This window comes from Mustelus asterias, chromosome 10 (genome assembly GCF_964213995.1).
Source record: "Mustelus asterias chromosome 10, sMusAst1.hap1.1, whole genome shotgun sequence".
Lineage (NCBI taxonomy): Eukaryota > Metazoa > Chordata > Chondrichthyes > Carcharhiniformes > Triakidae > Mustelus > Mustelus asterias.
In genome coordinates this window covers 107,033,789-107,105,877 of record NC_135810.1, presented here as the reverse complement: position 1 = coordinate 107,105,877, position 72,089 = coordinate 107,033,789, and the positions used below count along the sequence as shown (strand labels likewise).

General features: G+C 45.2%; 2 protein-coding genes across 2 annotated transcripts in view; both read right to left on the bottom strand.

Moving 5' to 3' along the window:
- The window catches only part of LOC144499850 (uncharacterized), a 64,980-nt gene extending 51,364 nt beyond the window's left edge, over window positions 1-13,616 (bottom strand). The window contains exon 1 of the mRNA XM_078222411.1: window positions 12,451-13,616. Within this exon, the coding sequence (XP_078078537.1) occupies window positions 12,549-13,511 (963 nt within the window). The 5' untranslated portion in view covers window positions 13,512-13,616 and the 3' untranslated portion in view covers window positions 12,451-12,548. The remainder of the gene's footprint in view (window positions 1-12,450) is intronic.
- Window positions 13,617-20,591: 6,975 nt separating this feature from the next.
- Window positions 20,592-65,447, bottom strand: cnga3a (cyclic nucleotide gated channel subunit alpha 3a). Its single transcript, XM_078221467.1, has 9 exons — window positions 65,347-65,447; window positions 57,274-57,390; window positions 51,759-51,938; window positions 40,428-40,481; window positions 39,467-39,553; window positions 34,685-34,735; window positions 31,424-31,528; window positions 30,044-30,150; window positions 20,592-21,997 (listed from the first exon to the last, which is right to left on the bottom strand). The coding sequence occupies exons 1-9, from the start codon at window positions 65,445-65,447 to the stop codon at window positions 20,592-20,594; spliced, it is 2,208 nt and encodes a 735-aa protein (XP_078077593.1).
- Between the last annotated feature and the right edge of the window lie 6,642 nt (window positions 65,448-72,089).

Below are 72,089 nucleotides of genomic sequence, written 5' to 3'. Positions count from 1 at the left end.
AAAGCTGAAGCCAAGGAGTGCAGGGATTGTGAATTGGACAATTCTACTGCAATGCTTCAGTTTTGCCAGAACGGACCAGTCTATTTAAGGAGTTGGATGAAGAAGTCTCTGCGCTATCAAGACTTCAAGAACCTAGCTGAGGAGGATCTGCAGGAATGTGCTGTTCAAGTGATGACCAGGTCCAGGATCACCTGCAGGTGAATGTGACTGAAGGGCTGAATTAATTGAGTGGGGAAGTGAGAGATCCCATATGACAGAGGCTGAGTTAGAGAACTTTCCACATGGACCCATGCATAGCAGTTACCTTTCATCAAGTATCATTTCTGTGTTGATGTTTAATTTGCATTGTTAAAATAAAAGTTACAAAAAGGGAAATCTTGATAATTTGGAGGGTGGTTTGGCAGATTTGATTAGTTTACTGTCTCCCCGCAGGATCGTAATACTGCTGTAACATGAATCTGAAAAATTGATGACTCCCCTTGGCAAGGTAAGTAAGGTCATTTTGGGAACAGAGTACTTAATGATCTCACTTTTGCTCAGTGATTCTTTTTTCTCAGCTAGCTACCTGATGGTCGTAGAACTCTATGGATATGTGTACGAGACTCCAAGCTCAGCTACTGTGAAATGCATAGGTTGAGTTTCAGCTGCCCACTATATAGACGCAAAGGCAAAGCACATGCAAACACACCAGACTTAACCTAAATCCAGAGAGCTGGTTAATAAGAGGGACCCTCAAATGTGTGACGGGATTTTATCACCAGACACCACTTGGCTCCAAGCGCAGATCAATGTTAACTTTCTAACTGCCCCTCCAGCAGGAACCATCCTGTCTCCTATTCACTATCATATACCTTCCTATAGAGAAACAAGAAGCAGAAGTCCGCCTTTGAACCTGCTCTGCCAGCCAATAAGACCGTGACTGATCCGGTTGTGGTCTCAACTCCACTTCCCTGTCTGCCCTCAATAATCCTCGACTCCCTTTTCTTTCAAAAAAAATGGTCACCTTTGCCTCATTTTGAATGCGAGAAGTCCAAATGGCCCTTCTCAGATGCAACTCCCGAAGCCAAGGACCGGCATTGTGCTCTTTACTGAACTGCTTCCAGGGTACACTCTCATAACTCAGCTAGTCCCACCCCCCCTTTCCCAGTAGCCCTACTTATTCTCAGCTAATAAGTATATGTTTCCATTTTTAAAGCTACCATTGAATCATCTTTCACCACACGTTCAGGCAGTGCATGGCGCTTGCTGTGTACAAGTGCTGTTTTTCCTTGTGGCTTTTGGTTTTTTTTGCCATTCACCTTAAATTGGTATCCTCTGTGTTTTGATCCTTCCGCCCATTTCCCCCTATTCAATTCCCCTTTTGAATGCCTCAATCAAATCTCCACCTTTTTTAAAGGGGAACAATCCCAGTTTTTCCAATATATCCATGTGCCTGAAGTTTGTCACGCCTGCAGCCATTTTCATTCATCTTCTCTGCGTCCTCTCAAATTTCTTCACATCCTTCCTAAAGTGTGGTGCCCAGAACCGGATACAATACCCCAGCTGAGGTCAGACCAGTATTTTTATCGAAGGTTCATTCATGAAAGTTCATTGCGTGTATTTAAATCTACATGATCGGCACAACGGTGAACATCGTTCAATCAGATTAATAAAAGCTAGACATCTGAAACCAAAACAACTGGGAATACTCAGCAGGTCTGGTAGCATCTGTGGACAAAAAAACACGTTTAAAATTTGATATGACTGAACTGAAGGAAGGTTAAATGCCTTTGAGAGGGGAAGAGCGTGGGGGCGGGTCTGGGATAGTGTAAAGTGGGAGAGGTTAATGGTAATGCTGTTGTGGAACAAACATCTTGTAGGAGCAGCATGGTGACACAGTGGTTAGCATTGCTGCCTCACAACGCCAGGAACCTGGGTTCGATTCCCGGCTCGGGTCACTGTCTATGCGGAGTCTGCACATTCTCCCCGTGTCTGCACCTCCAGGTGCTCCGGTTTCCTCCCACAGTCTGAAAGACGTGTTGGTTAGGCGTATTGACCATGCTAAATTCTCCCTCAGTGTACCCGAACAGGTGCCGGAGTGCGGCGACTGGGGGATTTTCACAGTAACTTCATTGCAGTGTTAATGTAAGCCTACTTGTGACACTAATAAATAAACTTTAAAAGCTTTAAAAAGGCAAAAGGAGTGGTAATGTAACAAAGAAAGACAAAACAGTTGCCCAGAATGAGTGTAAATGGCAGAATAATAAACAGCTCTGAAAGCAAAAACATGAAAAATAAGTCCCAAAACTGACACATGACAAAAAAAAATCAAACTAGAAGACAGGGTCCATGGTCTGAAATCAATGTTGGCCATGCAGTGTCTCATCGAAAGATGAAGTGCTGTCAGTTGGGGACAAAAATAAACCTTTCCTCATTATTCCAATCAACAGTTGCAATTTAATAAAATATATTTTAAAACAACCATAATTAGAGCTTTATTTCATATCAACTTTACAATTCATATTGACGGTACATTATACTTTGGTCATTTGCTGTACTTTGGTGATGGCAAATCCTAAATGCATCAGTATGAAATACCCTTTGTGTATTTACTGGTTCTTGTTACTTGCAATCATGCCTGTAGGAGGAGTTCTTATCCTTCTCATGAATTGATGCAATAATTTGATTAAACTCTGACCAAAGAAGTACCTTTTTTCAAAAAGCGAAACAATTCCAAGGTTAAAATCATATCAAAACCTTTGTCTTTACTTAATATTTTCTCTAATAAATATATAGGAGTGAGTAATTGCATCCTATAATTAGGAGGAGCGTCAACCACGTTGGCTCAGCATTTTTGCCGGTCAGTCAGTGAGCCGGTAAGCTCACCCCCTACCTGAAGAGAGTTAAGCATGTAATCTCGGTTGACACCTGAATGCAGTGCCAAAGGAGTTCTATTGTCAGAGGTGCTAACTTTTTGATGAGACATTAATCTGATCTCATCTACCCTCCCAGGTGGGCACAAAAGATTACTTGGCAATTTTCAAAGAAGTTCTAGAGAGTTCTCCCTGGTGTCAGTCGATGTTTATCCTCCATCACTGAGGTTGAGAGAGGCACCAGGCAAGTGCGATATATAACTCGTACATTTTTGGGGAGGCAGCGACATAGTGCGGATAAACAGGAAGAAACTTTACCCCTGTTGACCACTGGAGAGATCAATAACCCAGGGGGCATTGATTTAAAGTAAGGAGGTGGTGATTTAGAGGAAAAACATTTTCACAGAGGAAAATGTCTTTCAGCCAGAGGGTGTTGGAAATCCAGAGCTCAATGAAAGAGTGGTAAGAGGTGGGAACTCTCATAGTGGTTAAGGAACATTTAGATGAGCACTCAATGCTGTAGCATACAAGGCTATGGACCAAGGGCTGGAAAATGGGATTAGAATGGTAGGTGCTTGATGGCTAACACAGACCAACGGGCCAAAGGGCCTCTTTCTGTACTCTGACAATGACTAGTTAGCTAGAGACCCAGGGTAATGCTCTAGGGACCTGAGTTTGAACCTGGCAGCTAGTGAATTTTGAATTAAATACAAAAAACAAGGAATTAAATGTCATCTGACCATGAAACGATGACACAGTGGTTAGCACTGCTGCCTCTCAGCTCCAGGGACCTGGATTCGATTCCCGGCTTGGGTCACTGCGTGGGCTTTCTCCCGGTGCTCCGGTTTCCTCCCACAGTCCAAAAATATGCAGGTTAGGTGCATTGGCCATGCTAAAATTGTTTCTTAGTGTCCTAGGATGCGTAGGTTAGAGGGATTAGTGGGGTAAATATGTGGGATTATGGGGATAGGACCTGGATGTGCTTGTTATCCATGCAGAGTGGATAGGCCAAATGACCTTCTGCACTGTAGGGATTCTACGAAACCATTGCTGATGCTTGAGAAGAAAACTAACGTCCTTTAGGGAAGGAATCTGTCGCCTTTACCTGGTCTGACCAAGCAAGCTTCCCAGTTCAAGGGTAATTAGGAATGGGCAATAAAAGTTAGCCCAGCCAGCAATGTCCACATCCCATGAACGAATAAAAATAAAACTCATCTGCTGAAGCAGCAGAATCCATTCATTTTTGCATTTTGAAAATTTGACTGTGTGAGCGAATCAAAGCTGTCTGCACGGATATTTTACCTGTTTTCCTCACTTCATCAATGAAATCAAGCAAGAAGAGAAACAATCGAGGAACCCCAAAGTTGCAGACCTTTAAACACTCTGCTTCATTGTGGATTCAGCTCCACCGATTTACTCCACAAGTATAGCTCCAAAAAACATTCCGCTATCTCTCAAATTAACCCGAGCTTCACAAGGTGAAGCAACACTGTGGGTGTACCAATACCAAATGGACAAGGGATGGTGCAGTGATTAGCATTTTTGCCTCACAGTGCCAGGGACCTGGGTTCGATTCCCGGTTTGGGTCACTCTGTGGAGTTTGCACGTTTTTCTCATGTCTGCGTGGGTTTTTCCGGGTGCTCCAGTTTCCTTCCACAGTCCGAAAGACATGCTGGTTAGGCGCATTGACCATGCTAAATTCTCCCTCAGTGTACCCAAACAGGCACTGGAGCGTGGCCACTAGGGGATTTTCACAGTAACTTTGTTGCAGTGTTAATGTAAGCCTACCTGTGACTAATAAATAAACTTTAGGGCGGCACAGGAACACAGTGGTTAGGACTGCTGCCTCACAGCACCAGGGACCCGGGTTCAATTCCAGCCTCGGGTAACTGTGTGAAGTTTTCACGTTCTCCCCATGTCTGCGTGGATTTCCTCCGGGTGCTCCGGTTTCCTCCCACTCTCCCGAAGATGTGCGAGTTAGGTTGATTGGCCTAGTGTCAGGGGGATTAATGGGGCAAATATGTGGGGCTCCGGGAATACAGCCTGGGATTGTGGTCAGTGCAGACTTGATGGGCCGAATGGCTTTCTTCTGCACTGTAGGGATTCTATGACCACAGCGGTTCAAGGTGACGGTTCGCCACCATCTTCTCGAGGGCAATTAGGGATAGGCAATAAATGCCGGCCTAGCCAGCGACATCCACATCTCAAGAATTAATTCAAGAAATTGCCCACTTTCATTACTCAATTCTGACCAATCATTTTCCATGCTGTTTCATTTCTATGATCCCAGCTGTTCAGAAGCAGTCATATTCAACATTGTTTTCGATCAATCCTATCCATCCTTATTGTTAGAATCAACATTTCAAAGTGCAATTAGACATTTAGACAGCTTTTATACGAATTGGCATAATATTTTTATAGGGCCCCTAGCCCTATAAATTGGTGCAGAGGAGATACCCGATCCTCTACACTGGTAGAGGATCCCACCCTTCCATCCTCCTCTAACCTAATTATAAGTGTGGGGAAGTTTTTTTTGTTTTCTTTTTTTCTTGCTGGTAATGGCTTCAGGGATGGCAGTTCAGGCAGTATGCTGCATCTCCTGTGGGATGTATGTGGTGAGGAAATCCAGTAGTGTTTCAGGAGATTTTAGTTGTAAGAAGTGCATTAGATTGCAGCTTCTGGAGGAGCGTGTAAAGGAGCTGGAGGGGGAGGTAGAGGAACTCCGCATAATTCGGGAGGCGGAGGTGGAAGTTGATAGGAGTTATAGAGAAATAGTAACTCCTAGAAATGAGGCTTGGGTCAATGCCAGGAGGAGGGGTAAGAAGCAATCGGGAAGACAATCCCCTGGGGCGGTTCCCCTCCATAATAGGTTTTCGGTGCTGGAGGCTACAGTTGAGGAGGAATCAACTGAGCATAGAGAGCAGATCTCTGGGGGTGAGCCGAGTGAGAAAGCTCAGGTGGTTAGGGGCTGTAAAAGACTGGGCCTTGTGATTGGGGACTCCACAATTAAGGGGACAGATAGGAGGGTCGGAACTAAAGGTAGGGACTCAGGGTTGGTGTGTTGCCTACCAGGGGCTGGGGTCCGGGATGTGTCTGACAGGGTATTCAGGACTCTTAGGGGGGAGGGAGATAAACCACAAGTTATTGTACATGTGGGGACACACGACATAGGGAGGATAGGGGAAGGGGATATTAGGCAGGGATTTATGGAGTTGGGGTGGAAACTAAAGGCCAAGACTGACAGAGTGGTTATCTCTGGACTCTTGCCTGTACCACGGGATAGTTTAGAGAGGAATAGGGAGAGGGAAGGTTTGAATTCATGGCTGAGGGGATGGTGCAGGAGGGAGGGGTTCAGGTACTTAAGCAATTGGGGCTCGTACTGGGGAAGGTGTGACCTCTATGAGAAGGATGGTCTACACCTTAATCAGAAGGGGACCAATATCCTGGGGGGTAAATTTGCTAAGGCCATGCAGGGAGGTTTAAACTGATTCGGGGGGGGGGAGGGATCCTGAGTAGTGGGGCTGAAAGTGAGGGATGCATGGATGGGGACTGCAATGCACGGCATTGCAGAGGTGGGGTGGAGCAGGGTTTGAAATGTGTATACTTCAATGCCAGGAGTATTCGCAATAAAGTGGGTGAACTTGCAGCGTGGATCAGTACCTGGGACTTCGATGTTGTGGCTATTTCAGAGACATGGATAGAGCAGGGGCAGGAATGGATGCTGCAGGTCCCGGGGTTCAAATGTTTTAGTCGAAGTAGGGAAGGAGGTAGAAGAGGGGGAGGGGTAGCATTATTGGTCAGAGATTGTATCACAGTGTCAGAGAGGAGGTTTGATGAGGACTTATCTGTTGAGGTAGTATGGGCGGAGATTAGAAATAGGAGAGGAGAGGTCACCCTGTTGGGAGTCTTTTATAGACCTCCTAAAAGTTCTAGAGAGGTTGAGGAAAGGATTGCGGAGTCAATCCTGCTTAGGAGTGAAAGTAATAGGGCAATTGTTATGGGGGATTTTAACTTGACTAATATTGACTGGAATTGTTATAGCTCTAGCTCGTTAGAGGGGTCAGTTTTTGTTCAAAGCGTGCAGGAAGGTTTTTTGACTCAGTATGTAGACAGGCCAACTAGAGGTGAGGCTATATTGGATCTGGTGCTGGGAAATGAGCCAGACCAGGTGCTAGACTTGGAAGTTGGTGTGCATTTTGGTGATAGTGACCACAATTCGGTTACGTTCACCTTAGTGATGGAAAGGGATAGGCATGAACCTCGGGCCAGTGGTTTTAGCTGGGGGAAGGGTAATTATGAGGCTATTAGGAGAGAATTAGGAAACATAGGTTGGACTAGGAGATTACAGGGACTGGGAACGTCCGACATGTGGAGTTTTTTCAAGGAGCAGCTACTGCGAGTCTGTGATAGGTATGTCCCTGTCAGGCAAGGAGGAATTGGTAGGGCTAGGGAACCATGGTGCACCAAAAAAGTTTCTTTGTTGGTTAAAAAGAAAAAGGAGGCTTATGTTCGGATGAGACGTGAGCACTCGGGTAGTGCACTAGAAAGCTTTAGATTGGCTAAGAGGGAGTTGAAGAGCGAGCTTAGAAGGGCTAAAAGGGGACATGAGAAGACTTTGGCGGATAGGGTTAAAGAGAATCCTAAGGCGTTCTATAGGTATGTCAAGAACAGAAGGTTGGTTAGGGCAAGTTTAGGGCCAGTTATAGATGGCAGAGGGAAGTTATGTGTGGAACCGGAGGAGATTGGTGAAGCATTGAACCAATATTTCTCTTCGGTGTTCACGCAAGGGGACATGAATATAGCTGAGGAGGACACTGGGTTGCAAGGGAGTAGAATAGACAGTATTACAGTTGATAAGGAGGATGTGCAGGATATTCTGGAGGGTCTGAAAATAGATAAATCCCCTGGTCCGGATGGGATTTATCCAAGGATTCTCTGGGAGGCAAGAGAAGTGATTGCAGAGCCTCTGGCTCTGATCTTCAGGTCGTCGTTGGCCTCTGGTATAGTACCAGAAGATTGGAGGTTAGCGAATGTTGTCCCATTGTTTAAGAAGGGGAACAGAGACTTCCCCGGGAATTATAGACCGGTGAGTCTCACTTCTGTTGTCGGCAAGATGTTGGAAAAAATTATAAGGGATAGGATTTATAGTTATTTGGAGAGTAATGAATTGATAGGTGATAGTCAGCATGGTTTTGTGGCAGGTAGGTCGTGCCTTACTAACCTTATTGAGTTTTTTGAGAAAGTGACCAAGGAGGTGGATGGGGGCAAGGCAGTGGACGTGGTATATATGGATTTTAGTAAGGCGTTTGATAAGGTTCACCATGGTAGGCTTCTGCAGAAAATGCAGATGTATGGGATTGGGGGTGATCTAGGAAATTGGATCAGGAATTGGCTAGCGGATAGGAAACAGAGGGTGGTGGTTGATAGTAAATATTCATCATGGAGTGCGGTTACAAGTGGTGTACCTCAGGGATCTGTTTTGGGGCCACTGCTGTTTGTAATATTTATTAATGATCTGGATGAGGGTATAGTTGGGTGGATTAGCAAATTTGCTGATGACACCAAAGTCGGTGGTGTGGTAGACAGTGAGGAAGGGTGTCGTAGTTTGCAGGAAGACTTAGACAGGTTGCAAAGTTGGGCCGAGAGGTGGCGGATGGAGTTTAATGCGGAGAAGTGTGAGGTAATTCACTTTGGTAGGAATAACAGATGTGTTGAGTATAGGGCTAACGGGAGGACTTTGAATAGTGTGGAGGAGCAGAGGGATCTAGGTGTATGTGTGCATAGATCCCTGAAAGTTGGGAATCAAGTAGATAAGGTTGTTAAGAAGGCATATGGTGTCTTGGCGTTTATTGGTAGGGGGATTGAATTTAGGAGTCGTAGCGTTATGTTGCAACTGTACACAACTCTGGTGCGGCCGCACTTGGAGTACTGTGTGCAGTTCTGGTCCCCACATTACAGGAAGGATGTGGAGGCTTTGGAGAGGGTGCAGAGGAGGTTTACCAGGATGTTGCCTGGTATGGAGGGGAGATCCTATGAGGAGAGGCTGAGGGATTTGGGATTGTTTTCGCTGGAAAGGCGGCGGCTAAGAGGGGATCTTATTGAAACATATAAGATGATTAGAGGTTTAGATAGGGTGGATAGTGATAGCCTTTTTCCTCTGATGGAGAAATCCAGCACGAGGGGGCATGGCTTTAAATTGAGGGGGGGTAGTTATAGAACCGATGTCAGGGGTAGGTTCTTTACCCAGAGGGTGGTGAGGGATTGGAATGCCCTGCCAGCATCAGTAGTAAATGCGCCTAGTTTGGGGGCGTTTAACATATCCGTAGATAGGTTCATGGACGAAAAGAAATTGGTTTAGGTTGGAGGGTCACAGTTTTTTTTTTAACTGGTCGGTGCAACATCGTGGGCCGAAGGGCCTGTTCTGCGCTGTAATGTTCTATGTTCTATGTTCTATTAACTACTTGAGTTACATATTTTCTATACATAGTAAGGGGGGGGGGTGTTGGAGAAATGACATGTTCAGTTTTATTTAAACATCCAGTCATCCACATGCTCCACAATCAGCATTTTTAAGGCTCAAGTCCAATTCTCTCTTTATATGTCAATGAAAAGAGGGTTTGTTTTGAGAATGCTCTTCAGGACAGGGGAAGCATCAATTCTAACATGATCGTTCTCACACTTGAACCCTTCCCCGATGCAGTAACGTTTCAATTGGATGGATCTAGTGAATGTTTGGATTTGTATCAAATTCACATGTGTTTGGTCCATTTTAAAACTCAATGCTGCATTGCAGGAGACCATTTTCCACTTCTCACAGTTTTGTAAAGTTGGCAGGAGATTAAAGATATTCTGACCATCAGGCTAACAGGTGAGTGTGTTAATCACTTAGCATTCCGGGAGTCCCTTAGGAGGTGTCCAGTCTGACTTGACAGTCTGCCCTACTACTGCACCTACATTCACAGCTAGGTGTCCCTAAAGAGGGAGCACGCAATGTCTACTGGCACTGTTGAGGTGCTCCATACCCGATGGGCATCTCAAGGACTGGGATGCCTTTCCAACCCCCTTCATTACATTTTGATTTGATGCTTTAAGTTTCATTTGTGACTTGTTTTTATTTAAGGCAGTATCTCTTTGAAGGGTTGACCTTAACTTGTCCCTCAGTTTATTTGATTTAGTTTAATCGGTTCTCTGTTTTAACCCAAAATCGGAGTAGGTATCCAGTAATAATGGCAATGCATCCTGGCAATGCACATCAACAGTTCCCTAAAAGTGGCAACATATGTGGCCAAAGTGATTAAGAAGGCATATGGCATGCTTGCCTTCATTGGCCGGGGTATTGAGTTGGGAAATCATGTTGCAGCTTTATAAAACCTTGGTTAGGCCGCATTTGGAGTATTGCGTGCAGTTCTGGTCACCACACTACCAGAAGGACGTGGAAGCTTTGGAGAGAGTGCAAAGAAGGTTCACCAGGATGTTGGCCTGGTCTCAAGAGTGTTGACTATGAGGAGAGGTTGAATAAATTTGGATTGTTTTCACTGGAAAGATGAAGGCTGAGGGAAAACCTGATAGAGGTCGACAAAATTATGAGAGACACAGACAGGGTGGATAGTCAGAGGCTTTTCCCCAGGGTGGAAGTGTCAATTATAAGGGGGCACAGGTTCAAGGTGCGAAGGGGAAAGTTTAAGGAAAATGTGTGGGGGGACGTTTTTCACACAGAGAGTGGTGGGTGCCTGGAATGTGTTGCCAGAGGAGGTGGTGGAAGCAGACACATTAGCAACATTTAAGAGGCATCTGGATGGGTACATGAATAGGGAGGGAATAGAGGGATATGGTCCGAGTTTAGTTGGGGCATCATGATCGGTATGGGGTTGAAAAGCTGAAGGGCCTGTTCCTGTGCTGTACTTTTCTTTGTTCGTTCTATCCTGTTTAATGATGATTGCCATTGTGTTTAGGCGCTAAGGCAATTAATGTAATTTTGAGATACCATTAATCAGGAACTTTCTACTTCATTTCTATGGGCCGGGGCGGCACGATGGCACAGTGGTTAGCACTGCTGCCTCACAGCGCCGGGGACCTGGGTTCGATTCCCGGCTTGGGTCACTGTCTGTGTGGAGTTTGCACATTCTCCCCATGTCTGTGTGGGTTTCCTCCGGGTGCTCCGGTTTCCTCCCACAGTCCAAAGATGTGCGGGTTACATGCATTGGCCATGTTAAATTCTCCCTCAGTTTATCCGAACAGGTGCCAGAGTGTGGCATCTAAGGGATTTTCAGAGTAACTTCATTCCAGTGTGAATTTACATCTACCTGTGACTAATAAATAAACTTTGGATTGGATCCCTGGGTGAAAGGTCGGTTGTGTAGGCAATGCCCCATTCTGCCCAGAATCCAAAAAAGCATGTAATATATTCTAGCTATCAAAATAACGAGGTCAGAAAACTTGTAACTTTAAACTAATACCCAATGTCAATTTTGAGTTATAACACTGGTTTTAGCTTTCGAATCTGTTGTATTTCTAAATGGAAGGTATTCTATACTGGGTGGGATGCTCTTTCAGAGAGTTGGCGCAGACTCAATGGGCCGAATAGCCTCTTTCTGCACTGTAAGGGTTCTATAATTCTATCACAACAGAAACGGAAAATGCTGGAAAATCTCAGCAGGTCTGACAGCATCTGTTTCGCTATTATTCTATGACGTTTCTATGCTCACCCAGCCAAGCAATGTGCAAATCCCATGAACGAATAAAATATATATATCAAAAATACAGATGTTCTCCGTGCTAGTATACTTTGTGTGGTGGGTGAGTCATTGAATGAATGTTTTAAACAAGCAGCCCCACAAATCTTCAGTTCCCACTTTAATGTTTAAATATATTCCCACGGTTATTAGTTCATGGACAGCCGTGGAGGAACATAGGGATTAGGAGCAGAAGTAGATAAATTCTGCCCTTCGAGCCTGCTTCACTATTCAATCAGATCATGGCTGATCTTTCCCTGGTCTCAGATCCACCTCCCCACTCATTCACCATGTCCCCTTATCCCTTTTTTAATTAGAAATATATCTATCTTCTTTTTTGAAACCATTCAATGATTCAGACTCCACCGCGCTTTGGGGCAGCGAGTTCCACAAATTCACCACTCTCTGTGAGAAGTAGTTCCTCCTCATCTCAGTTTGAAATCTACCCCCTCTCAACCTATACCTGTGACCTCTTGTTCGAGATTGCCCCACAAGAGGAAACATTTGGTCTACATTTACTTTATCAATCCCTTTTAAAATTTTATACACCTCAATCAGATCCCCTCACATCCTTCTAAACTCCAGCGAAATACAAAGGAACGTAGGAATTATGAGCAAAGTAGGCAAATACAGCCCCCCCGAGCCTGCTCTGCTATTTAATCAGGTCATGGCTGGTCTCTGGTCTCAAATCCACCTCCCCACCTGTTCCCCATCTCCCCTTAACTCTCTTTTTATTAGAAGGGGCACCGTGCCCTAAAGGCGCTACATAAATGCAAGTCTTTGTTATGAGTCAGGTTCAGTAGGGATAACACTGAGGTATCTGGGTGGATTCAAACACACTGAGAACTTGCAGTTCAAATACCAACTGAAAACGCCCAGGGGGATGGCAGCAGCAATTTCTTCCAGGCTCCGTATGGGTTGTTGGTGCTGTTGTGAGGATTTCTTTTTCAAGGCCACTTTCCAGTTAAAATGCCACATCCAGTTTTTTGAAGGTGATGCTACGGTAGTTGAGTTCCTTGCCCACAAAAGCCCAGCCGACTGTATCATGATGGGGCTGAGCCCAGCCCTGGGCTCTGCTGCTGTTGCTGGCCTGTTGTGAGAGCATAGCCAGCAGTCTGTCCCAGTAATAATCTCCCAGCTTGGGGCTGCGGGGCTGGCCACTCTGCAGCTGGCCCAGGAAAATGCTGGTCCGCTCCTGCAGTCCCATTTCCCGGGTGAGGCAAGCGTGGATGTCCAGCAGGGAGGGTTTGACCTGGCGCTCCCCCAGGTTGAGGAAGATGTGGAGGGGAGATTCCTGTTTGATCACCTTGCTGCTGCTGCTGTCCCTTGGCTCTGATGTCCCTCTTGCTTCCAGTTGGACACGTCTGCCTTGATGTGCGCCCAGTCTTTCCACATTCTGCCCCACTGTGGTGTGGGGTCTTTCTCTGGGGCGCAGCTTGGCAGGGAGGGTGGTAGAGCGGCTGGCGGTGGTGGTGTGGGGTCTCTGGGTTGGCATGTGTCCATGGGGCGAGTCGGTGCCTCCCTGGATGGCCTGAGAGGCAGCCGTGCCCCCACTCCTCCTGCCCTGGGCACCTTCCAGCCTCCTGTGCCTCACCCTGGAGGGGGCAGACCCTTGTAAGATGCCCCGCACTGCTGCCTCGCTGCCATCCGACAACGTGGTGTTGAAGGTGGAGAAGGAGTTGACTTTGAGCTGCTCTGCCAGCTCCCTTCTCCCCATCAGCCGGGCATGAGTCAGCTCAGAGCGCCGGAGCTTGGTGCGGAACCTGTTGTACAAAACCCTCTGGTCCAGGGTGTAAGAATCTGCCACCTGTCTCTTGAGAGAATCCAGTAAATCCAGCCTCTGCTGGAGTAGCAGCACCTCCTTCCAGTTCATGGACAGGATAAGCTTTAACCTCTCCATCTCCCGGGGTCTCTTGCCCTCTGCCATTCCTCCTCACATCTTAGTGAGACTGCGTTTGTATAAAATAAAAAAAATCCCACAACTGATTGTCCTTTCCCAGCCTTTGAATGCTGTAAAAATCGAGAAATCTGAAAGGTGTTCCCTTCCGAATGTGTGACTGGCCAAAAATAAACCACATCCCGACTGTGAGATGGTAACTTAATCCCTTTCATGATATTAACAAGCCACAGGCCAATCCGATCCTTTGCTTGGATCGTTGTCAGGGCATTAGGATCTGGGCTGGGTAACATAAACACTTTACATTCTTCAATGCACCGATGCTTAGAACACAACTTTCAGCTTCGAATCCCTACAGAAGTTAACACGGGTGTGCGTGTGAGGGAGGGGAGTGGGGGAGGATAACTCGTTGACCCCCCAGTTCAAAATAAATAACCATCTGGACAGACACACACACTTTCAAAGATCTCCGTGTAACCAAGAAATCCTGGCATGCTGAGCAGCTCCATGTGAAACATGATGCTCGTTCGTTACTGCTGCCTTTAAATAGCAATGGACCACAGACTGGTTTAAGGGAATCACATTTTTTGGGGGGAAAACCAGGCATTTGTGAACACAGAGGACAGAGGACATGGTCCCAGCAGGTCTGGCAGCATCTGTAAGGAGAGAAAAGAGCTGACGTTTTGAGTCCAGATGACCCTTTGTCAAAGCTGGTTTGATAGCTTTGCTAGCTTTGACAAAGGGTCGCCTGGACTTGAAACATCAGCTCTTTTCTCTCCTTACAGAAGCTGCCAGACCTGCTGAGATTTCCCAGCTTTTTTTCTTTTGGTTTCAGATTCCAGCATCCGCAGTAATTTGTTTTTATAGAGAGGACATGGTGATGGGGTAGAGGAAAAAGGGGAGGCGGGGGGGTGGGGGAATGACTCCTGTTCTGCATTCACCTGGGATGAGGGGCAGCACAGTGGCACAGTGATTAGCACTGCTGCCTCACGGCACCAGGGATCCGGGTTCAATTCCAGCCTTGGGTCACTGTCTGTGCGGTGTCTGCACATTCTCCCCATGTCTGCATGGGTTTCCTCCGGGTGTTCCGGTTTCCTCCCACAGTCCGAAAGACGTGCTGCTTTGGTGCATTGGCCGTGCTAAATTCTCCCTCAGTGTACCCAACAGGTGCCGGAGTGTGGCGACTAGGGGATTTCACAGTAACTTCATTGCAGTGTTAATGTAATCCTACTTGTGACACTAATAAATAAACTTTTTAAAACTTTTAAGTGAGCATTATCGCTGCTCTAAGTTCTGTATAAAAAAATAATTTGGTTAAGTCAGTCATTCATTTTTTTCCACCGTATAAGAAATCAATTAAACAAATAGTGAGGCAATGTTCAAAGTTTATTTATTAGTCACAAGTAGGCTTGCATTAACACTGCAATGAAGTTGCTGGGAAAATCCCCCAGCCGCCACACTCCGGCACCTATTCAGATACATGGAGGGAGAATTCAGCATGGCTAATGTGTCCTAACCAGCGCGTCTTTCGGACTGTGGGAGGAAACCGGAGCATCCGGAGGAAACCCACGCAGACAACATGCAGACTCCGCACAGACAGTGACCCAGGCTGGGAATCGAACCCGGGTCCCTAGCGCTGCGAGGCAGCAGTGCTCGCCGTTCTGCCACCGTGCCGCCCTTTTTAAAATCCCTTACGCCATTGCATTAACTTAGAATTAACAGTTTATCCAAACTTTTTTAAAAACCTGCATTAATTTAGAAAGTTGTAGAAATAGGGCAGGTGCACATTGATAGAACAGGACAGTTCAGATAACATAGAATGGATCAGTGTAGCATATTTCTGAATATGTTTCACAAGTGGCATTTGTTCAACATGAAATGTGAATTGACTATTTCTTCAGATAGTCACAGTTTGTGAACCACAGGAGTCAGTTCTCAGGAATTTTATCCGCCAATCCCATTTTCTTGCAACAAAATATTACAAACCAGCTGTGCTCCGTCTCCACGTTTCACAGAGAGGATGTGAAAGGAATTGGTGGAATTTAATGGTTGGGCTGAGATACAAGAATTGTATTGCAATTTTAAAATCGCTTGCAATAAAACTTCCAATAAATAGCTGGTACAAGTGGCTGCTTGGACATTGGAGGCCCATCCAGTCAGGAAAAAATGCTGACTGTCTTTCCGTTGGATCTCGAGGATGGTTCAATATCTTTACACCTTTGCAGTCCTTTCACTTTGCAACCATCACTTACGAGTACTCCTTGGACTGGATGGCACGGTGGCACAGTGATTAGCACTGCTGTCTCACAGTGCCAGGGACCTGGGTTCGATTCCCAGCTTGTATCACTGTCTGTGTGGAGTCTGCACGTTCTCCCTGTGTCTGCATGGGTTTCCTTTGGGTGCTCCGGTTTCCTCCCATAGTCCAAAGATGTGCTGATTAGGTGAAGGGGATTGTGTTGTTGATAAACCTTCACTCTTTTAACCCTTCTAATTGAGGTTATCATATATCAGTGCTCCTTCTGGTGGACCTGACTTGCGTCACTCCTGGCCCATCTCAGTTAACTAGTATCACATTACTTTACGTCACTCAACCTGACTCCTCTGTCTTACTGCAAACTCAACAGAAAGAATAACATAGCTAGAAAGACACATTGCCAGCATCAGTAATGAAAAGGAGGTAAGTAATTTAGTTTTTTTTTATCAGTGTCACAAGTTGGCTTACATTCACACTGCAATGAAGTTACTGTTCGGGTACACTGAGGGAGAATTTAACACGGCCAATGCACCTAATCAGCACGTCTTTCACCGTCGTTCCAGTGAGAACAAACCGAGTCCTTCAGTTCTGCAGAAAGGATCATTGACCTGAAAGGTTAACTCTGTTTCTCTCTCCACAGACGCTGCCAGACTTGCTGAATATTTCCAGCATTTTCTGGTTTTTATTTCAGATTTCCAGCACCCGCAGTATTTTGTCTTTGTTGCTGTTTGTGGGATCTTGCTGTGTCTGCTGAACTTCCTGCATCACGGTGGGACCGTCAATTCAAAAGTACTTAATTGGTTGTAAGGCCAATGTGATCATGAAAGAATCATCAAACCCCTACCGTGCAGAAGGAGGCTATTCGGCCCATCGAGTCTGCACCGATCGCAATCCCACCCAACCCCTAAACCCATAACCCCACATATTTACCCTGCTAATCCCCCTGACACTAAGGGGCAATTTAGCTTGGCCAATCCACCTAACCCGCGCATCTTTGGAGTGTGGGAGGAAACCGGAGCACCCGGAGGAAACCCACGCAGACAGGGGGAGAATGTGTAAACTCCACACAGTCAGTCACCCAAGCCGGAAATCGAACCCGGGTCCCTAGCACTGTGAGGCAGCAGTGCTAACCACTGCGCCACCGTGCCACCCAGGTGCTATACAAAGGTGCTACAGAAATGCAGATTCTTTTTTTTTACTTTGGCAGGAGAGGTAAGAAAGCTGAGACTGATGTGTATTTAAACCCAGTCTGTACACCATTCTATTACAACAAGGAAATTCAGCTTGTAGCACAGAACATCTCCATCAATCACTGGGCCATCTATCCTCCATGGTTTCTATTAATGATATGACAAACAAGGTACACCCAACAGAGACGTTTTCACAACACTTGCCAAATTATTTTGTTCGCACAGTGAATACATTACTTATTACATTTTCAGGCAGTAGCCTTGAAATTGAAATAAGCCACATCTTTTTAATCTAGTTTTAAATTAATTATTCCGTGCACCAATTATAAATGCATAATTCATACTTGTAGATACCGTGCTTATGAAGGAGAACTGGCCAAAGGCTGAAAAGAAGGTATGTGGTGTGCTTTCACACGTATACACATTAACAGCTTACCCAGGTTTGATATTTGATGCCTGGGTGAGTCAGCTTATTGTTCAAACACACAGAAATAGAAGTTGTAATCAAAATCACCACCAGAAACATTAACATGTCTTCTCTCTTTCACACGCTGACTTGCATTCTACATATCTCCAAAGAGTTCTTGCGTGAAAGCCTTGGGATATTTAAGTTTAAAGTTTATTTATTTGTGTCACAAGTAGGCCTACCTTAACACTGCAATGAAGTTACTGTGAAAATCCCCTAGTCGCCACACTCCAGCGTCTGTTCGGGTACACTGAGGGAGAATTTAGCATGGCCAATGCACCTAACCAGCACGTCTTTCCTGACTGTGGGAGGAAACCGGAGCACCCGGAGGAAACCCACGCAGACACAGGGAAAACGTGCAGACTCCGCATAGACAGTGACCCAAGCCAGGAATCGAACCCGGGTCCCTGGCGCTGTGAGGCAGCAGTGCGAACCACTGTGCTACCATTATAGCAGGGATGCGATATTATTGGAAAGGGTACAGAGGAGACTTACCAGGATGTTGATTGGGCTGGAGAGTTTTAGTTGTGAAGAGAGATTGGATAGACTGGGGTTGTTTTCCTTGGAGCAGAGACTGAGGGTGTACATGATTGAGATGTATGTGGGATACCAGAGGAAATCCACGGAGACACGTGAAGAACTTGCAGGCTCTCCATTGACACTGACTCAAGGGAATCGAACCCAAGTCCCTGGCGCAGTGGGACAGCAGTGTTAACCGTCTTCATTATGTTAAAAGGTGCTGTATAAATATAAACTGTTGTTGTCGTTTTCCTTCGGAGATTTTCCACCATTGGCAGTTTTGCATTTGACCCCAGGAACCTTCTTTTTGAACTGCAGTTTGTTTCCAACAACAAGAGGCAGAGAATTGAATAATAGTCACTTGCCAGAGGGAAGTAGCGGGCAGGATGGTAAAATGATACGTTAACTTGTGACAGGTTTTGATATGTAATTTACTGCAGCAATAAACAGTAACAGTGAAGAATACCTGACAACATAGTTCAATTCAAACAAAAGTTGACAACAGGTTGTAAGACTTGCATTTAAAAAAAATATAAGTCACTGTTTATAAATAAAAAGGAAGAAAAAAAAACAATCTCTGAGTAATAAATAAGTTACATTTGCTCAAATTTACCAAAATATAAAAAGGTGAATGAAAAGTATCAGGTGCAAAACTGTTCAGCTTATTTGCTCGATCCGCTTGGATAAACCCATTGTGAAATGTGTGAGGTTTATGATTAGAGTCTATTGTGTTTTTATCTTCAAACAGTACAAAAGAAAGGTTAATATGCCCAGCTAGTTCGTCTTTCAATTCAAATGGACGATTGCCCACATAGCAGGAAGCTAACTTGTGAAAGTTTCCAGTGCATTAACGACTTTGACTATTCCCAGTAACGAGTCTGTAGTGGCTAGCCTTTATTTAGTCACACTTGGATATCAACTCAACATTTTGTTATTACCAAGAGGCAGATTGCTGGAAAGGCAGTGCTGGTAACTGTTCTGCATGGTATCAACTTCAACAACAGTGTGGCTTGTTGCAATGTCCTCATTGTTTAAGTTTTAAGTTCATTTATTAGTTACAAGTAATTAACCCTGCAATGAAGTTACTGTGAAAACCACCCAGTTGCCACACTCTGGTGCCTGTTCGGGTACAGTGAGGGAGAATTTAGCACGGCCAATGCACCTAACCAGCATGTCTTTCGGACTGTGGGAAGAAACTGGAGCACCCGGAGGAAACCCACGCAGACACAGGGAGAATTTGCAGACTCCACACAGACAGTGACCCAAGCCAGAAATCGAACCCAAGTCCCTGGTGCTGTGAGGCAGCAGTGCTAACCACTGTGCCACCTCGGGTGACTACACATTGAATCATCATAGAATCCTCGCAGTGCTGAAGGGGGCCATTCAGCCCATCATGCCTGCACCGACAACAATCCCACCCAGGTCCTATCCCCGTAATCCCATGTATTTACACTGCTAATTTCCCTGACACGAAGGGTGGGATTTTCCAGCCATGCTCTCCCCAAAACCGGAAATGAGGTCAATGGACCTTTGCGTGGTCCTTGTCCCGCCCGCTACGATTTCCGTGGTGGACGAGACGGTAAAATCCCACCCTAAGGAGCAATTTAGCATGGCCAATCAACCTAACCTGCACCTCTTTGGAGTGTGGGAGGAAACCGGAGCATCCGGAGGAAACCCACGCAGACACGGGGAGAATGTACAAACCCCACACAGACAATCACCCAAGGCTGGATTTGAACTCAGGTCCCTAGCGCTGTGAGGCTGGAGTTCTAACCGCTCTGCCACCCTGCCGCCCCTATCATGTCACGGTAAGTGTCCACCTAGAAGGAAAAATCAGTTCGGACTAGTATTCTTATTTCCCCATTTTACTTTTTTTATGCTTCTTCGGGAGGGGTCAGAGAAATTAAATTGGATTAACAAGCAGCTATTTCAGCTTTTAATGTTGATTCACAGCGAATAACACTCGCGCAGAAGTGTTACTGGGAAATGTGATGCCCCCCCCAAGGGGTGTCTGGAGGAAGGGAGGGTATTTAATCAGGCAGGAGGGTGGCGAATGGGGACCCCACTGCCTTTCCACCTCTGCCTCGATGTGGTCCATCCCGTCACCAGGTGAAATGCCTGTCGCTGCATTAAGTAGAGCCCAGTATATTCCATCTGCCTTACCTACTTACAATTTAAAGGAAGCTTTTCAAATTCCCCTTCCTCCCCTACTTAAGAAATGAGAATGCACGGAATCTTGCAAACAACCGCAAGCATAAACTATGGGGTCCTTAGTGCATATATTATATTTATGGTATATATCGAATAAGTGGAAATCCCATACACTTAAACATTGACAACACTGATGTTTAAAACATGAACTGTGTATTTCCTGGTTCTGTTCCTAGTGTGTTGCTGTTAGTCAGTTAAAGAATTATAGTAACAGAACTCAGCTCCCTGATATAATGAACTAACATATATACTTACAGCTGCCTTAACATATTCGGTGCTAAAATGGGCTTTGGTCACAGTTTGTTGATAAAGTTTAAAGATGGATCTACACAAACTGCTAACTGATATCTGTCGTGACTTATAATTTATAAATTAGCCTATTAAAGTCCCATATAAAAATAATTGATATTCTCATCAGTATATCTTATAACAAAATAGTAAGAAAAGCAAAATGAGGAAACTTAGTCTCGTCACTGTTTGCCTAACTCTACATCAGTCAAACTGTCTAGTCCATCTGATAGGTAGCCACTGCCATAGCCCTTCACTCTGTTTTCCATTTTTGTGAGCCTTTGTTTTAGCTTCATTTGACTGGACTTGTACTCAGCCATGAGTCGGGCAAACCTAGTCTGCAGGCTGTCCAATGAAGACTCCATTCTCTCCACTTTTTCCTCCAGGTCTTTTGGATCCGCGCCCTCCTTCACCGCCTCTTCATCTATCAAATTGTCCTTCATCAGAATCTGACGCCCCTTCTCTTCCAGGATCTTTTTGGCGTCCGGATATTCAGTCAGTGCTTCCATCAGGTCAACCTTGGACAGGCAGAAGAGGTCAGAGTAGCCTATGCTCCTTATGTTGGCCGTCCGCCTGTTGCCCGCCTTACTGCCCTTTATGTTCAAGATGCTGATCTCCCCAAAGTAGCTGCCGTCGCTCAGGACCACAAACTGCGTGACCCCATCGTCGGCCACCACCGCCAGCTTGCCCTCTTTGATGATGTACATCTCCCGGCCGATGTCCCCCTTACGGCAAATGTAATCCCCGGGGCTGTACACCTGGGGCTGCAGTTTGAGCACCAGCTCGATCAAGAGGCCGGCCTCGCAATCCGAAAAGATGCGGACTTTCTTCAGCGTGTCCAAGTGGACGTTGATGGCGATTTCGGCCTTCAGTTTGTCGGGTAGGTTCTTGAGGACTTCCTTCTCGTCCACGCTCTTCTTGTTGATCCACAGGTAGTCGAACCACTTGATGATTCTGGCCTCTAGGTCTTTGCTGACTTTACGGAACTGCATGTACTGCTTGATGGAGTCAATTTTGGATTGGAACTCGGCTCGCGAGGCGTTCATGTTCGAGATCATGGAGCCCACGTTACCAACAATGGTGGCGAAGATTAGAACTCCCACCAGGAAGTCAATGACCACGAATAAATACTCCTCATCCTTGACAGGGGGAGGCGTTTCTCCGATGGTCGTCAAGGTCAAAGTGGACCAGTAAAGGCAGTAGATGTATTTCCTGCTAAGCCGCCCATATTCAGGGTGGGATATGTTCGGATAGACCCAGGTGTCGATGCCAAACCCAATGGATTTTGAAATGGCGTAATAAATGCAGCCGTTCCAGTGAATAATGATGAGGATATACAAAACAAGATTTCCAATCCGAAACATGTTCGGGTAGTTTGTCCGTGTTTCCGTGCGGTCAAAATATTCAAACATTCGGCTGAAGCGGAAGAGACGATTAAATCTCACCTCCGGGTAATTAAATCCCAACCAAATGTAGGCTAAATCTGTCGGTAAAAGAGAGAGTGTGTCCAGTTTAAACTGAGGCATCCGCATGTAATTTTCTCTCAATTTCTTTGCATCCTTAACGAGCAAGCCTTGTTCAAGGAAACCTGAAGAAAAAATGTGACATCACTGAGCTGCACAAATTGGGACAACACTTTGAAGCACAGGTTCACAAACTAGTGGGACTGAGGTCCACAAAATCGTGAGGGGCAAAGTTAGGACGAACGCACATAGCGGTGAATTTTCCCGTTCCACCCGCCACGGGGATCATAGCGGGCGGGAGGGGGGGGTGGTGGGGGGGGGGGGGGTGTCGGTGGTAGGGGGGAGACCATGGAAAGGGTCATTGACTTTGGGCGGGATTTTCTGGTTTCGGGGCGAGTGCAGCCAGAAAATCCCGCCCAGAGTCTTTTTCCCAAGGAAGAGGAATTGAAAACTAGGTTTAAGGTGAGAGGGGAAAGATTAAAAGGGACCTGAGGGGCAACTTCTTCACGCAGAGGGTGGTGCGGATATGGAATGAGCTGCCAGAGAAAGTGGTTGAGGCGGGTACAATAGCAACATTTAAAAAGCATTTGGATAAGTGAATGGATGGGGAAGGATTAGAGGGATATGGGCCAAACGCGGGCAGTTGGGGCTAGCTGGGAGGGCACCATGGTCAGCATGGACTGGCTGGGCCGAAGGGCCTGTTTCCATGCTGTATTACTCTATGACTCTAAGATCCCATTTGGAGTATTGTGACCCCATATCTAAGGAAGGATGTGCCGGCCTTGAAAAGGGTCCAGAGGAGGTTCACAAGAATGATTCCTGGAATGAAGAGATTGTCGTATGAGGAATGGTTGAGAACTCTGGCTCTGTACTTGTTGGAGTTCAGAAGGATGAGGGCAGATCTTATTGAAACTTCCAGGATACTGTGAGGCCTGGATAGAGTGGAGCGGATGTTTCCACTAGTAGGAAAAACTAGAACCAGAGGGCACAACCTCAGGCTAAAGGGATGATCCTTTAAAACAGAAATGAGCAGGAATTTCTTCAGCCAGAGAGTGATGGATCTGTGGAACTCTTTGCCGCAGAAGGCTATGGCGGCCAGGTCATCGAGAGTCTTTAAGACAGAGATAGATAGGTTCTTAATTAATAAGGGGATCAGGTGTTATGGGAAATAGGCAGGAGAATGGGGATGAGAAAAATATCAGCCATGATTGAATGGCAGAGCAGACTCGATGGGCCGAGTGGCCTAATTCTGATCCTATGCCTTTTGGTTTTATGGAATTATGGACTGCAAGATAAACAGTTTTCTGATATTTTTGATACCATTTTTCAATGAAATTCTTTCAAAATAGCTGACATGTAGGATGGGAGTCCTTGAGGGCTTTAAAACGTACTCCAGCCCACACTGGGAAACTCAGATGCTGTTAAAGGCTGAGTTACTCAGAACTCCGACCCGGAATCCTGCCACAGGAGTAAATGTATCCACAACTTTTACATCTTATTTTCATTTCTAAAATTCTATCATTATTTATGCTTATATAATTGAATAAATCATTGTAGGTGTCAGTTTTACTCATTTGCTACCATTCTTGCATTTCAACTTGATAATAATGGGCTCACAGGGGAGCTGATGACCCAGTGGTATTATCACTAGACTATTAATCCAGGAACTCACCTAATATTTGGGGGACCCGGGTTCGAATCCCGCCACGGCAGATGGTGGAATTTGAATTCAATAAAAAATATCTGGAATTAAGAATCTACTGATGACCATGAAACCTCTGCCGATTGTTGGAAAAACCCATCTGGTTCACTCATCTCCTTTAGGGAAGGAAATCTGCTGTCCTCACCTGGTCTGGCCTACTTGTGACTACAGAGCCACAGCAATGTTGTTGACTCTCAACTGCCCTCCGAACAAGGGCAACTAGGGATGGGCAATAAATGCTAGCCCAGCCAGTGACGCCCATGTCCCACTAGTGAATAAAAAAGTCTCACTCCAGCACATGAAGTAGGCTGCTGAACAAGGAAACATTGGAACAGGATATTCGATTAGATCATGACTGAGTTGTTATGATTTTCCTCTCACCCACCCCACAGATGTTCTCATAACTGGCTCTATATGCGCTGAGGACTCGGTGGAATTATTAAACCTAAGGCTCTCTCTGGATTTCAGCTGAGTTAACCTCAGCATCATAGAATTGCACAGCACAGAGGGAGGCCATTCGGTCCACCATATTTAAGCCAGCCCTCTGAATGACCAATTCACCAAGTGGCATTTCCCCGCCTTCTCCCCATAACCTTGCACATTCTTCCTTTTCAGATAATAATCCAATTCCCTCTCAAAGGCCTCAATTAACCCTGGCTCCACCACACTCTTGGGCAGTGCATTCCAGATCTGAACCACTCACTGTATGAAAATGCTTTTCCTCATGTCTCTGTTGCTTCTTTTGCCAATTACTTGAAATCTGTGCCCTCTTGTTTTCAATCCTTCCGCCAGTGGGAACAGTTTTTCCATATCCACTTTGTCTAGACCCCTCATGATTTTGAACACCTCCATCAAACCTTCACTCAGCCTTCTCTTCGCCAAGGAAAACAGTCCCAACATCTCCAATCCATGGAACTGAAGTTTCTCATTCCTAGAGCCATTCTAATGAATCTTGTCTGCACTCTCTCCTTCACGCCCTCCATAAACATAGAAACATAGAAGATAGGAGCAGGAGGAGGCCATTTGGCCCTTCAAGCCTGCTCCACCATTCATCACAATCATGGCTGATCGTCCAACTCAATAGCCTAATCCTGCTTTTTCCCCATAACCTTTGATCCCATTCTCCCCAAGTGCTATATCCAGCCACTTCTTGAATACATTCAATGTTTTGGCATCAACTACTTCCTCTGCCCATTCCACCAATCTGCTTCCACAGGCTCACCACTCTTTGGGTGAAGAAATGTCTCCTCACCTCCATCCTAAATTGTCCAGCCTGAATCCTCAAACTGTGACCCCTGGTTCTGGACTCCCCCACCATCGGGAACATCCTCTCTGCATCTACCCTGTCTAGACCTGTTAGAATGTTATAAGTCTCTATGAGATCCCCCCTCATTCGTCTAAACACCAGCGAAAACAATCCTAACCTAGTCAATCTCTCCTCATACATCAGTCCCGCCATCCCCAGAATTAGCCTGGTAAACCTTCGCTGCACTCCCTCGAGAGCAAGAACATCCTTCCTCAGAAAAGGAGACCAAAACTGCACACAGTATTCTAGGTGTGGCCTCACCAAGGCCCTGTATAATTGCGACAACACATCCCTGCTCCTGTACGCGAAACCATAAAGTATGACCCAGAACTTTATGCAACTCATTGAGGCTGAACCAGTGTTTTACACAAGTTTCTTGTACTCCATGGGCGGGACATTACGGTCTCGCTTGTCCCGAAACAGTAAAATCCCATTGAAGGTCAACGGACCTTTCCATGGTACACCCCTCACCTGCTCCGATTCCCGTGGCAGGCGGGACGGTACAATCCCGGCCTATGTTTCTATTAGGAAAGCCTAGGATACTGTGTGCTTTATTAACTACTCTCTCAACCTGTCCTGCCATCTTCAATGATTTATGACATATATACCAAGGTCTGCTCCTATAACCCCTTGAGGACTGTACCCTTATTTTATAGTGTCTGTTCATAGTCTTCGTTCCAAAATCAATCACTCCTTTATATTGAATTTCATCAGCCTCTTCTCTGCTCATTCCATCAATTTGTCTATATACTTTTGAAGTTCGACACTATCCTACTCACAGTTCACAACAGTGCCAAGTTCTGTACCACCTGCAAACTTTGAACTTTGTATCATTTGCAAACTACCCCAGCTGGCGGAGGTATTCACAGACATCTTTAACCTCTCTTTACACCAATCTGAGGTCCCAATCTGCTTCAAGAAGATGACCATCATCCCGGTACCGAAGAAAAGCCAGGCAGAGTGCCTTAATTACGATCGTCCGGTGGCTCTGACATCCATCATTATGAAGTGCTTCAAAAGGCTAGTCATGGCACGAATAAATTCTGGCCTCCCGGACTACCTGGATCCACTACAGTTTGCCTACCACCTCAACAGGTCCACAGCAGACGCCATCTCCCTGGCCCTGCACTCAACCCTGGAACGCCTAGATAACAAAGACCCCTATTTATTGACTACAGCTCAGCCTTCAACACCATTCTATCTACAAAACTTATTTCCAAACTCCATGGCCTGGGGCTCGGCTCCTCCCTCTGCGACTGGATCCTGAACTTCCTAACCCACAGACCGCAATCAATAAGGAAAGACACCAACACCTCCTCCACGATCATCCGCAACACCGGTGCCCCACAAGGTTGTGTTCTCAGCCCCCGACTATACTCCTTATACACCTATGACTGTGTGGCCAAATTCCCCTCCAACTCGATTTTCAAGTTTGCTGACGACACCACCGTAGTGGGTCGAATCTCAAACAATGACGAGACGGAGTACAGGAATGAGATAGAGAATCTGGTGAACTGGTCAAGCAACATTCTCTCCCTCAATGTCAACAAAATGAAGGAGATAATCATCGGCCTCAGGAAGCGTAGTGGAGAACATGCCCCTGTCTACATCAACGGGCAAGAAGTAGAAAGGGTCGAAAGCTTCAAGTTTTTAGGTGTCCAGATCACCAACAACCTGTCCTGGTCTCCCCATGCTGACACTATAGTTAAGAAATCCCACCAATGCCTCTACTTCTCAGGAGACTAAGGAAATTTGGCATGTCAGCTACAACTCTCTCCAACATTTACAGATGCACCATAGAAATCATCCTTTCTGGTTGCATCACAGCTTGGTATGACTCCTGCTCTGTCCAAGACCGCAATAAACTACAATGGGTCATGAACGAAGCCCAGTCCATCATGCAAAACCAACCTCCCATCCATTGACACTGTCTACACTTCCCGCTGCCTCGGAAAAACAGCAAGCATATTCAATGACTCCACGCATCCCGGACATACTCTCTTCCACCTTCTTCCATCAGGAAAAAGACACAAAAGTCTGAGGTCACGTACCAAGCAACTCAAGAACAGCTTCTTCCCTGCTGCCATCAGAGTTTTGAATGGACTTACCTTGCATTAAGTTGATCTTTCTCTACACCCCAGCTATGATTGTAACACTACATTCTGCACTCTCTCATTTCCTTCTCTATGAACGGTATGCTTTGTCTGTATAGCACGCAAGAAACAATACTTTTCACTGTATGTTAATACATGTGACAATAATAAATCAAATCAAATCAAAACTGGTCCATGCACACCAAGGCCTAAGCTATTAATATATATCAGGAAAAACAAAAGTACCAATATGGACCCCTGGATAACTCCATTACAAATATTCCCCCAGTCTGAAAAACATCCATGAACCATTACTCTTGGTTTCCTGTTGTTTGGCTAACTTCATATCCCTGTTGCTACTGTCTCTTACTCCATGAGTTTTAATTTTTCTCCAGTTTATTGTGCGACATTGTATCAGACGCCTCTTAAAGTCCACATGCATCACATCAACAGAATCACCCCCATCTACCCTCTCTGCTACCTCTTCATGGAACTCCAGCAAGCTAGTTAAATATGATTTGCACTCAACAAATCTATGCTGGCTTGTGTTAATTAACCTGGAGCGTGTAGTTTTGGTATCTGAGGAAGGATGTCCTTGCTATAGAGGGAGTACAGTGAAAATTTACCAGGCTGATTCCTGGGATGACTGGTCTGTCATATGAGGAGAGACTAAGTCAATTAGGACTATATTCACTGGAGTTTAGAAGAGTGAGAGGGGATCTCATAGAAACTTATAAAATTCTAACAGGGTTAGACAGGGTAGATTCAGAAAGAATGTTCCCAATGGTGGAGGAGTCCAGAACTAGGGGTTATAGTTTGAGGATAAGGGATAAACCTTTTAGAACTGAGGTGAGGAGAAATTTCTTCACCCAGAGGGTGTTGAATGTGTGGAATTCACTGCCACAGAATGTAGTTAAGGCCAAAACGTTGTGTGATTGCAAGATGAAATTAGATATAGCGCTTGAAGTTAAAGGGATCAAGGAATATGGGAGGAAGGGGGGATCAGAATATTGAATTTGATGATCAGCCATGATCAAAATGAATGGCGGAGCAGGCTCGAAGGGCCGAATGGCCTACTCCTGCTTCTAATTTCTATGTCTCTTTGTAACCCAGATTTGGTCACGAGGCTGTTAATGATGTCCCAGAGTATTGTTTCTAGAATTTTCCCCACTACTGAAGTTCAACTGACTGGTCTGTAATTGTTGGGCTAGGCTTTACACAAGGTTATAACAATTGCAATCAGTGCTCTGGCACTCCCCCTGAGGCTAAGGATGACTGAAAAATTATAGCCAATTTCTACTTTCAATTCCTTCATTATCCTTGGAAACTCTTCATCTAGTTCTGGAGCCTTACCAACTTTAGGTACACATAGCCTATCCTACTCCTCCGGGTTTGGTTTCCTCCCACGCTGAGGGAGAATTTAGCATGGCCAATGCACCTAACTGGGTTTGGTTTCCTCCGGGTGCTCCGGTTTTCTCCCACAGTCCAAAAGACGTGCCGGTTAGATGCATTGGCCATGCTAAATTCTCCCTCAGTGTACCCAAACAGGCACCGGAGTGTGGCGACTAGGGGATTTTCACATTGCGGTGTTAATGTAAGCCTACTTGTGACACTAATAAATAATAAAATAATAATGTATTGGATAGGCTACCTGTTACCAAGACTGCACTTAAAACTGAAAATCAACCTCCGCATCTCAACAGATCTGTCTGAGGAGACTGTGGGAACATTCAGTTCCCACCTGGAGAGGGGGTAACCCATTGACCAGGCCTCCAGCTGAGTGACTGAGAGCAGCATGGGGCAGAGGACAAGTTATGGACACATCAAGTGGAATTTTACCGGTTTGCCCCGCCCATCGATGGGCGGAGTGGACCGATAAAATTGCTCCAGAGCCGAGAAACCAGGATCACGCCCAATTTCTCGGCTCTCGCCATCTTACGGGAGCTGGATTTCCGGCAAGGTCAGCCTCTCGCCCATTTCCAGTGACAGTCTGAACAATTTATTTAAATTTATTTAAATGAAGACTTGCATGTTTTTAGCCAGCCCGGCACTCAATCGTCTGGGCTCATTTGCTTTTATGGCCTCGCCGGGAGAGGTTCTCTACGGCGAGGGGAACAGTCATGTTGGCCGCGCCTCCCGGAGGCCATTGAGGCCCCCCAGGAGGCCAAGGGCAAGGGGGGGGTGGCCCTTGGGCAATGTCAGCCTGGCACCTTGGCACTGCCAGCCTGGCACCTTGATAATGCCCACCAGGCACATTGGCACTGCCTACCGTACAGTGCTAGGGGGTGAGGCCTATGGAGGGGGGGGCAGGACTATGGTGGGTTGCTTAAAGGGATGGGGCCTGGAGGGGGCAGGGCCTGAAGGAGCAGCTGATCATGTAAGGAGGAGGGCCTGCTGCTACTCTGTCTGCAATCAGTGGAGTGAGGGAAGGGGGGCCCGCTGCCACTCTGCCTGAAATCAGTGTGGGGGAGGGGGGCCCGTTGCCCCTCTGCCTGCGATCAGTGGGATGAGAGAGGTGGGGCCTGCTGTCACGCTGCATCAGATCGGTGGGGGATGGAGTGCGATCAGTCTGGGTGATGGGGGGGAGCGGCAGAGACTACATTTCCGGTTGGTGAGGGGCTCACGTTCGGCCATGGGCCCCCGTGATTGCGTGGGGGGAGGAGTTCTGTGTTCAGGCTGGCTGCAGCAGCAGAGGCCTGACAGCTGTCTCTCTCTCTCTCTCTCTGTCAGGCCTCAGAGGTTTGCACATGCATAATAGCTCCCTCTGCTGCTGGCTGACAAATTAAGACCCGCCCACTGCCTGTAGCAACTAGAAACAATCCAGCTCATTTTTTCATGCTGTCTGAGCACAGGATTGGGTATAAAATCTTGCCTAAAAAACGGATCTGCAACTCTCCCATTTTCACGCTCACTGGACACTTAAAATCATTCTCATAAAATTTTGTTCATTCTCTCAATCTTGGAATGAGGCACATGGCATTGGAAATGGGTGGCTGAAGAGCGAGAGAGATAACATCTTAGAAAAACGTGAAAAGTAAACACATGCTCCATTGAAAAAAAGCTTGATTACCGGTTCGGAATCTTACAGCTGAATCCATAATGTAGATAGCGTCGGATATGTAATCCAGCACCAGCCACAGGGCAAGATTTTTTACTTGAAGTTCATCAAAACAAGACCTAAAATACGAAATGCAAATTTAAATTTGACAATAAAGCAGGTTTATGTCAAAACACAGTGAAATAGCACACACCAATTCTTTTTAAGCTCCACATTTGTTTTTTAAACTAAAGATTAGTAGAGTTAAATCCCTTGCCAGCTTTGACATTTTGACATTTCTTTGACAGCTTGACAGTTCTAATGAGTCTAGGCACATCTACGCACAATCATGTCCACTTTCAACAATCCCAAAGGCACCTTTCCTCTCCCAAAGGTGTCCTGCGAGGTGCCGTGCCTGCTCTGTTGGCCCCCCTGATGCATGGTACTATGGTACTGTGTCACTCTACCTCGGAGGTGGATATCGCGCTGATGGAGAGGTTCTCTGCCTATCCAAAAATGCTGGAAGAGGCATGAATCCAGGGGTCTGCCCTTGAACCTGACCATTTTCACCAGGACGGGTCCTAAATTGCATATCCCTAGTTCTCGGAGGCAACTGCCTATATAAATCAACAGCTGCCTTCACTCAGGTGAGATTTTGGTGAGGTAGGTGTCCAAAGCTAAAGAAGTGCAGATTAGATGAGATAGGAGTAAGATTGAACCCTTGTATGGATATAGAGAGGGGTATGGCACCTCTTTGACAGCTGCAGAAACATGACAGTGAATGGAGGAATAGCGGTGAGGCGAGAAGGAGTCTGAAGGTGTTTGATTTGGAGGAGAGGTGTTGTCCAAGGGCTGATACAGAAGGAAAGAGGTCCGAATGGGTTCGGGGAAATCTGGTGAGATGTACAAGGAAATGGTCAGAGATGGCCCAGAGGGTGACAGAAACCCCAGAAGATGGTGATTTGAAGATCGTGGATCCAAATATGGATTGGAGTGTTTATAGGGAGAGAGGTTTCAGGAGGACATGAAACATTGTGCAAAATTCCAAGTGTAAAGTTTCACATATTGTACAGGAATTTAAAAAATAAAACAGAAATTACAACTTGCAAAGGTAGATAAAAATGTACAATAATACATGGAAGTTAAGCTCAGGGATTTTTGAGGTCGGGTTTGCCAAGGGCTGCCATTGAGTTAGAGACAGAAATTTGTACATGACACCAATTCCTGTTTAGTCACAGGCTGATTCTTCTCACCTCACCAATGATACTGTTATGTTTACCAGTTTATAAATTTGGGCACATGCGTTCAAGGTACTTTACCATGCACCAGTGCCTCCTTAAATTCATGTTCGGTTACTTTTCCCCTTCTTGTAAGTCAAATAGTAATTGCTTACCATGCTAATCTTCAACCTACCTGCACACCAGCATACACCAGTTGTACAGTACAGGCACTGCGATAACAGAAAGCCATCGATAGTAAAGGTTTTCTGCAGGGTCTATTACGTACATGTCTTTCTTCCTGGGGGGACGAAAAAGGAAAGCGTCACAATGGATACTTTCAACAAAAACAATACTCCTGTTCAGTTCACTGGGTGAATCAACAGGGGAGGCAATGGACTAGTGGTGTTATCACTAGATTATTAAGCCAGAAACTCAGTTATTGTTCTGGGGATTTGGGTTCGAATCCCGCCACGGCAGATGGTGGAATTTGAATTCAATAAAAAATATCTGGGATTAAGAATGACCATGAAACTATCATCGATTGTCAGAAAAACCCATTTGGTTCACTAATGCCTTTAAGGCAAAGAAATCTACCGTCCTCACCTGAGTCTGGCCCATGTGTGACTTCAAACCCGCAGCAATGTGGTTGACTCTCAACTGCCCTCCAAGGGCAACGAGGGATGGACAATAAATGCTGGCCAGCCAGCGATGCCCATGTCCCACGAATGAATTTTTAAAAGTCAATTTCAGTCTCATTATGCAAATTGCTCTGTTGCAATTTAAACGTTACCAAATGTTCTAGAAATCAAGAAGAATAACGCTGCTAATACTCTTCCTTTTAAAACATTCCATGTAAAAGTGGTATTAAAATCTTCTCCGCTGGACAAATTCAAATATCAAGATGAACTATTTACCTGGTTAATTATAGTACAGCTTACGCAATATTAAATAATAAACTCAACAAGTTGTGAACCTATGAACGAAAGCACGGAAGTTATTTAGTCACCACTATTTCGCACACAGCCTTCAGTCTACTTGTACTATTGTCCATGTTAATCCATCAACAATGGGCTTTATGTGCACTTTACCCTTCAAAACTGGAAGAACCAACTTCACAACAATGTATGACACACAATTTGAGGATTGGAGGGCAAACAGTATGTCAATTTACACTCACAATCTACAAGTTCAAACATATCAGTTCAAAACATCACCACATTAAACACATATCTATTGAACTATGGCAACAGTATTCTTCTAAATAAATGAGAAAAATAATAAAGGGCATTATCATAACTCTCGTAAACATCCCAAAGTATGAGTTTCAAACTTGGCCACAATTGGCTGTCTGGGGACAAAGAGTGCTCAAACATTTGCCTTCATTTTAGAAACTGAGGATGGATTTTCCGGCCATGCTTACCCCAAGACTGGAAAATCCTGCCTAAGGTCAACAGACCGTTGCATGGTCCGCCCCCGCCCATTACTGTTCCCGTGGCGGGCAAGACAGGAAAATTCCGCCCTGAATGTTTTGCTGAAGTTTCCACTTGCATATTGCCAAAGGCAAAATCTTCCATGAACCAGCACGTTTGAGCATCGTTTCAGAATGCATTTCTTTAAAAAAATATTTTCCATTTAAAAAATGTTCACTGATATATTTAAGAGTAATAACCTGCTGCAGATTTATTAATGCCTTAAATGGTTCATCACAAAAACTGAATCATTTTTGGTCAGAATGTCTAGTGCACCACCTGAGAGTATCCCAGTTAATTCACTAAAAGCAAAATAGTGCGGATGCTGGAATCTGAAACAAAAACAGAAAATGCTGGAAAATCCCAGCAGGCCTGACAGCATCTGTGGAGAGAGAATAGAGCCAACATTTTGTGTCAGGGTGACCCTTCATCAGATACTTGAAAATGACTTCAAAAACACTACGCAAAACATTTATTAGTTTCAGTGATGCACGTGAAACTGTTCCTGAGTGAATCAGACAATCGCTATTATTTAACATCTTTCATAAAGAGCATAATAGTATCCTTGCACAAAAAGCTTAATTTTAGGAGCAGTGTTAACGTAAGCCTATTTGTGGCATTAATAAGTAAACTTAAACTTAAAAAAAACTTAAACCACATCCCGTAAACTGAATTAAAAGCAAAAAAAGAATTCAAGAACTCTTGATGTTCACTGCTATTTGTCATTTATATTAATGATTTGGATGAGAATTTAGGAGGCAAGGTTAGTAAGTTTGCAGATGACATCAAGATTGGTGGCATAGTGGACAGTGCGGAAGGTTATCTAGGATTGCAATGGGATCTTGATCAATTGGGCCAGTGGGCTGATGAATGGCAGATGGAGTTTAATTTAGATAAATGCGAGGTGATGCATTTTAGTAGATCGAACCAGGGCAAGACATACTCAGTTAATGGTAGAGCGTTGGGGCGAGCTATAGAACAAAGAGATCTAGTGGTACAGGTTCATAGCTCCTCATTAGAGGATTTCAAAATACTTAAAATTTAAAACACCAATAAAGACTATTAAAACAGAGTGGGTTAGTTTAGGATAAGAATCACAAAGTGCCTTATATATATTTTACAGGGGTATTGTCTGCATAGAAACACATATAACCACAGTTAGAGAATTTAAACATGTATTTTTGAAAGTGTATTCTTGAACAGGCATACATCTTGGCTAATGGCACAGTTAAGCTCAATACTTAGCCACTGAAAAAAGCCCTGGCACTCCTTGAAAGTGGAGTCACAGGTGGACAGAGTGGTGAAGAAGGCATTTAGCATGCTTGGTTTCATTGGTCAGAACATTGAATACAGGAGTTGGGACATCTTGTTGAAATTGCACAAGACATTGGTCAGGCCACACTTGGAATACTGTGTACAATTCTGGTCACCCTATTATAGAAAGGATATTATTAAACTAGAAAGAGTGCAGAAATGATTTACTAGGATGCTACCGGGACTGGATGGTTTGAGTTATAAGGAGAGGCTGGATAGACTGGGACGTTTTTCTCTGGAGCGTAGAAGGCTGAGGGGTGATCTTACAGAGGTCTATAAAAAATGATGAGCATAGATCAGCTAGATAGTCAATATCCTTTCCCAAAGGTAGGGGAGTCTAAAATTAGAGGGATAGGTTTAAGGTGAGAGGGAAGAGATACAAAAGGGCCCAGAGGAGCAATTTTTTCACACAGAGGGTGGTGAGTATCTGGAATGGGCTGCCAGAGATAATAGTAGAGGCGGGTACAATTTTGTCTTTGAAAAAGAATTTAGACAGTTACAGGGTAAGGTTGGTATGGAGGGATATGGGCCAAGCACAGGCAATTGGGACGAACTTAGTGGTAAAAACTGGGTGGCATGGACAAGTTGGGTCTGTATCCATATTGCAAATCTCTATGACTCTATAACTTGTATACCAATTAACATTTGTTATTTTTATTTTCATGACTTACTGTTCCTTCTTTTTCTCATCCTTTTTCTCCTCTTTTTTGTCTTCCACTTTGCTGCATGATGAACATCAATATTTAACAGCTTACTGCACTGTAAAGAGGCTATCATCTATCAGAGAGGGTTATGGGCAGGAAGGACCACACTGGTCAATAAAACAGCCCAATCACAAATAAGGTCCATTTATTTACACCAGCAAGAAGTCGAATATCTTATTACCATTTATCACTTCCCTTTTTCACATTGGTTAATGAGGTAATCACGTACAAATTCACAGTTGGCTATGCATATTAGTTCACATATTTTTTCCAATATAATTTAATTTAACATTGAAATATTATGATGATATACTGTGCTTATTGGGGTGTTTAGCTCATGAGGATGTTTAGGCCCCAGGCATGTCAAACATTCTGATCTATTCTCTTAATAATGCAACAATGTTTTCTCCTTTAAGGCTGCCAAGGGTAGTGAATGTCTCACAAATGTAGGATACTCAAGCAAAGCCTGAAAGAAGCTGATATTACCTAACTTTTCAGTTCACTCTCAGGATGTGGCCGGCACGGTAGCACAGTGGTTAGCACTGTTGCCTCACAGTGCCAGGGAGCTGGGTTCAATTCCAGCCTAGGGTCACTGTCTGTGCAGAGTCAGCACGTTCTCACCATATCTGTGTGGGTTTCCTCCAGGTGCTCCGGTTTCCTCCCACAGTCCAAAGATGTGCAAGTTAGGTGGATTGGCCATGCTAAATTGCCCCTTAAGTATCTAAGGATGTGTAGGTTAGGGGAACTAGCCATGGTAAATGTTCCCATGGTAGAGGTTGGGGGTGGGGCTGCATAGAGTGCTCTTTTGGAGAGTTGGTATGAACTCGACAGGCCAAATGGCCTCCCTCTGCACCGTACGGTTTCTACGGCTGGAAAGGTGATTATTTACTGTCAATACCTAGTTTCCTTGACAAAAGGTTAGAGTAAACTAGTTGGGTTTTACAACAATCTGACATCTTTAACAACAATCACTTTCATTGATACAACATCTTAAAAATGGAATTCAAATGCTTAAATTGTCATGGTGACATTTAAGCCCATATTCATACGAACATATGAATTAGGCGCAGGAGAAGGCCATTCTGCCCTTTGAACCTGTTCCGCCATTCACTAAGACCTTGACTGATCTGATTGTGGCCTCAACTTCACTTTCATTACTATCCGCTATACCCTTTGACTCCCTTGTCAATCAAGAATCTAACACAGCCTTAAGCATATTCAGCGGCCCTACCTGCAACACTCTCTAGGGAAGGGAGTTCCACAGACTCATGACCCAACAAGAGAAAAACTTTCTGCTCATCTCAGTCTTAAATGGGAGACCCCTTATTTTGAAAACTGGGTCCCCTAGTTCTAGTCTCTCCCACAGGGGAAAACAAACGTTCTTTCAATATCCACTCTCTCAAGTCCCCTCACGATCTTACATGTTTCAAAGAGGTTGTCTCTCATTCTCCTAAACCCCAATAGATACAGTCCCAATCTTTCATAGGATAACCCCCTCATTCCAGGAATCAGTCGAGTGAATCTTCTCTGAACTGCTTCTAATACAGTTATGTCCTGTCTTAAATAAGGAGACCAAAACTGTGCACTGTACTTTAGATGTGTTCTCATCAATACCCTACACAACTGCAGCAAAAGACTGTTTAGTCTTTGGTTCTGCATTATTAATGTGGTAACACAACCACTTTAACCCTCTAACATCGCCTATCCTAGCTTTGTGCTCGGGTCTGCCCCCTGCTGCTGAAGAAGAAACAGCACAGCCACTTCTACTAGTAAAAAACTCCACTCAATTAAAGGGCAACATTTGAAAGAGAATGAACTCACAGGGATGAGGAATAATGTCCGAAGTGGAATACTCTCTGACAGGCCAGGTCACTGAGTGTCTTTAAGACAGAGATAGATAGGTTCTTGATTGATAAAGGGATCAGGGGTTATGGGGAAAAGGCAGGAGAATGGGAATGAGAAAAAAATCAGCCATGATTGAATGGCGGAGCAGACTCGATGGGCCGAGTGACCTAATTCTGCTCCTGTGTCTTATGGCCTTACGGACACGGGTTCAAATCCCACCACGGCAGCTGGTGGAATTTGAACTCATTAATAAATCTGAAATTGAAAGTTAGTCTCAGCGATGGGGACCATGAAACTATCATCGATTGTCATAGAATCATAGAATCCCTGCAGTGCAGAAGGAGGCCCTTCGGCCCATCGAGTCTGCACCGACCGTAATCCCACCCAAGCCCTACTCCCATAACCCCTTATTAACCCCTGACACTAGGGTTATTTTAGCGTGGCCAATCAACATAACCAGCACATCTTTAGACTGTGGGAGGAAACCGGAGCACTCGGAGGGAACCCACGCAGACATGGGGAGAACATGCAGACTCGACATAGACAGTGACCCGAGGCTGGAATCGAAACCGGGTCCCTGGCACTGCGAGGGAGCAGTGCTAACCACTGTGCCACCGTACCGCTGTAAAAACCTATCGGATTCACTGATGCCCTTTAGAGAAGGAAATTTGCCATCCTTACCAGGTGCAACCTACATGTGACTCCAAACCCACAGCAATGTGGTTGACTCTTAACTTCCCTCTGAAATGGCTGAGCAAGCCATTCAGTTCAAGGTCAATTATGGATGGGCAGTAAATGCTGGCCTTGCTAGTGAGGTTCACATTCCGAGAAAAAAGGGGAAAAAACAGAGGCTGGGATTCTCTGATCTTGTCAGTGGCTGGGATTCTTCAGCCCCGCTGCTGTGAATGAAGTTTTGGCTGAGTGCCAAATTTGACATTGGAGTATTCCGGCCGGAGACTCAGTGGAGTTACCTGTTGCTCAGGGCCACTTACCTCAGTTGGGAAAAACATATCACTACTTAGGGTGGACCAAGGTGGCCAGATGGAGTTCCAATGCAGAAACAAGGGGCGACATTCTCCAACCTCCCAGCCATGTGTTTCCCGCTGGCGGGAGGTGGCACATTGTTTACTAGTGGTGGGATTCTCTGGTCCCGCTGCTATCAATGGGAATTCCCATTAACGCCAGCCCATGCCAGCAGGAAACCCGTGGGCGGGGGTGCGCTGCGGGTGGGACCGGAGAATCCTATCAGCATGAACAAGCGGAGAACTCCGGCCAAGATGTTTTCATCCAGCTAATCAGTGATAGGGGTTATGTTGACCAGATTCATGTCTGTGGCTCCAAAAACAGAATCCAATGGTGAGCAAAGTGGAAGGACCAAAAGAAAAACAATATTCTACAGGTGTAACTGGTTGTGACAATAGTTTTATCACTATGTATTAGCTACTGACATATTGACAACATAAAGAGGAAGCGATACTAAACAGACATGATTATAGGACAATAATTGAACTATTCCTAGTTTGGTCAGAAAACCTAACAAGTTCATTTAAAATGAAATACAATATTTTAACGTGGACTTTAGCCAAAATGTGTAAAACACAGTTGATTGTAAGGAAATCCAAAAAAGAAGTTCAATGTATAGCCACCTGTGAAATGTACAGATCAGAGTCATGATTCACATAAACTGCGGACCTCATTTGTAAAAGGACAGAGCGGTGGCACTGGGGAGCATTTTAGGAAGGGGATTCTACAGGAATGTTATTTCTAAATTGATAAAAGCAAGTTTCATACACTACACTGTCTTTTTCAGTGTCGCTGTAACACAGTTCCCACAAACAGCAACATGACTAGCAAGGTGGCAACTTAAATGCTTCATACTAACTAAACTCTACAACAAAGCAAGATTACATTTAGAACAACAACAACCCACGGCGACCCCTTATCACCACTTCCTTTGGCGGCACAACGGCACAGTGGTTATCACTGCTGCCTCACAGTGCCAGGGACCTGGGTTCGATTCCCGGCTTGGGTCACTGTCTGTGCGGAGCCTGCACATTCTCCCCGTGTCTGCATGGGTTTCCTCCGGGTACTCCGGTTTCCTCCCACAGTCCGAAAGACCTGCTGGATAGGCGCATTGGCCACGCTAAATTCTCCCTCAGTGTACCCGAACAAGCGCTGTGGCAACTAGGGGATTTTCACAATAACTTCATTGCAGTGTTAATGTAAGCCTACTTGTGACACTAATAAATAAACTTAAACTTTGTGGCAGAACCTGATGGGTCTCTTCAGCTATCAGTAAAAGTGCCCCAAATGAAACTACCCCAGCCTTAACAGATGTGCCACATATCCAGCATCTTAAGTAGATGGAAGGATGCAGACAGACACAAAAACATCTGTTATTTTCTCTTCCGGTTGTCATATTATATACTTCAACTTCTTTTTTTAATTTCAATAAGCAATCTAAAATATTCAGATGGATTTAATCCTCATTTTAATGCTAAATGGACTTCCTGCATCTTCTATTACAACACGTTGCATCTTGTATGCCATCTGTGGGACCCTCTGTACGGTTTGCCTCAGTTAAAAGGCTTAATTTTAAGGTATCTCTAATGTAACTAACTGTGCTATGCTTTAAGCTAACTTAAACTAATTTGGCCGCATCAGCTTGGAATTTGGGTTTAGCCTAGAAACTTGGCTACATTCTCTGCAAGTACAATGTAAGATAAACGGGCTTTCTCATAAGGTAAACAGCAGTGTTTCATTGGCCACAGACACCAATTGTTTATGCAGCTGGAGACTGCTTGTGCCCAGCACTTTAAAAACACAGGTAACCAAAAAGCTATATTGTTAGGAACAGCTATGTGTTCAGCTCAGTTCAGTTGGTGTTCAGTTTGAATGCTGTACAAGCTTTTGAGGCAAGATCTCTCTTCTCTCTCTCTCTTTCTCTCTCTTTCACCAGTAAAATTAATCTCTTTCGTTTTCTGTAAAATGCTAATTATAAAGGGCGCTTAATAAAGAAGTTTCCACTTCCAACCAGTTGTGCCTACGTCTATTCTAAAGGAATGAACGGATCCTACACCATCCTTGCCAATTAAGAATGGTTTCTTTCCTTGATACTTTAAATTCGTCAGGGAGGCAATTGTTTTAGTTGTTGGTTCCGTAGTGGAAGTCAGTGGGCATATTATTCTCATTAGAGCAGGGTGAGCATGGTCCCTGGGATAACTCAGCTTAATCTTCAATACTGCCTAGTAAGCCATTAGTTTCGATGATATACACAGGGAGATCTACTCTAGAAAGCGAAACTGACATTAATTTTGACACCTTACCCCGTCTCTTTATCTTCTGCATCCTTGTCTTTTGCTTTGGGCCTTCTGTTCCTTCAGATTTTGGACAATTCCAGTTTCAAACAAAAACAAAACAATTCTTCTATGTTTAAGTAAATACTCTTAGGAAAATTTACCATTGCAATGGCTTCCATATGGACTGAGATGGATATTATTGACCTTAATATGCGAACAAAAGATTGAAAATATCCAAATCAAACACCAAGGTTCCGATCATGACTTACTTGATTAGTGTACAAATATAATCCATCTAATCAGACAATCCAATCTTCTTATCGACTACTAATGTAAATTGCTAGTGGGTGTGATTTAGCTTTGATTAATGGAATTCAAATGTAACTTTTCAAAGCATATTAATTATTTTTTCCTTTATATAACTACTACTCAGACATAAAGTACCTTGGGGTATTAATTGTACATTTGTCAGGATCGACTGAATGACTACGAGCTAGTCTATGTTATTAGTGGGATTGGTTAGAACCTCTAGCGGGAGTCAAATGAAATCTATCTAAGCTGCTTACCCTTCATCCTTGTTGTTGCAGTTGTTTACATTGAAATGTGCCAGGGACCACTGTCTGCCGCTTTACAAAATAGAACAGTGACACAAAACATGAAGTTGCCCTGTCGCTGGAATAGCGCCATCAATACTGGAACAGACATTTCATTCAGCTAGTCTAAGTCTACTTTCTGCACTTGGGCTGGGAAGAGGAATGGAAAATCAGTGACGTGTAATTAAAAAGAACACAATAAGAGCAAAAAGAGAGCATGCCATCAAATGGGATCTTGAGCGGGACAGCATGAGCAGCACTGGATAAAAGCAAATTATGGCAGATGCTGTAATTCTGAAACCAAAAGAGAAAATGCTGGAAAATCTCAGCAGGTCTGGCAGCATCTGTAAGGAAAGAAAAGAGCTAATGTTTCGAGTCCAGATGCCACTTTGTCAGCTTTGACAAAGGGTCATCCAGACTCGAAACGTCAGCTCTTTTCCCTCTTTACAGATGCTGCCAGACCTGCTGAGATTTTCCAGCATTTTCTCTTTTGGTACCATGAGCAGCACATTCTCCCCAAATCTCCCCTCCAATGCCTCATCAGGTGTTCTTGCACTTACAGACTTCTGATATGCAATAATTTCCTGATAACACTCAACAGATAGTGAACAGCAAACCAAATTAGAAAAAAAAATGCTGCTTAACAATATTGGATTTTGAGCGGGATTTTCCAGCCCCAAGACTGGAAATTTCTGCCCAAGGTCAGCAGACCTTTAAATGGTCCGCTGAATTTTCAATCCCACTCACTACCATTCCCATAGAGGGTGGGACTGGAAAATTTACCCCATTGAATCACACACAGTATTGCACATCCTACAATATGCACCAATCAGTTAAACATATGGAAAAGATGTTAGGGTCTATTAAAGGTCATCATTAAAATCAGCATCTGTTGATTACAAATTCTCACTTATTTTAAAATGGGAGGATACAAAAGGACATAGAGACTTACAATTACCCAGAATAGTCTTTGATGTAAGGTACTAGGAGACTTAGAATCATAGAATCCCTACAGTGCAAAGGCAGCCAATCGGCCCAACAAGCTGCACTGATAACAATCCTACCCAAGCCCTATCCCCATAACCCCACATTATTGCCCCTGACACTAAGGGGCAATCTAACATGGCTAATCTACCTAACCCACATATCTTTGGACAGTGGGAGGAAACCCATACAAACACGGGGAGAATATGCAAACTCCACACACACAGTCACCCAAGGCTGGATTTGAACCCAGGTGCCTGGCGCTGTGAGGCAGTAGTGCTAACCACTGTGCCACTGTCCTGCCCATGAAACTATTCGATAGTTCAGTTAGATCATTGCCCACTTGTATCTTATCTAACGACATAACCAACCCAGACGGACAAACCCCTCTCCTCAACTGCCCCCCTCCCATAATACTGTATGTACCCAAACCGACTGCCCAAACCCACCAAAATGAAGACCCCCTACCCCATAAATAGAACCCCCCCAACCCTCTACCCAAGACCAACACTATTACCAAAAGTCTCTCACCAGCCCCCTGCCCGAGCCACCCTCCCGCAACAACCAGGCTCCCCCGGAACCCTACACACGCGATAACCAAAACAACCTCCTAGCCCCCTGGATCCTAATTAAAATGGCACAAGGTTACCCAGCCGCTCCTCGGAACCAGGGACCCCATCCAAGCCAACACTACAGCAAACCTCACCGACACCCTCTCCAGTACAGCCAGATTCTCTGTATTAGACAAGAACAGAACTGACAAACAGCCTGGATCCCCGGAACAGACCACGGGACTTGGACCCCCAGTTAGGAAGGCAGCCTCAGACCACCACCCTCTACTCCCTACAACTAAACCAAATCCACTACCCACCCATCAACATCCCTATCAGGGAAGCCCCAGGGATCTTCCACCCACTACTTGACCTCCCCCCAGTAGTCCACCTACTTCCACCAGAAAAAGCCCCCCAATCCAGAAACATACTCAGCAACATGCACACAAAATCTCCCCTACCAGGAAGCCCAAAAAAAGCCCTCCAACACACACATACCACCTTGACATCTACCCCGACCCCCGGAAACACAAGAAAGTCCCCAACCTAACAGTCCCCTCCCCCTAACACACACCACCTCAACAACCACCTCTCCCCAACCACCTAAAATACGGCAGAATCCATGCACCCATTACCCTCTTCCTCCAGGGGTCCGGTCCAATGCCTTTATTTTGCCCCCCACACATATACCCTCCTGTCCACCGCCCCGCGCAAGAAAAACTAACATGAGTAACAATAAAAAGGTAAAAGCCCAGGTGACAAGAAGACAACAAGCCACAATATAAGGGTGAGGCATCACAAAAAGCAACAAGGGTTGGACGTGAGCCGAACAAAAAGAGGCAGTGCAAGAAGAAAAGGGGACTTGTCCTCTCTTCCTGTCTGACCCCAAAAACCCATCTCGAAGGAATTGGTTCTGTAATCCTTAAAACCCTTGCCTAACAAAATCTATCAATACCAGTTTTGAAATGTTCAATTGTCCAAGCCTAAAGTGTGTATCAAAGCCTGGATAGTCAGAAGCTTTTTCCCAGGCAAGTGTTTTTACACAGAGGATGCCTGAAACTCGCTGCCCCGGGGGGGGGTGGTTATGAACAGCTTTTTGGGGAGAGAGTTTCTGGTTTCCACTACACCATGAAGACATCATCCCTGGACTGCCTACCTCTAACTTCAAGGTTATTCCCCCTTGTTCTCACTGAAACTTACAAAACTCTTACAGGGCGTGACAGGGGAAGTGTGACTTAAGATGTCTTCCCCTGGTGGGTAACTCTAAAACCAGGAGACAAGGGCTAGGATTTTCAGGCCCCAGTCATGGCAAGATCCGCCATGGAAGATTCAATGCCCCAGCCAAAGATCCATTGACTTTCGGTGGGACTGGATGACCCCAGTGGTGGGTGGGGCTGGAAAATCCCACCCATAATCCTAGGATAAGGAGTAAGCCATTGAAGGCTGAGATGGGAAGAACATAGAACATAGAACATTACAGCGCAGTACAGGCCCTTCGGCCCTCGATGTTGCGCCGACCAGTGGTACCAATCTAAAGCCCCTCTAATCTACACTATTCCAATATCATCCATATGTTTATCCAATAACCATTTGAATGCTCTTAGGGAGGGTGGTGAATCTTTGGAATTCTCTACCCCGATGGGCTGTGGAAGCCCAATCATTGAACGTGTTCAAAAAAAAAGAAATTAATAGACTTCTGGAGATTAAAGTCATCAAAGGATGTGGAGATAGTGCGGGCAAGTGGCGTTGAGGTAGAGACTAGCCATGGTCTAATTGAATGGTGGAGCTGGCTTGACAGGCTGAATGGTTTATCCCTGTTCCTATGTTCCATGACTTGGTGGAAAATTAGGCTGATTTTATATGGACGCGGGCATCGCTGGCTGGCCAGCATTTATTGCCCATCCCTAGTTGCCCTTGAGAAGGTGGTGATGAGCTGCCTTCTTGAATCGCTGCAGTCCATGTGCTGTGGGTTGACCCACAATGCCGTTAAGGAGGGAATTCCAGGATTTTGACCCAGTGACTGCAAATATTGCCTGTTATACACCATTGCTGCTACAGTTACCTAGAATAGTCTTTGATGTAGGGTACAAGGGGCAAAATCCGTCAGAGCAATCTTGAGGCATTCAGATACTATAATGGAAGAGTGAGCAACATGGTCTAATATCTTCCCTCATCTGTATTTATCTTGGTAATCTTTACTATTTGTAGCACTGAACTTAAGGGAACGCATTATGATGGGACACCATCTGTGCACAGCTCCAAAGAAATAGGAAACAAAGTTCTTTTTGTCAGCCAGAAAGTCGAATAAGTTGCCTCACAATTGTTTCTTCAGTAACACCATTACAATAAAAATTATTGATTTTATCATTGGACTGGACTGTACCAAGAGACAACTTCTTCACATAGATGTTATCAGACTGTCGCCATAGAATCATAGAATTATTATAGTGCAGAAGGAGGCCATTTGGTCCATCAAGTCTGCACTGACTCTCCAACAGAGCATCTTACCTACGCCCACCCTCCGCCCCATCCCTGTAACCCCACTCATTTATCCCGCTAATCCCCATAATCTACACATCATTGAACACTAAGTGGCAATTTAGCATGGCCAATTCACCTAACCTGAACATCTTTGGAGTGTGGGAGGAAATTGGAGCACCAGGAGGAAACCCACTCAGGCACGGGGAGAAGGTGTTGACCCCACATAGAGAAGGCTGAAATCAAATCCGGGTTCCTGGCGCTGGTAAGGCAGCAGTGCTAACCGCTGTGTCGCCATGTGTCTGTACAGTAAAATGGATATTTTATGACTACATGCCATTGTGTGGAACTAATTTCAAACCTAAGCAATCAGATTTTCCAATGCGATTCCAATTTCAAAATAGATAATGTGACCCACTGGGAAGAGAAAAAGAAGTGCAGAACCTTACTTCTTACTGTCAAATTTGAATGAAGGTGGAGAATATTTAAAGACTGTGTTATGTGTAACAGTTAGAATGTGTGTGACATGTTAATTTAGGCAGGCTGCACGTTGGCACGGTGGTTAGCACTGCTGCTTCATAGTGCCAGGGACCCAGGTTCAAATCTCGGCTTGGGTCACTGTGTGGAGTCTGCACGTTCGCCCGTGTCTGTGTGGATTTCCTCCGGGTGCTCCGGTTTCCTCCCACAGTCCGAAAGACGTGCTGGTTAGGTATATTGGCCATGCTAAATTCTTCCTCAGTGTATCCGAACAGGTGCCAGAGTGTGTCGACAAGGGGATTTTCACAGTAACTTCATTGCAGTGTTAATATAAGCCTACTTGTGACACTAATAAATAAACTGTAATTGTAACAGATGCAATGAATGGGCAAATCTGAGTTCTATTTCTGATGCGTTATAAAAGCGTGGGGATGGGGGCAGGGAAGAGTTCTGTCCAGTTACATTCAATTCACATAGATATTCTATCGGAGTTCCTGGTATATTGCACATATACTTTGCAGAATACAGTGTGGCACCAATCCCACAAGGCTCTGCATTATTGGCCCTTTGTTAGAGTCTCAGCTGATTAAGAGGATTTCGTGAAGATCCTTCACCTTGGTTATCTGATTATCTCCACAATAATCCCCATGGATTGAAAACAGCTGTGCCCTGAATGACCAGTAGCTATAATCCCTAGAAATCTGTGACAACTCTGGTTGCCCATGGTTAAATCACAAATCGACTGCAATATGCAAGCTACATGTCTGTCAGGCAGGAATACCCCATACGGTGTCAATTTATCGACACTCAGTTTAAAATACAAATTGGGGCCCAGAAGGCCAAGGGTCTGCCTCATTAATATTAATTGATCTAGCCGCAGGTGCCTTTCATGCATCCATATACCGTCCACCCATTTGAAGAAATTAATTTTGGGCCATTTACTTCTCCAACAGGGATCCAAAGTTAAATCCTGGGGATGTGGAGAAGGGGCACAGCAGCACGGTGGCACAGTGGTTAGCACCGCTGCCTCACAGCGCCAGGGACACGAATTCAATTCCTGGCTTGGGTCACTGACTGTGTGGATGCCCTATGTCTGTGTGGGTTTCCTCCGGGTGCTCCAGTTTCCTCCAGCACTCCAAAGATGTGCAGGCCAGGTGGATTGGCCACACTAAATTCTTCCTTAGTGTCAGGGGGACGAGCTAGGATAAATGCATTGGAGTTACAGGGGTGGGATTATGGTCGATGCAGGCTCGAAGGGCCGAATGGCCTCCGTCTGCACTGTAAGGATTCTATGACATCAATGCACTGTGGAGGCGGGGGGGGAGATTTATTTTGCATTCCTTTTAAAAAAAAAACACAATTTGTCTTTTAATCCTGGTCGCCCAATGACCACTTAAACTGAGCGACTGAGCAGCTGCTCCAATCTGTAACATCGGATAGCAGCCAAGAAGCCTGAGACGGACTCTCAGTCCCTCATTTACATACAGATGGAGTTTAATGTCCTTTTTTGTCCACTCGCTGCCAGTGGTGTCCGAAAAGCTGCCTGACCGAATAGCGGTTTCAATATCTTTTGGGTGTAGCTCCTTAGATCCCACAATGCGCATTATTGTGTCCACTTTACGCCCATAAACCAGATATAATGATGTCCGATTTGTACCGTCTATCAAGCCTGTCCAATTACCTCTGCATTATTTTAATGAGTGTAGATTAGATTTGATCAGTAACCCTTTCTCGCCTGTGTACTATTTATACATTAATCCCTTGGACTATAGTATGAGCAATATATCTTTGTGTTGTAACATTCATGCCAAATAAGCACATCTATCTTTGATCTGCATTGTTCAATCCAGTTAAATGATCAGATTTTAGATTGATTCAGTCAGCACACAACTTTTATATCTCTCTGGACAATCATGCTGCTATATTCCTGCTGCATTCTCCACCATCCCATAATCAACATGAAACACTGAGATTAGATGAAGCACAGGTTACACGAGGCAGGGTGTACGGAGAGTGGCCATTCGGTCCATTCAATCTGTAATAGCTTGGCCTCTTTAAGGGGCGAATGTTCGTGGGTTACGTGGCCCACTTGGGGCCCACTGCGTGGAAGAATGCGAACCTCAGCCAATGGGGAAAATGAGCACAGGGCCCGGGAGCAGGGTGCTCTGTGTGAGTCCGGGTGTCAAGGGGTGGGATTTTCCCGTCCCGCCTGCCCACGCGAATTGTAGTGGACGGGACAGGACCAGGCAAAGGTCCGTTGGCCTCAAGTGGGATTTTCAGGTCTTGGAACGAGCCTGTATGTAATGTTACTTTGTGTCTGGTAAATAAATCACCTTTGTGATTGAAGCAGCCCCCTCGTTGATACCTCGCGCCGTCACGCTATCCATGCTGATTTTTATGTTCCACTCCTCCCCTCTTTCATCATCTAACTCCTTCATAACCCTCTATTCTGTGTGGAGTTTGCACATTCTCCCCGTGTCTGCGTGGGTTTCCTCTGTGTGCTCCGGTTTCCTCCCACACTCCAAAGATGTGCGTGTTAGGTGGATTGGCCATGCTAAATTGACCCTTGGTGTCAGTGGGGCTAGATAGGATAGATGCATAGGGTATAGGGATAGGGCCTGGGTGGGATTATGTTCGGTGCAGACTTGATGGGCCGAATGGCCTCCTTCTGCACTGTAGGATTCTATGATTCAATTCCCCCTCTCTCATAGAATCATAGAATCCTACAGTGCAGAAAGAGGCCATTTGGCCCATCATGTCTGCACCAACCACAATCCCACCAAGGCCCTATCCACATATCCCTACATATTTACCCACTAACCCCTCTAACCTATGCATCCTGGGACACTAAGGGGCAATTTAGCATGGCCAATCAACCTAGCCCGCACATCTTTGTGGGAGGAAACCGGAGCACCTGGAGGAAACCCACGCAGACACAGGGAGAATGTGCAAACTCCACACAGACAGCGACCCGAGCCGGGATTCGAACCCAGGTCCCTGGAGCTGTGAAGCAGCAGTACTAACCACTGTGCTACCGTGCCACCCATAATGCATATCATACATGCATATTTAACTTCCCCTTAACTAGCCTATGTGCTGCGGCCATTTCGCATGGTAACGAATTCCAGATTCTCACCAACCTTGGATGGCACGGTGGCACAGTGGTTAGCACTGCTGCCTCGCAGCGCCAGGGACCTGGGTTCGATTCCCGGCTTGGGTCACCGTCTGCCAGTGTTTGCATGGGTTTCCTCCAGGTGCTCTGGTTTCCTCCCACAGCCCGAAAGACGTGCTGGTTAGGTGCATTGGCCATGCTAAATTCTCCCTCAGTGTACCCGAACAAGCGCCAGAGTGTGGCGACTAGGGGATTTTCACAGTAACTTCATTGCAGTGTTAATAAATAAGCTTAAACTTAAACTTTGGATAAAGAGGTTCTTTTCTGAACTCTGATAGTTCACGTTTAAAGCTAACACTCGGCTCCAGCATAGCTTAGGCTCATCACCAGGGGATGCTGATGGTCTTTAAAGGGGAGGCAGGAGTAAGAACTTTCTCCCAGAAAAGATAGCACAAGACACCCTCTTTCACTCATTTCTTTTTAATTCCTTTTTTCTTAATTCTTTACTTTTGATGCGATACCAGTTTCCACTAAACGCGGGGCAGCCCACTAATGACTAAGCAAAGCAGTTGTCCACAAGGTGGACAGGGTTTGGCTTCTACAAGATTAATTCACAATAAATATCCATTTAATCTAAACACAATTTGAATCAGCATAGTAACATAACACGTGTGATTTTCATTCACGTCTGCCGAAGGAACTTCTGGCCTCAGCGGTGACCCCGCTCCGAGATCAAAGTTACTGGGCAAATCGGCAACGCGTTTTTAAGGGTAGCGGCTGAATGGCACGACTAAGGGACTAATGAGGTGCGATCGGCAACTCTACTGGGAACACAGCAGGTTCTGGCTAGGATTAATGTGGTGAAGCAGGAGATTACTCACTCATCTTCCTTGTTGTTGCAATTGTTGCCGTTGAATTGTGCCCGGAACCCGCAGCTGCAGCATTTTCAAACATAAGGATGTGACCAAAATGCAACCTCTTGAAAATGCCTGTTAAATCAGACTCCGAGTTTGACTCTGCTGGGACCGGCTTTGTTGCAGCAGGTATCCACATTTTACACAATTTCTTCAAAATCAGGGTGTAAATTTATCTGTCATCTTGCATTTAGGAACATGGGTGATGTTTGAAAAAAAGACCATTTGACTCAACAAACTTTTTGAACAAACTCCAAATCCATCCTCTGCCCTGGCAGATAGCTAACAATTCTTTCCACCTCCAAAAACATGTCAGGGCTCCTCACAATCCCCACTGATACAAATGGTGGCACAGTGGTCAGCACTGCTGCCTCACAGCGCCAGGGTCTCGGGTTCGATTCCGGCCTCGGGTCACTGTCTGCGTGGAGTTTGCACGTTCTCCCCGTGTCTGCGTGGGTTTCCTCCGGATGTTCCGGTTTCCTCCCACAGTCCGAAAGATGTGAGGGATAGGTTGATTGGTCAAGCTAAATTGACCCTCAGGTCAAGGGATTGGCAGGGTAAATACGTGGAGTTATGGGGATAGGATTCCATGGAGTTGTTGTCGGTGCACGCTCGATGGGCCAAATGGCCTCCTTTTGCACTGTAGGTATCCTATGACTTCTAATTTGCCTTGATAGTCCTCCCTGTTATCTCAGACCATGTGCCAATTATCCTTAATGTAACAGACTTCCACAGAATTCCCTTAGAATCATAAAATCCCTACAGTGCAGAAGGAGGCCATTCAGCCCTTCAAGCCTGCACCGACAACAATCCCACCCAGGCCCTATCCCCATAACCCCATGTACTTATCCTGCTATTCCCCTGACACGAGGGGTCAATTTAGCATGGCCAATCATCCTAATCCGCACATCATTGGAGTGTGAGAGGAAACGAGCACCCGAAGGAAACCTCTGCAGACATGGGGAGAGTGTGCAAACTCCACACAGTCACCCGAGGTCACATTGAACCCGGGTCCCTGGCGCTGTGAGGCAGCAGTGCTAACCACTGTGCCACCCAGTTTGTTTATTTAATTTGTGTCTTCTAATTTATTTTGCCCCTTCATCAGTGTGAAGGATTGCAAGAGCACACTTATGATTTCCTGATTGGTAAAGGTCCCATCTTGGGGCACACATTTGGAAATCAGTGTGCCTGGAGTAGGGAAGAGCAGGTTTTGTTGTTTTATGGATGTACGGAGTTATTAGGATAATTTGGTTTCATAGTTTTCAATGACATATTCCATGATTATGTTGGCTCCTAATGGTATGATCCAAGCCTAAAAATCAGTGCTGGTAAGATTAATGAATAGGAACGAGCAAGTACGTGTGAGATTTCACTTCCCACATATACGGCGATGACTTACAAATGCTTTGAGCCACAAATTAGTAACAGCTCCAGGCCTTGAGTTCAGTGTTTGGAATTTGAGAGAGGTAGATCTCTCAGTTGCAATAGATACTTTCATTCAGCCAGCTCTGTGGTAGAAACCACTGGCTCCTACTAATGATTTTAATTAGACTCTTAATTTTTATAGATATGTGCTGGCGACAGTATACGGGTTTAAATGCCTGCAGCAAATAAGATAAAACTGGAAATGAAACTGCCCAGCAAGTCGTTCAAAAACTGAAAATGTTGTAAAATACTCAACAGGAAGCAGTATGGTTGCAGAATGTAGAAAAGGTCAAATCCAATGACAGATTATACTCAAATACATTCCAAACTCAGTATGACGACTAGCTGTGCAATCCAGCTCATAGAATCATAGAAATCCCACAGTGCAGAAGGAGGACATTCGGCCCATTGAGTCTGCACCAACAACAATCCCACCCCAGGCCCTATCCCCACAACCCCACACATTTACCCCGCTAATCCTTCTAACCTACACATCCCAGGACGCTAAGGGGCAATTTAGTATGGCCAATCCCCCTAACCCGCACATCTTTGGAATGTGGGAGGAAACGGGAGCACCCGGAGGAAACCCACGCAGACACGGGGAGAATGTGCAAACTCCACACAGACAGTGACCCGAGGCCAAGATTGAACCCAGGTCCCTGGAGCTGTGAGGCAGCAGTGCTAACCATTGTGCCACCGTGCCGCCCGAGCTGTTATACTTTGGCACTAATCTGGAATACAGCAATCAGCTCGATCAGAAAAATATAACCTGGTCAAAGCTGGTTGATGATTAAGAGCAGTAGTGGAAAACAGGTGGGCTTTCAAATAAAGAACAAAGAACAATACAGCACAAGAACAGGCCCTTCGGCCCTCCAAGCCCGTGCTGCTCCCTGGTCCAAACTAGACCATTCTTTTGTATCCCTCCATTCCCACTCCGTTCATATGGCTATCTCGATAAGTCTTAAACGTTCCCAGTGTGTCCGCTTCCACCACCTTGCCTGGCAGCGCATTCCAGGCCCCCACCACCCTCTGTGTAAAATATGTCCTTCTGATATCTGTGTTAAACCTCCCCCGCCTTCACCTTGAACCTATGACCCCTCGTGAATGTCACCACCGACCTGGGGAAAAGCTTCCCACCGTTCACCCTATCTATGCCTTTCATAATTTTATACACCTCTATTAAGTCTCCCCTCATCCTCTGTCTTTCCAGGGAGAACAACCCCAGTTTACCCAATCTCTCCTCATAGCTAATATTTCACTTGGTTTGAGCCTTGGCTTGGAGAGCCCTCCAGATTCTTCAGAATCGTTAGGGTCACTTTAACCAACCTTCCATACCCGCTGCTTCGATGGGAGTGGAACTTACTTCTTGCTCCTGCCCGGATGCTCCAGGTTACCTATGGCTGACTGGGTGTTGCTCTCCCGACTTGACACATCCTTCATCTCTGGTCCTCGAAAGCGTTCCAGGAAAGAATCCGGCCTCTGGTCTTCATTGTTCATTCGCTGGGTGGTCCAGTTCCTCAGCATGAGGATGAATTGAGTGAGCCTGCGGAGAGAATTTGCTGAGTTACAAAGGCCAATGTCTCTCAGTGCTGCCATCACCAAACTCCCCACTGACGCTTCCATAGAATCACTGTGTGCCATTCGGCCCCTCAAGCACACTCTGCTATTCAATTGGGCGCAATCTTACCGGCCGTTCACACCATAGTCCCGCTGCAGCGAAGTCGGAGAATTTGGCGGCCAGCCAAATCTCCGTTCATGGCAGGGGGGTGGGAAAATCCTGCTGGCGTGAACGGTGGTAAGATTCCAGCCAATTAGACCATGGCTGACCACCTACTCCAATGCCACTTTCCTATACTAACCCAGATCTTTGGATGTCATTGGTTCTTTTTTCATTCATTTGCAGGATGAATAACCAGCACTGGTGCCCAGATATCTATTGCCTTGACAATGTTCAATGGCTGAGCTTCCACAGCCCCCTGGAGCAGAAAAATCCAAAGATTAACCTTCCTCCGAGGAAGAAATGTTTCCCCATCACAGTCCTAAATGGTCTACCCCATATCTCAAGACTGTGTCCCCTGGTTTTAGACCCCCCACATCCTCCCTGCACCGAACCTGTCAAACTCTCTAAGGATTTTATCATAGATCATAGAATCCTAGAGTGCCGAAGGAGGCCATTCGTCCCATCGAGTCTGCACCGACCACAATCCCATCCAGGCCCTATCCCCATAACCCCATGCATATACCCCAGCTAGTCCCCCTGACCCTAAGGGGCAATTTAGCACCTAACCCGCACATCTTTGGACTGTGGAGGAAACTGGAGCACCTGGAGGAAATCCACGCAGACACGGGGAGAATGTGCACAGACAGTGACCCAAGCCGGGAATCGAACCCGGGTCCCTGGTGCTGTGAGGCAGCAGTGCTAACCACTGTGCCACCGTGCCGCCCCAATTTACATGTTTGAATGAGATCACCTCTCATGCTTCTGAACTCCAGAGTATAAAGGCACAGTCTATTTAACCTTTTCTCACAGGACAATCCACCACCCAGGAATTAGTTTGGTGAATGCATATTGCATTCTCTCTATAGCAAGTGTACCTTTACTTAGGTTAAATAAGGAGACCAAAACTGCACATCCAGAGCCATCTCATAAGGTTCTATATAATTGCAGTAAGACGTCTTCATTCTTAAACTCAATTCCCCCTATAAAAGAGGCCAACATACCATTTGTCGGCATGGTGACACAGTAAGTGGTTAACACTGCTGCCTCACAGCGCCAGGGAGCCGGGTTCGATTCCCAGCTTGGGTCACCACTTGTGTGGAGTCTGCACCTTCTCCCCGTGTCTGCGTGGGTTTCCTCCGGGTGCTCCAGTTTCCTCCCACAGTCTGAAAGACGTGCTGGTTAGGTGCATTGGCCATGCTGAATTCTCCCTCAGGATACCCGAACGGGGATTTTCACAATAACTTCACTGCAGTGTTAATGTAAGCCTACTTGTGATACTAATAAATAAACTAATTGCTGGCTGCACCTTCATGTTCGCTTTCAGTGATTCATGAACAAGGCCACTCAAGTCCCTTTGAAGTTTTACACTTCCCAGCCTCTCACCACTAAAGAAGTGTTCTGTCTTTCTGATCTTCCTACCAAAATAGATAACCTCACATTTCTCCACATTTTATTCCATTTTTGCCCACTTACTTAGCCTCTCCAAATCCGCTTGAAGCATCTTTGCATCCTCCTCGCAACTCACACTTTCACCTCGATTTGTGCCATCAGCAATCTTGGAAACATTACACTTAACATCATATCCAAACTATTGATATGGACTGTGAATAGCTGGGGCCCAAGCACTGATCCTTGAGAATGTACTCCACTAATATTAGCCTGCCAACCTGAAAATGGCCCGTATATATCTAGTCTCTGTTTTCAGTCCATGTACCAGTTCCCAATCTATTCCGGTATGTTTCCTCCAATCCCGTGTGCTCTAATTTTGTTTAGTATCTCCTTGTGTGGAACCTTATCAAAAGCTTTCTGAAAATCTAAATACATCACTTCCACTGGTTCCCCCTTATCTACTTTGCTAGTTACATCCTCTAAAAACTCCAACAGGTGTGTTAAACAAGACTTCCCTTTCATAAATCCATGTTGACCCTGCCTAATCCTACCACTACATTCCAAGTTTTTTGTTATCACATCCTTTATTATAGATTCCAGCATTTTCCTTACTCCTGATATCAGGACAAGTTCCTTGTTTTCTCTCTCCCTCCTTTCCAGAATAGTGGGCGTTCATTTGCTACCTTCCAATCTGCAGGAACCATTATAATCTATAGAATTTTAAAAGACGACTATCTCCACCTTTTTTAACACTCTGGGATGTAGATTATCAGGTCTAGGGATTCAATTTTTTATTAATGTCACAAGTAGGCTTACACTGCAATGAAGTTACTGTTAAAATCCCCTAGTCGCCACACTCCAGCACCTGTTCGGGTACACTGAGGGAGAATTTAGCATGGCCAATGTACTTAACCAGCATGTCTTTTGGACTGTGGGAGGAAACCGGAGCAACCAGAGGAAAGAACATAGGAACATAAGAACAGAAGAACTAGGAGCAGGAGCTAGCCATTTAGCCCCTCGAGTCTGCTCCGCCACTCAATAAGATCATGGTTGATCTTTTCATGGACTCAGCTCCACTTACCCGTCCTCTTACCATAACCCTTAATTCCTTTACTGTTCAAAAATCTATCTTTGCCTTAAAAACATTCAATGAGGTAGCCTCAACTGCTTCACTGGGCAGGGAGTTCCACAGATTCACAATCCTTTGGGTGAAGATGTTCCTCCTCAACTCAGTCCTAAACCTACTCCCCCTTATTTTGAGGCTATGTCCCCTATAAACTCACGCAGACATGGGATAAGATGCACAGACAGTGACCCAAGCCAGGAATCAAACTCGGGCCCCTGGCGCTGTGAGACAGCAGTACTAACCACTGGGCCGCCCCTACTTACTGCCCCTATTTACTTTAAGTTCCATTAATTCTTATTGGGGCTTTGAGTAAATTTAAGGAAGAGGTGGACAGATTTTTAATTAATAAGGGTGTGAAGGGCTATGGTGAATGGGCAGGTAGGTGGAGTTGAGGCTGAGATGAGATCAGCCACGATTGTGTTAAATGGCAAAGTAGGATTGAGGGGCTGAATTGCCTACTGCTGTTCCTAGTTCTTATGATTCTGATGATAGTTCCCCTAGTACTTTTTAATTATTGATATTAATTTTTTGCAGTTCCTTGTTTACAGTAATCCCTTGATTCTCCATATTTCAGGGATGCTTTTTGTATTTCCCAAAGACATTCCCAAAGTATTTGTTCAGTTTTTCTGCCATTTCCTTATTCCCCATTATAAATTTCCCTGTTTCTGCCCACATTTGTACTTGCTAATCTTTTCCAATTTACATACCTATAGAAGCTTTCACAGTCCGTTTGTGTGTTTCTTACTGGTTGACTCTCACATTATATTTTCCCCTTTCTGAATCTTTTTCTTAGTCCTTGTAACCATTCACTGTGTGAAGAAGCTTTTCCTCAGGCCATCTTTGGTCCTTTTGCCAATCACCTTAAATCTGGGTCCACTGGTTTTTAACCCTTCTGCTAATGGGAAATATATTTACTCGGCCCTAGCCCCTCCTGGATTTCGCTTCAGTGTGTCACAATTTACTGACTCGAATCTGGAGATCTGGACTTTGAATTTAAGAATGTAGGAACAGCAGTAGGCCATTCAGCCGCTCAAGCATGCTCCACCATTCAATAAGATCATGGCTGCTCTGTGGCCTAACTCCATGTTCCTGCCCTAGGCCTGTAACCCTTGATACCCCTGCTCAATAAAAATGTATCTATCTCATACTTAAACCTAACAATTGAACCAGCATCCACCACCGTCTGAGGAAAAGAGTTCCAAACCTCCACCACTCTCTATGTGTAAAAGTGTTTTCTACCATCTCTCCTGAATGGCTTGCTCCTAATTTTTACATTATGGCCTCTGGTTCTAGATCCTTCAACTTGTGGAAACAGTTTAGCCTTATCGACCCTGTCCTTCCCTTTGCTTATATCTGTCTGGTACTTAAAGGAGAATGTGATGCCAAGTTCTGAGCATATTTTTGATTTGATTTATTATTGTCACATGTATTAACATACAGTGAAAAATATTGTTTCTTGCGCGCTATACAACAAAGCATACCATTCATTGAGAAGGAAACGAAAGAGTGCAGAATGTAGTGTTACAGTCATAGCTAGGGTGTAGAGAAAGATCAACTTAATGTAAGGTAAGTCCATTCAAAAGTCTGACAGCAGAAGGGAAGAAGCTGTTCTTGAGTCGGTTGATAGGTGACCTCAGACATTTGTATCTTTTTCCTGAAGGAAGAAGGTGGAAGAGAGAATGTCCAGGGTGTGTGGGGTCCTTAATTATGCTGGCTGCTTTGCTGAGGCAGCGGGAAGTGTAGGCAGAGTCAATGGATGGGAGGCTAGTTTGCGTGATGGACTGGGCTACATTCACGACCTTTTGTAGTTTCTTGTAATGTAGGGTGTGAGGTTAGATGGGTTTGGTAGATATTCCTTTAAAATTTATTTATTAGTGTCACAAGTAAGCTTACATTAACACTGCAATGAAGTAACTGTGAAAATCCCCTAGTCGCCACACTCCGGCACCTGTTCAGGTACACCAAGGGAGAATTTAGTATGGCCAATGCACCTAACCAGCACATCTTTTGGACTGTGGGAAGAAACCGGAGCACCCGGAGGAAACCCATGCAGACACGGGAATAATGTGCAGACTCCGCACAGACAGTGACCCAAGCCGGAATTGAACCCGGGTCCCTAGCGCTGTGAGGCAGCAGTGCTAACCACTGTGCCACCGTGCCGCCCTGGAGTTTTGCTTAATTTTCCGTGGCAAATCTTCCTGCTATAATATGGAAGGTTGGTAATTAGCCAGAGTCCATGAATGACGATAGGCACCCCTCTCCATCTGAGAGAGACAATTGATTGAATAAGTTGAGGGGCACTCCTCCACATCAATCATGGGACAGGGCAATGCAGGGAGGCAGGTCTCCATCAACAATCACAGGTGTTATTAGAAATGACAGAAAACCAAGTTGCTAAGTGTAGGATCGGCATAAAGGAATCTGTAAATTTAAAAATGGAATTAATTCTATGTATTTATTTTAGATTTAATTATTGCACAGGAAGCGGCCCTTTGGACATTCATCGCGACACTGATTTAGGCCTCCTTGAAGTACTGGGTTGATATAATCCCATTTTAACCTGCTTTATCTTACCAGAGAACATAGAACATAGAACATTACAGCGCAGTACAGTACAGCAAATTGTTGAGGTGGTGACCATACCTGGCTAAAGCCCCTCTGCCTGTGAAAGAACTCCGGCGTGATTCAGGTCGCCCCTTGGCCTCCATGGAGATCACTCCCTGCAGTTCAGAAGATGTGTCCTCACCTAATGAGTGAGTCCTAAGCAGAGAGCAATCAGAAGCAAGGGTCAGGCTTTAGAAAATCATGTTCAAGTTCAAAGTACAAGTGACAGATTTTTCCTTTCTGACAGACCACTTTTCTTCAGCGAGAAGGGAAGTTTCCAAACAATCGCAAAATGTGTTTGTTGTATTTTTAAAACGTTCCTTAACCATAGAATCCCAACAGTGCACAAGGAGGCCATTCGGCCCATCGAGTTTTCACCGACTCTCCAAAAGAGCCTCCCACCCAAGATCTCCTCTCCGCCCTAAACCCATAACCCACTCATTTAGCATGGCTAATTCCCCTAACCTACACATCTTCGGACACTAAGAGTCAATTTGGCATGACCAATCCATCTAATCTGCACATCTTTGGACAGTGGGAGGAAATTGGAGCACCCCGAGGAAACCCACGCAGACAGTGACCCGAGGCCAGAATCGAACTTGGATTCCTGACGCTGTGAGGCAGGAGTGCTAACCATTGTGCTGCCGTACTGCCATACTGAGGTCAGAACACTGAAGTGAGGCCAGATAGCACGGTAAGCTAGTGCAGAAGATACGGAGGCATGGGATTGAGGGTGATTTAGCGGTTTGGATCAGGAATTGACTAGCTGTAAGAAGACAGAGGGTGGTGGTTGATGGGAAATGTTCATCCTGGAGTTCAGTTACTAGTGGTGTACCGCAAGGATCTGTTTTGGGGCTACTGCTGTTTGTCATTTTTAGAAGTGACCTGGATGAGGGCGTAGAAGGATGGGTTAGTAAATTTGCGGATGACACTAAAGTCGGTGGAGTTGTGGACAGTGCGGAAGGATGTTGCAGGTTACAGAGGGACATAGATAAGCTGCAGTGCTGGGCTGAGAGGTGGCAAATGGATTCCAATGCAGAAAAGTGTGAGGCGATTCACTTTGGAAGGAGTAACAGGATTACAAAGTACTGGGCTAATGGTAAGATACTTGGTAGTGTGGATGAACAGAGGGATCTCGGTGTCTATGTGCATAGATCCCTGAAAGTTGGCACCCAGGTTGATAGGGTTGTTAAGAAGGCGTACGGAGTGTTAGCTTTTATTGGTAGAGGGATTGAGTTTCGGAGCCAGGAGGTCATGTTGCAGCTGTACAAAACTCTGGTGCGGCCGCACTTGGAGTATTGCGTACAGTTCTGGTCGCCGCATTATAGGAAGGATGTGGAAGCATTGGAAAGGGTGCAGAGGAGATTTACTAGGATGTTGCCTGGTATAGTGGGAAGGTCTTATGAGGAAAGGCTGAGGGACTTGAGGTTGTTTTCGCTAGAGAGAAGAAGGTTAAGAGGTGACTTAATAGAGGCATACAAGATGATCAGAGGATTAGACAGGGTGGATAGTGAGAGCCTTTTTCCTCGGATGGTGATGGCTAGCATGCGGGGACATAGCTTTAAATTGAGGGGTGATAGATATAGGACAGATGTTAGAGGTAGGTTCTTCACTCAGAGAGTAGTAAGGGCGTGGAATGCCCTGCCTGCAGCAGTAGTGGACTCGCCAACATTAAGGGCATTTAAATGGTCATTGGATAAGCACATGGATGATATTGGAATAGTGTAGGTTAGATGGGCTTTAGATTGGTTTCACTGGTCGGCGCAACATCGAGGGCCGAAGGGCCTGTACTGCGCTGTAATGTTCTATGTTCTGTGTTCTAGATTAGTGGTGGATTCATTCACTTTTGGGTTTTCACTGACTGTATCTGTTGTGCCATGCAATACTGAGAACCGAAACATTGGAACACATGTATTTGGTCCAATGGCAGCACCTTATGATCTTTAATATCTTGTCACCCATATGTATCGTACATTATTTTCATTATTCCATGTATCTGGAATTTAACTTATGAGGAAAATTTGAAACAGTTAGTTTTGGAAAAGAGGAGGCTTTGAGTTTTCAAGGAAATTTGAATCGGTAGAATGTAGGTTTTATGAGAGGAGAATCTGGGATGGGCTGAATAGCCTGCCTTTGATATTCTCATTTCAGTCCTTGTGAACTGACAAAGCTGACCCAATCAAATTATTCACCGTACGTGGCAGAAAAGCTCAAATGCCAGAGGGTATGTTAGAATATTTTTTTATTCACACGTGGCACATGGGCATCGTTGGCTACAAGCATTTATTGCCCATCCCTAGTTGCCCTTGATGAGGACATTACAAGTAGAATGGAAAACAGGATGAACATTTCCCCCTCCGCACCCCCCCCCCCCCCTCACCCCACATTTTGATCAACTTATGGGCCAGGATTTTACGGCCCCTCCTGCCTGGTGGGATATTGGGGGCTCCTGAGGTAATAAGTTTAAGTTAAGAGGGGAAAGAATTAATGGGAATTTTGGGAGCAACTTTTTTGCACAGAGGGTGGTACGTGTGTGGAATGAGCTGCTGGAGGGAGTGGTTGAGGCAGGGACATTGACAACATTTAAAAGGCATTTGGACAGATGCATGGATAGGAAAGGTTTAGAGAGATATGGGCCAAATGCAGGCAAATGGGGTTAGCTTAGATGGGCATTTTGGCCGGCATGGACCAGTTTGGGCTAAAAGGGCCTGTCTCCGTGCCGTAGATTCTATGAAACGGTCATTTGAATGGCCTACCGCATCCCCCAGGGCAGGGGCACACACAACGGAGGGGCAGGTAATATCCTGGCCGTGGAATAAGTTACCAACCACGGCTCTTAAAAGAGACGGCATAAGCAGGACCAAGAGGTAAGCCGAGGATGTGTTTACAAGAGAGAAAAAGAAATGCTGAGGGAGTGATTAAACAAGCTCATTGGATGTGAAGGATCCTTCCCTGTAAATGAAAACCCTTAGAGAGTGTAAAGTTGGAAACACAAAGCACTCGAACAATAAAACATGCTGAACAACTACTGTTGCTTTTGGCAACTAGCAAGCAATTTATTGTCAAGGTTGCATTTTAAACGTAAACGGTTTCCTGTTAGCTGAAGAGTAGAACCACCATCTGCAGTGCTGGGACTGGCAGTTCCATTGTGGGAGTAATGCACTCCTCTATAGTGGGTCTAATTGTTATTTGAACACCAATATCCTTAGTAACCAATGTTATTGATACTGATGGGTGAAGAAGGCAACCTCATGTGGGAGGAGGAATCACTAAAGAGTCTGGCGATATGGGGGCACAATGATAAGTGTTGTGGAAACGTTCATTGACCAGTCATCATCCCAACTCATGGAAGAGATTAGAAAGTGAACATATTCTCCACTTTGAGTGGGCGGCATGGTGACACAATGGTTAGCACTGCTGCCCCACCTCCCCCCGACCCGGATTCGATTCCCGGCTTGGTTCACTGTCTGTGTGGAATTTGCACATTCTCCCCGTGTCTGTGCGGGTTTCCTCCCACAGTCCATAGATGTGCGGGTTAGGTGGATTGGCTATGTTAAATTGCCCCTTAGTATCAGGGGGACTGGCTAGTGTAAATGCATGGGGTTATTAGGATAGGGCTTGGGTGGGATTGTGGTCGGTGCAGACTCGAATAACCGAATGGCCACTTTCGGTGCTGTATGATTCTATGATACATTTTTGACTAAACAAAGGTGAAATTAAGGCAAAAGCAGCAAATCCAGAAAATTGTAACATCTGGAGGAAAATGGCAAAAGCTGGAATTAAATGTTTTATGGTGACCATGAAACCATTGTTCCTTTAGGGAAGGAAATCTGCCGTCCTTACCTGGTCAGGCCTACATGTGACTCCAGACACACAACAATGTGGATCTGGAGTTGCTTAAATGGCCTCTGAAATGGCCTAGCAAGCCAATCAGTTCAAGGACAATTAGCGATGGGCAACAAATGCTGGCCCAGTGGTTTATTTTGGACTTTTATCACATGGCCTCCAAGTAACACAGGAGTAGGTCATCTGACCTCTTGAACCTGTTCCACCATTACATGAGATGATAGCTTATCTGAGACCCAACTGCGTAAATCCTCCTTTGTTCCATGTCTTTTAATAGACAGAGGCATAGGTGCAGGAGCAGGCCATTCAGCCCCTTGAGCCTGCTCCAACATTCAACTAGATCATGGTTGATCATCCATCTCAATGCCGTTTTACTGCACTATCCCCATAAACCTTGATATCATTCCTATCTAGCAATCAATCAATCTCCGTCCAGTACACGCTCAATCAGTGAGCCTCCACAACCCTCTGGGTAGAGAATGCCAAAGATTCAACGCCCTCTGAGTGGAGAAATTCCTCCTCACCTCAGTCCTAAATGGCCTACCTCTTATTCTGAGACTGTGTGACCTGGTTCTTGACTCCGCAACCAAAGGAAATGTCCTTCCTGCATCTGCCCTTTCGAACCCTGTAGGTTTCAATAAGGTCACTTCTCATTCTTCTAGACTCTAGACAATATGGGCCCAGTCTCCTCAATCTCTCCTCATAGAACAATCCACCATCCCAGGAATTAGTCTGGTGAACAAAGGGAGGCGATGGCCTAGTGGTATTATCACTAGACTATTAATCCAGAAACTCAACTAATGTTCTGGGGACCTGGGTTCGAATCCCACCACCGCAGCTGATGGAATTTGAATTCAATAAAAAATATCTGGAGTCAAGAATTTACAGATGACCATGGAACCACTGTCGATTGTTGGAAAAACCCACCTGGTTCACTAATTTAGGGAAGGAAATCTGCTGTTCTCTCCTGATCTGGCCTACACGTGACTCCAGAGCCACAGCAACGTGGTTGACTCTGAACTGTCCTCTGAAATGGCCTAGCAAGCCACTCAGTTTGAGGGCAACTAGGGATGGGCAATAAATGCTGGCCAGCCAGCGACACCCATATCTCACAAATGAATTTAAAAAACATACGTAGCACTCTATGGAAAATATATCCTTCCTTTAGCAAAGAGCGCAAAACTGTACATAAAACTCGCAAAGGCTCTATATAACTGCAGAAAGACATATTTATTCGAAATACTTCTAGTTAACAACAATCTATTCATCTCAGATTTAAAATTAACAATTGATCTAGCATCAGTTGGCATTTGCAGGAGAAAGTTGCAAATTTTCACCACCCATTTTGTGTAGATGCACTTCTTAATTTTACTCTTAAGAGGTCTGGCTCCAATTTTTAGATTCTGGCCCCTGGTTCTAGACTCCCCAAGAGCTGCAAAAGTACTTTATCTACCTTAACTGTTCCCCTTAATAGCTTGAAATCTTTGATCTGATCACCCCCTCAATCTTCTAAATTCCAGCAAATTCAATTGTGTAATCTCTCTAATTTAACCCCATCCTGCAGCTAGAAGGGCAACTGACTTCTCCACATTTTCAGGAGTCTCCCTGCTTAGCACTCGAGTTCGAAGATGATTGATGAGGGTAGGGCAGTAGATGTTGTCTACATGGACTTCAGTAAGGCCTTTGACAAGGTCCCTCATGGCAGACTGGTGCAGAACGTGAAGTCGCATGGGATCAAAGGTGAGCTGGCAAGGTGGATACAAAACTGGCTCGGTCAAAGAAGACAGAGGGTAGCAGTGCAAGGGTGCTTTTCTGAATGGAGGGCTGTAACAAGTGGCATTCATGATGTGGAAATGCCGGCGTTGGACTGGGGTAAACACAGTAAGGAGTCTAACAACACCAGGTTAAAGTCCAACAGGTTTATTTGGTAGCAAACGCCACTAGCTTTCGGAGCGCTGCTCCTTCATCAGATGGAGTGGAAATTGGCATTCCTCAGGGATCACTGCTGGGACCTTTGCTGTTTGTAATATATATAATGATTTGGAGGAAAATGTAACTGGATTGATTAGTAAGTTTGCGAACGGTTGGTGGAAAGGTTGGTGGATTTGCGGATAGGAATGAGGACCATCAGAGGATACAGCAGGATATAGATCAGTTGGAGACTTGGGTGGAGAGATGGCAGATGGAGTTTAATCCGGACAAATGTGAGGTAATGCATTTTGGAAGGTCTAATACAGATAGGAAATATACAGTAAATGGCAGAACCTTTAAGAGTATTGATAGGCAGAGGGATCTGGGTGTACAGGTACACAAGTCACTGAAAGTAGCAACGCAGGTGGAGAAGGTAGTCAAGATGCTTGCCTTCATCGGCCGAGATATTGAGTTTAAAAATTGGCAAGTCATGTTGCAGCTTTATAGAACCTTAGTTAGGCCGCACTGAGAATATAGTGTTCAATTCTGGTCGCCACACTACCAGAAGGATGTGGAGGCTTTGGAGAGGGTACAGAAAAGATTTATCAGGATGTTGTCTGGTATGGAGGGCATTAGCTATGAGGAGAGGTTGGAGAAACTTGGTTTGTTCTCACTGGAGCGATGGAGGTTAAGGGGAGACCTGATAGAAGTCTACAAGATTATGAGAGGCATGGACAGAGTGGATAGTCAGAAGCTTTTTCCCAGGGTGGAAGAGTCAATTACTAGGGGGCGTAGGTTTAAGGTGTGAGGGGCAAGGTTTAAAGGAGATGTACGAGGCAGATTTTTTATACAGAGAGTAGTGGGTGCCTGGAACTCGTTGCCGGGGGAAGTAGTGGAAGCGGATACGATAGTGACTTTTAAGGGGCGTCTTGACAAGTGCATGAATAGGATGGGAATAGAGGGATATGGTCCCCAGAAGGGTAGGGGGTTTTAGTGAAGTTGGGCAGCATGGTTGGTGCAGGCTTGGAGGGCCAAAGGGCCTGTTTCTGTGCTGTAATTTTCTTTGTTCATTGTCCTTTGTTCTTTGTTCACATGTAATACAACACATCACAACAGCAGCTGGGTCAGCACTGGAGCACAGCGTTCAAGTTACTGCCTCACGATAGAAGAGAGATTGAACAGTTTAGGCCTATACTCTCTGGAATTTAGAAGAATGATCAAATTGAGGTATACAAGATGATACAAGGTATGGACAAAGTAGACGTGGAGCGGATGCTTCCTCTTGTGGGCATTCTAGGATGAGAGGTGGATAAGGATACCCCCTTAGGATAAGGGGGTAGCAAATTTAAAATAGAGTTGACGAGAAACTACTTCTCCCAAAGGGTTGTGGAATTCACTACCCCAAAGTGCGGTGGATGCTGGGACAGTGAGTAAATTTAAGGAGGAGTTAGACAGATTTTTAATTGGTAATGGGCTAAAAGGTTATGGGGAGAAGGCAGGAAAATGGGGATGAGGAGCATATCAGCCATGATCGAATGGTGGAGCAGACTCAATGGGCTGAATGGCCTAATTCTGCTCCTGTATCATAGGAACTTATGAGAAGAAAGCATCAAACATTTTGCCTAGAATCGCTGAAAACAGCAACCACGTATCTCCTAAACTAAGTACAAACATCTATCTGCAGCCAGGATTTTCCAGCTCCCACATGACAGGTTTTCCGAATCCATCAGTGGCCATTTGCATTCCTCGCCGGCTGCACCACCAAGGAACCTGCCATGGGGCAGGGGCGTTGGTGGGACTGGAAGATACTGCCGCAGGCAGGGCTGGAAAATCCGGGCCATAGTCTTGATTTTCTAATTTCCTTCAATTTTTGCAACAATAAAGGCGATTCATGTGTAAAGCTGTGATAAGTCATGGAGTCATAGAATCATAGAGCAATACAGCAGGGAAACAGGCCCTTCGGCCCAAGTGGTCCATGCCGACCATGGTGCCCTCCTAGCTAGTCCCAATTGCCCACGTATGACCCATATTCGTCTGGTCCTTTCCCATCTATGTACTTATCCAAATGCGTTTTAAATGTGGCTATTGTACCTGCCTCAACCTGGTTTCTCTGATATTGAACTGGCTAAAGAAACTTCTAGTAAAGCTCATTTTGTGTTGTGCATGGCGAAAAAAATACATACATATTATCCACAGTCTTTTGGACTCCTGTGCACCCTGTCAAGCAAGGAAACCACTTCGGAAAATTGACTGGAGACAGAGTTAACTTATGTTACCTGGCATTTTCCCATTGTGTACATTAGGCTGTGGCATGAATATGTTGAACATTGGAAGTTCCAAAGCAGTGTTCAGTACCTGCTGTTGCCATTTTCTATTCTCTCGAGTTCATTGTCGTTATTCCTGACTGAGAGTCTGTGAATGGGTGGGTAGGACTGCTGGGTGCTAATTGTAGCCATTTCTCACACAGCACAAGGTTAATCTGCACCTGGTAAAGAGATGGAACCATCATCAGATCAATGCATTTCTGTCACTACTGAACTGTTAACAAGAAATGGCAGTATTTGCATGGAAATTGGACTGTCAAACACGTAACCATTGTCCGTCTCAAACAAGAAACTTACTTGTTGTCATACAAGCACATTTGCAAAACACTTTTTTCGCCCAATCCTTCTCGGGCTGCCTCTAGTCGGGTTGAAAGAGCAGAGAAGCAACCTGCTCCAAGGTTGGTAATGGTCATGTTGATGTCATCGCCATCTTCATCTTTTAACCAACATCCCACTATTTCATAGAATCAAAGAATCCCTACCATGCAGAAGGAGGCCATTCAGCCCATTGAGCGTGCCCCAACAACAATCCCACCCAGGCCCGTAACCCCACGTATTTATCCTGCTACTCCCCCTGGCAATTTAGCATGGCCAATCAACCTAACCCGCATATCTTTGGACTGTGGGAGGAAACTGGAGCACTAAGAGGAATCCAAGCAGGGGAGAAGGTGCAAACTCCATACAGTCACCCGAGCTTCGGAACTGAATCAAGGTCCCTGGCATTGAGAGGCAGCAGTGCTAACCACTGTGCCGCTCCGGCTCCGAGTGATGATGTGATTCTACTTGGCTGGTCCAGACCACCCGAGTAACTCAAGGGTGGATTAATTCACTGCTAAATTGATCATGACATCATTTAGTCCCTTAAAATATAGCCAGAGCAAATTTATCTTTTGACTTTACCTTCAGGATACACCATAGAAAGCATTCTTTCCGGTTATATCACAGCTTGGCACGGCTCCTGCTCTGACCAAGACTGCAAGAAACTACAAAGGGTCGTGAATGAAGCCCAATCCATCACGCAAACCAGCCTCCCATCCATTGACACTGTCTACACTTCCCACTGCCTCAGCAAAGCAGCCAGCATAATTAAGGACCCCACGCTCCCCGGACATTCTCTCTTCCACCTTCTTCCGTTGGCAAAAAGGTACAAAGGTCTGAGGACACGTACCAACCAACTCAAGAACAGCTTCTTCCCTGCTGCCATCAGACTTTTGAATGGACTTACCTTGCATTAAGTTGATCTTTCTCTTCACCCGAGCTATGACTGTAACACTACATTCTGCACCCTCTCCTTTCCTTCTCTATGAACGGTATGTTTTGTCTGTATAGCGTGCAAGAAACAATACTTTTCACTGTATACTAATACATGTGACAACAATAAATCAAATCAAAAAGGATGCACTGCAGAAACTCATCAAGGGTTCTTCAAAAACACCCACCTAATTCATTACAGCCAACAAGGTCAAGGACAGTAGGCACATGGGAACACTGTCTACACGCTCTCCTGTAAGTCACTCACTTCCTAGCTTGGAAACATGTCTCCGTTCCTTTTTTTTCGCTGTGTCAAAATCCTTGAATTCCCTTCCTACCAGCACTGTGAGTGTGCCTTCACCACATGGATTGCAAGCGGTTCAAGAAAGTGATTCCAAGGGCAACTGGGGATGGGTAAAAAGTACTGGCCTTTCCAGCAACACCATGAATGGATATAAAAACAAAACGCAATGCTCTTTGCAGGATCTTGCTCTGCAGAAATGGCTATTACATCTGTCCTTAGAACAGTCATTATATTCCGAAATAACTCACTGGGCAGAATTTCATCCAAGTAATGGGGGTCTCACTGGCAGTTGAGCCTATGAGAGCCTGGGGAAGGCCCACCATGTGAAGTGCCTATCAAGCCTTAGCCCAGGATTAAGGATCTTTTGCACATTCTCCCCATGTCTGCATGGGTTTCCTCCGGGTGCTCCGGTTTCCTCCCACAGTCGAGGTGTGGGTTAGGTTGATTGGCAATGCTAAATTGCCCCTTAGCATCAGGGGGACCAGCAGGGTAAATATGTGGGGTTATTGGGATAGGGCCTGGGTGGGATTGTTGTTGGTGCAGGCCTGTTGGGCTGAATGGCCTCCTTCTGCACTGTAGGGATTCTATGAATCTTGGGGACCCACTGCTGATTGAATTTCAGCAGCAGTTGAGTGAGGCCGGTAAGTGCGTACATTGTCCAGGCAGGAAAGACATCCATAAGCCTTCGCACTGTGAATTTAAACAGGTCGAGGAGGGAAGAAGGTAAGGTCCATTCCCAATACCCCCTCGCTCAATTAAATGCCCCCTTGCCACCTCACTAATGGGGTGGGGGGGCATTAAATTCTATCCATTGTGTGAATTACTTGAGATATTTATGGGAGATGTAGCAAAATGTTATTTCTTTTTCTTTCTTGGATTTCAACCCTGGCCCTGTGCTACCACTAATCCTTATCATGTCTCTCATCTATTCCAACTACATGAAGCCGGTCTTTGTCAGTAGATTAAATTTAATATAAAAGGGTCAATCGAGATATTACTTTTTTTTTAAAGTTGCACTTATTTTAGGGGTTCGGGCTTCTCACTACCAACATTACCCCGACCCATCTTCCCACCACTTCAGACCAGCATCTAATTTGCTACTTGTTTCCAAGCCCTGGTTGACCAAGAAATCTCATTCTTATCTCTGCTTCACCAATCGAACCTCCCTGCCAATAATTACTTGGATATTCCGTCCCTTGCACGGCAAGCTGGATAATCCTGGAAGCAGCAGAGATCCATGTGATTGATGTTCTCCTGTACGTTCTCCTGCCCAGAATTATGATGAGAGATTGGTAAAACAGCCAGACATTTTAGGAGTCAATTTATTCACGCATCTTGTCACACAGAGTAAGTATAATTGTGTTAATAAGGCAAACATTATAACTCTTTTTTTTGGATGGAAAGGCATTAACAAGTGTTAATAATCATCAGTCTATTCCAGATTCTGTCAGCTACTCCAAATATCATTACTTTTATGACATGACAAGTGTCCTTGTAATGGATAATAACGGAAATATTGCCTTAGTAAGTCAACAACTGCAGAAAAAATACATGGCATCACAGTATCCGGGATTGAAAACCTCTGCAATAACTGAAGGCAAAATACAGTAAATTCCCAATCAGCGAATCATGGAATCCCTACAGTGCAGAAGGAGGCCATTTGGTCCATCGAGTCTGCACCGACTCTCTGACAGAGAACCAGGCCCCCACCCCTGCCCTGTCCCCGTGACCCTGCACATTTTACCATGGCTAATTCATCTAACCTATACATCTAGGGACACTAAGGGGCAATTTAGCATGGCCAATCCACCTAACCTGCACATCTTCAGGCTGTGGGAGGAAACTGGAGCACCCGGAGGAAACCCACGCAGACATGGGGAGAATGTGTAGACTCCACACAGACAGTGACCCAAGGCTGGAATTGAACCCGGATCCCTGGCACTATGAGGTAGCAGTGCTATTCACTGTGCCACCATACCGCATATGCACCGCGCATGACATAGTAAGGAATTCCAGTCTAATGAATCGGTTCTCATCCACTCCTAGCACATAAAATGAGTGTTTCCGAGTAATTCATATGTCTTCTTGTCTTGTTGTCTAATACTGCCCCGATCTTTTCCATCATCGATCCATGAACTGATGTAATCTGAAACCTACTTAATATGAGTGGGATCAAAGCCAAAAGCACTATTCCTCCATTCCGTGGTGCAATAATTAACACATCAACATCCTTCTAAAAAACTCCCCTTTTCTTTAATATCATACTGAAATTTTTATTTCTTTTAATTCTCGTCAGGGAGCAGTCAATGCTCAGTTAATAGCACTCTTTCCTCTGAGACAGGATCGGGTCCCACTTCAGGACACGAAGAACAAAAATCAAAGATGACTCTCCAGTGCAGTACTGGAGTTGAGATGAGATGTTAAACTGAGGTCCAGCCTGTCCTCTCAAATAGGTGTAAAAGATGCAATGGCACTATTTCAAAGAAAAACAGGGGAGCTATCCCCTACAGTGAAGAAGGAGCCCATCGAGTCTGCAATGACATCAATACCACCCAGGCCCTGTCCCTGTAACCCCACATATTTACTTGCTAATCTCCCTGACACTAAGGGGCAATTTAGCATGGCCAATCAACCCAATCCGCACATCTATGAGCATTTGAACATTCTTTGAGAACATTACATGCGCACTGGACAATGGGGAACCTATGGATGTCTTGTATCTGGATTTCCAGAAGGCATTTGACAAGGTGCCGCACCAAAGACTGCTACATAAGATAAAGGTGCATGGTGTTATGGGTAATGTATCAGCATGGATAGAGGATTGGTTAACTAACAGAAAGCAAAGAGTGGGGGTAAATGGGTGTTTTTCTGGTTGGCGATCAGTGACTAGTGGTGTGCCTCAGGGATCAGTGTTGGGACTGCAATTGTTTACGATTTACATAGATGATTTGGAGTTGGGGCCCAAATGTATCAAAATTCGCAGATGGCACTAAGAGCAAAATGTGCAGAGGACGCTGAAAGTCTGCAAAGAGATATTGATAGTCTGAGTGGGCAAGGGTCTGGCAGATGGAGTGCAATGTTGGTAAATGTGAGGTCATCCATTTTGGTAGGAATAACAGCAAAATGGACTATTATTTAAATGGTAAAAAATTGCAGCATGCTGCTGTGCAGAGGGACCTGGGTGTCCTCATGCATGAATCACAAAAAGTTGTAGGTGCAGCAGGTAATTAAGAAGGCAAATGGAATTTTGTCCTTCATTGCGAGAGGGATGGAGTTTAAAAACAGCGAGGTTATGCTGCAGCTGTGTAAGGTGCTGGTGAGGCCACACCTGGAGTACTGTGTACAGTTTTGGTCCCCTTACTTGAGAAAGGATATACTGGCTCTGGAGGGGGTACAGAGGCAATTCACTAGCTTGATTCTGGAGTTGAGAGGGTTGGCTTATGAAGAGAGATTGAGTAGACTGAGACTATACTCACTGGAATTAAGAAGAATGAGGGGAGATCTTACAGAAACATATAAGATTATGAAGGGAATAGATAAGATAGAAGCAGGGAAGTTGTTTCCACTGGCAGGTGAAACTAGAAGTAGGGGGCATGGCCTCAAAATAAGGAGGAGCAGATTTAGGACTGAGTTGAGGAGTTATGAATCTGTGGAATTCCTTGCCCAGTGAAGCAGTTGAGGCTACCTCATTGAATGTTTTTAAGGCAAGGACAGATAAATTTTTGAACAGTAAAGGAACTAAGGGTTATGGTGAGTGGGCGGGTAAGTGGAGCTGAGTCCATGAAAAGACCAGCCATGATCTTATTGAATGGCAGAGCAGGCTCGAGGAGACCAGATGGCCTACTCCTGCTCCTAGTTCTTATGTTATCTTTTGACTGTGGGAGGAAACCGGAACACCCGGGGGAAGCCCAAGCAGCATGGGGAGAACGTGCAGACTCCACACAGTGACCCAAGCCAGGAATCGAACCTGGGTCCCTGGTGCTGTGAGACAGCAGTGCTAACCACTGTGGCACGTTTGTCGGAGCTTGCTATGTGGAATTTAGCTGCTGTTTTTCCTACATTACAACAGTAATTATAATTCAAAACTAATTAGTCAGCTGTAAAGCACTACGGTCATGAAGGGAGTTTCATGTATGCCAATATTTATTTTCCTTGGACAATAATTAGATGAACTAATAGCTGAATAAATCTATTTTATTCCAGTTATTTACAGTTTAGACTTGTGAGCAATGCTGCATGAAATATTAATTTGTAATTTATGTTTCATGCTAGAACAGTAAATTCACTTTTTGTGGAGACATTCGACAATATGAACATTCAATTAAGTCAAACCACTGCACAACAATCAACATCGTTTCATCTGGGGAACCATTAAGAGGCCAGACGAAAGTGATATCAGGATCTAGCTTTGGACAGTGTCTGCACCTTCTGGTCTGGGTGGCACAGTGGCTAGCACTGCTGCCTCACAGCGCCAGAGACCCAGGTTTGAATCCCAGCTTGGGTCACTGTCTGTGTTGAGTTTGTAATTTCTCTGTGTGGGTTTCCTCCACGTGCTCTGGTTTCCACCCACAGTCTGAAAGATGTGCTGGTTAGGTGCATTGGCCATGCTAAATTGTCCCTCAGTGTATCTGAACAGGGGCCGGAGTGTGGCAACTCGGGGATATTCACAGTAACTTCATTGCAGTGTAAATGTAAGCCGACTTGTGACGAATAAATAAACTTTACTTTCTGTGACTGTTATTGATTGATTGAAGCATTGATTGGCGATCATTAAAAACTGTTAGGCAGATGCATACCAGCCAACAAATCTTAACATCTGTCAACAGGAAAGACAAAATGCTACAGTAATCCTTGATAACCGACATCAGAGTCAGACATTTTTTTTTGAGTTGCGTGGCATTTAGTAAGGATAGCTGGTGCTATATAAATGAAGCATGGCTTTAGTGGCACCACATGATAAACAATATGCATTCTTTTAGCAACTGGGAGGCTTTACATCGATACAAGTTGCTAGAATGTGTCCTAGCCTCTTGGTAAAGGTTCGACATTTCTTTCTTGAGTTTGGAATCATTTGCACACGGTGGTTAGCCCTGCTGCCTCACAGCTCCAGGGACCTGGGTTCTATTCCCGGCTTGGGTCACTGTCTGTGCACATTCTCCCCTTGTCAGCATGGGTTTCCTCCGGGTGCTCCAGTTCCCTCCCAGACTCCAAAGATGTGT

Coding starts and splice junctions, on each gene's coding strand:
- cnga3a (XM_078221467.1), bottom strand. CDS start 65,447: ATGGCTACAATTAGCACCCAGCAGTCCTACCCACCCATTCACAGACTC. Junction 34,736..39,466: donor AGATCTTGCCTCAAAAGCTT/GTACAGCATTCA, acceptor TTCATCATGCAG/CAAAGTGGAAGACAAAAAAG. Junction 30,151..31,423: donor TGGTGTATGCTGGTGTGCAG/GTAGGTTGAAGA, acceptor TTCGTATTTTAG/GTCTTGTTTTGATGAACTTC.